This window comes from Manihot esculenta, chromosome 12, assembly GCF_001659605.2.
Source record: "Manihot esculenta cultivar AM560-2 chromosome 12, M.esculenta_v8, whole genome shotgun sequence".
Lineage (NCBI taxonomy): Eukaryota > Viridiplantae > Streptophyta > Magnoliopsida > Malpighiales > Euphorbiaceae > Manihot > Manihot esculenta.
In genome coordinates, this window is record NC_035172.2 from 13,886,940 (window position 1) to 13,959,028 (window position 72,089).

The following is a 72,089-nucleotide window of genomic DNA, read 5'->3' on the forward strand; positions in this document are numbered from 1 at the left end:
CCCCATTTTCGGCCAAGGTGAGCTCTCCGCCATCCCTCGCCGGTTTTGAGTTCTTTCCTTCGAATCCTTCTCGATTTTCATTAGTTTTACCCTTGTTTTGAAGATTTTGAGCATTTGAGCAAGTTTTGGAGTTTGGAGGTTCAAGGAACTCTCTCTCTCCCATTCTCCGAGCTAAGGTCGTTCTCCTCTCGATCTTCAAGAGGTAAGGGCCGATCTTGAGCTTATGGCATGTTTTAAGTAAGTTTTAAGTAGATCTATGGAGTAGAATGCATGTTTAGCTTATGGTTAGGTTTATGGGTATTATGTGTGTTCTTGAGCAATGTGGATGTTTGATGTGTTGTAGATGGGGTCTAAGATAGTTTGATGCCCCTAGGAACTTGTATGTTTGAGTATGTATGTTGTAGATTAGGAGAAATGCATGTTTGGTTGGTTTTGAGAGGAAAAAATGCATGAGGAACCAAGTTTATGCCCTTTGGCAGAAACCAGGTTCGGCAGCCGAAGGACTTTCGGCTGCCGAACCTGCCTGGGAGGCAAGCCTTTTGGCTGCCGAAGCCTGCCCCCGAAAGAGGACTTTCGTCTTTGGAGGGCAGTTTCGGCCGCCGAAAGTGCCGCCGAACATGCATGAGTTTCGTCTCTGTCTGGGAGTTTTGACCGCCGAAGGTGCCGCCGAACCTGCCTGACTTTCGGCTCTGGAGGGACTTTCGGCCGCCGAACCTGCCGTCGAAAGTGCCCTGTCCAGCCCTCCTTTGCATGTTTTTCTATGATTGTTTCATGATGTTCTAGGGGGTTTTTGGGGAGTAGTTTAGAGTTATGTTCATGTATGTTTGGTCCCTCATTTGAATCCACCTGTGTAGGTTCGGACCCGAGGAACCGAAGGCCCCAGCAGTGAGTCAGTTGCCCCAGTGTCTGGTCAGAGCTATCCAGAGGTGAGTGGAATAACTCTTATGCTTTAAAATAAATAAATCAGTCTTAGCATGATTCACGCATCATGAATACCATGAGATATATTAGGTTGTTGCATTAGAATTCACGAATATGTTGCGGATGAATGTTGGATGATCCATAGCCCTCGATCTATGATGTGACGATGTGATATGTACGGTACGGAATGTAAGACCAGTGGGACCCATTCTACGTTCGCTGGCACTATGTAAGAGAAAGACCAGGACCCATTCTACGTTCTGGCACAGTTGGACTGTTATGTTATGCCATGTAAGAGAAAGACTAGGACCCATTCTACGTTCTGGCAAAATTGGACTATGTAGAGGGCTATTGGTGACAAGTTCATTCTTGATGTGATTAGCTGTGATGTGATGCATTCCATGTTATCATATGTTTTAAATGTTTTATTATTCTGCTCACTGGGCTCTAGTAGCTCACCCCTCTCCCTAATCCCCCAGGTTTGCAGGCACAGGGTAGACCAGGAGGTCAGCAAGAGTATTGAAGTGTTGTCTATGTAATAGATAGTGTGGACATGATAAATTGTAAAATGATGTAAAGTTATGAATAGTGATGTATGTAACGATATTGAGGATTAGAGATTGTGTTTGACCCAATGTGTAAGGTATCCCTTTTTATACATGATCTTTGATGTTTTATGATGTTTATGTAAACCAGCTCAACATATGTTACATCGCCCATTGGGGCATTGATGAGATCCCAAAGAGGGGTCAATGCTTATGATTATGAATATGTTCAGTGCATGCACAGGTTGAGTTTGGTGTATAAGAGAATGTATGAAAGAAAAGTTTTAATTTTCATGTATATTCTTGATCATGTATGGGATTAAATAGGTTTACAGGTTGTATGTCAGGCTTGCTACGGGTCTCGGCGGCCTTAAGCCGATCTGGATCCTAGCGCCAGTAGCGGTCCGATTTTCGGGTCGTTACAGAAATGGTATCAAAGCACTAGGTTCATAGGATCGGACCTAGAGTGTCGGGCTCATAGATGTTCTAGAAGGTCAAGCACAATAGGAAGATCATGTCCACTAGGATAGGATGTCGAGTCCTATCTTGTATGATGATGTGAAATGCCATGATTTTATGCATGTGCATTAATGAGATGCTATATATGTGATGAATGTGATGCGGGTTCATGTGTTTCCACATGAACCATATGGTGCTAATGTTTGTGTGATGTGTACTATTTTTCAGAAAACAGGATGAGGGGAACTCATCGATCGGCACGATTGACTGGAGTGCCACCTGAGGATGAGGGCACGGGCGCCCGTCCTCCTGCATTGTCTAGGGTAATGTCATGTAGATCAAGCAGAGAAAGAGTGTTAAGGGACCATAGAAGGTCTTTTGATGCTAGCAGAAGGGGGACAGATAGAGGAGGAAGTTCCTCAGATGTGAGGGAGGTTATGGAAGAGGAACAGAGGAGGGATGGGAATCTGGATGTCAGCATGGCGGAAGAAGGGACAGGGGAGTCACAGGGAGGCGCTCAGGCCTCGGGGTATAGTTTTCCACCCCATTATCCACCCTTCCCACAGGGTTCAGGGTATCCGATGGGAGGCACATCGGATTACTCCAGCTTTAACCCCTACCCTACCTACATGCCTTATCCACCTTTCTATCCACCTTACACACAGTACCCAGCTTATCCACCCTCACCCTTCTATCCTAACCCGGCAAACCCCACCTCGGGGAATGCTGCACCCCCACCTCCACCACCTACAAAACCCGTAGCCCCAGTTACTCAACCTCCTAGACCTAGTTCAGCCGGTGGGAGCAAAGTGAAGATGACAGATTACCTTAAGCTGGATGCTCCCAAATACAAGTCAGGGGATGATCCCTTTGAGTACCTGAGAGTAGTGAAGATGATAACTGATGAACTAGGGGCAGATGACCGCAGGGCCATCCAGATGGCAGGGTTCACTTTAAAGTGCAAGAAGGCACGGGAATGGTTCAAGTGTTATGTGGACCCAAGACTGGACGGCATGACATGGGAGGAATTTGCAAATGAGTTCGCTGTATGGGCTTTTCCAGACAGTTCCAGAGAACTGAAGATGATTGAGTTTTAGCAGCTAAGGCAGACAGAGCACATGAGTATAGAGGAGTACACAGATAAATTTTTGGAGCTATTGCCTTTTTCAGGGCAAGCTCTAGATACAGACTCGAAGAAAGCCAAGAGATATGTTATGAAGCTGCATTCTAGGTACTCCTCTTTGATTCAGTCAGTTGAGAGAGAAAGTTTCCACACTGTGATGGATATGGCTCGAAGGATGGAGGCGAGTGCTATAGTTGAGGGGTCAGTGAAGCAGTCAGTGACCCAATCTTCAGGGGTTAAGACCCCAGGCAGAGGAGGGCTAGGTCTCTCTTCTCAGAGCTCAGGTAGCAAGAGGTGGAATAACACCACCAAGAAGCCGAAGAAGAACAAGTTTTGGAGTAAGTTGAAATCCGGTCTGGGATTAGGCGGTGGCTCGAGCTCGGGCTCAGACGGTACAGAATGCCTAAGGTGTGGGAGGCCACACAAGGGAGTGTATCAAGCTGGGACTAATGCATGTTTCAAATGTGGACAGAAGGGACACATGGCTAGGGAGTGTCCTAGAGCACCTTTTATGGGCCAGCCCCAGCAGACAACTTCTGGTAGTGTGGCACAGCCAGCAGCTCCAGCCACAACTTAGGGCAGTGGCAGAGGTAGAGGGAGAGGGGCAGCCTCTTCTTCTGGTTCCCGAGGTGAAGGTCCATCAGCTCCAGCCAGGATCTTCACCATGACACAGCAGGAGGCTAACACATCCAACACCGTGGTGTCAGGTAATCTCATCATAGGGTGTTCTGATGTGTATGCATTAATGGACCCGGGTGCATCTCATTCTTTTATTGCTCCGAGAGCCGTTGAGAGGTTGGGTCTGATAGTCTCTGGGTTAGAGTGTCCCCTATGGATCAGTGGACCCAAGTGTGACCCGTCTGTGGCAGAGTCAGTCTGCCAGTACAGTCCAGTTTTTGTTGAGGGAAGATGCCTCTCCGCCGACCTTGTGGTTCTAGATTTGACAGACTTTGACGTCATTCTAGGGATGGATTGGCTATCTACCCATGGTGCTACCTTGGACTGCAGAGACAAGGTAGTCAGGTTTAGAGATCAGAACGGGTCAGAGGTCGTCTTCAGAGGAGACAAGAGGGGTACACCTAGAGGTCTGATATCAGCTCTTCAGGCTCGTAGGTTGCTTAGGAAGGGATGTCAGGGGTATTTGGCTCATGTGAGAGAGTTTAGCAGTCAGGTTAGGGAGCCAGCCTCAGTGCCAGTTGTCAGAGAATTTCAGGATGTTTTTCCAGACGAGCTTCCAGGTTTACCACCTGCTAGGGAGATAGAGTTCGAGATAGAGCTGATGCCTGGAACTAGACCGATCTCTATCCCTCCCTACAGGATGGCTCCAGCCGAGTTGAAGGAGTTGAAAGATCAGTTGCAAGAGCTGGTAGATAGGGGTTTCATCCGACCGAGTACCTCACCTTGGGGTGCTCCAGTACTGTTTGTGAGAAAGAAGGATGGATCCCTTAGACTTTGTATCGACTACAGGCAGTTGAACAAAGTCACTACCAAGAACAGGTACCCTCTGCCAAGGATCGACGATCTATTTGACCAGCTAGCAGGAGCGGGTTGTTTCTCCAAAATAGATCTGAGATCGGGGTACCATCAGCTAAGGATAAGGGAGGAAGATGTGTCAAAGACAGCTTTCAAGACCAGATATGGGCATTATGAGTTCCTTGTGATGCCGTTCAGGTTAACCAATGCCCCTGCAGCATTCATGGATCTCATGAACAGAGTGTTTAGCCAATACCTGGATCACTTTGTTATTGTTTTCATAGATGATATCTTGGTGTATTCCAGGAACGCAGAGGAGCATGCCCATCATCTGAGGTTGGTTCTGCAGACCTTGAGGGAACATGGCTTGTATGCCAAGTTCTCTAAGTGTGAGTTCTGGCTGAGGAGCATTTCATTCTTGGGGCATGTAGTGTCAGAAAATGGAATAGAGGTGGACCCCAAGAAGGTAGAAGCTGTGGCTAACTGGCCTAGACCCACTTCAGTGACAGAGATTAGAAGTTTCTTGGGTTTGGCAGGTTACTACAGGAGGTTCGTCCAGGACTTCTCAAAGATTGCAGCTCCTCTGACCAGATTGACCAGGAAGAACCAGAGGTTTGTGTGGACTGACCAGTGTGAAGAGAGCTTTGAGGAGCTCAAGAAGAGGTTGACTTCGGCACCAGTGTTAGCTCTGCAATCTAGTAATGAAGACTTCTCAGTCTATTGTGATGCATCCCGTGTGGGACTGGGTTGTGTGCTAATGCAAAATGAAAGGGTGATTGCTTATGCTTCTAGACAGCAAAAGAAGCATGAGTTGAATTACCACACACATGACCTGGAGATGGCAGCAGTAATCTTTGCACTCAAGATGTGGAGGCACTACTTGTATGGGGTTAAATGTGAGATCTTTACAGATCATAAAAGCCTGCAGTACATCCTGAGTCAAAGAGATTTGAACTTGAGACAGAGAAGGTGGGTAGAGCTGCTGAGTGACTATGATTGCAAGATTCAGTACCATCCGGGTAAGGCGAATGTTGTGGCAGACGCCTTAAGCCGGAAATCACTCGGCAGTTTATCCCATATATCGGCAGAGAGGAGGCCAGTGGTGAAGGAGTTTTACAAGCTCGTTGATGAAGGTCTTCAGTTGGAGTTGTCTGGTACAAGTGCTTTAGTTGCCCAGATGAGAGTGGCACCCGTGTTTCTGGAGCAGGTGGCTCAGAAACAGCATGAGGACCCAGAGTTAGTGAAGATTGCCAGGACTGTTCAGTCAGGCAAGGATAGTAAGTTCAGGTTCGACAACAAAGGGATCCTCCGCTATGGGAATCGATTGTGTGTACCAGATGACATAGGGCTAAAGGGAGACATTATGAGAGAGGCTCATAATGCAACATACAGCGTTCACCCCGGAGCCACCAAAATATACCAAGATTTGAAGAAAGTTTATTGGTGGCCAGCTATGAAGAAAGAAGTGGCACAGTTCGTGTCAGCCTGCGAAGTGTGTCAGAGGGTGAAGCTGGAACATCAGAAGTCGGCTAGAATGCTTAACCCGCTACCTATTCCAGAGTGGAAATGGGAGAATATAGCTATGGACTTCGTAGTGGGGTTACCGGCGACGTCCAACAGATTGGACTCCATATGGGTGATTATGGACAGACTCACCAAATCTGCTCACTTCATCCCTGTCAGGAGTGGCTATTCTGTGGACAAGTTAGCGTAGGTGTATGTTGATGAGATCGTCAGGCTGCATGGGGTTCCTGTTTCAATAGTGTCCGATAGAGGACCCCAGTTCACCTCCAGGTTTTGGCAGAGTTTGCAGAACGCCATAGGTATCAGGTTGGATTTCAGCACTGCTTTCCATCCACAGACGGACGGACAATCAGAGAGGACCATCCAGACGATAGAGGATATGCTTAGAATGTGTGTGCTGGATTTTGGCGGTTCTTGGAGGCAGCATCTACCCTTGGTAGAGTTTGCCTACAATAATAGCCATCATGCTAGCATCGGGATGGCTCCATATGAGGCTTTGTATGGGAGGAAGTGCAGATCACCTATTTGCTGGGAAGAGGTTGGAGAAAAGGCCTTGGCAGGGCCTGAGCTAGTAGAGATCACCAGCAGGGTGGTACCCATAATAAGAGAAAGGATCAAGACTGCTGCAAGCAGACAGAAGAGTTATGCAGACATCCGCAGAAGAAAAGTAGAGTTTCAGGAGGGGGATCTGGTATTGCTCAAGGTGTCTCCTATGAAAGGAGTGGTTCGCTTTGGGAAGAAAGGTAAATTAGCCCCACGATACATCGGACCCTTTGAGATCTTGCAAAAGATTGGGAATGTGTCGTACAAGCTGAATTTACCTGCTTCAATGGAAAGAATCCATCCGGTTTTCCATGTTTCAATGTTAAGGAAGTTTGTGTCAGATCTGGGCAAGGTTCTCAGTGAGCCTGATGTGGAGGTCCAAGAGGATCTCACCTATGTTGAACAGCCAGTACGGATCATAGACACCCAGATCAGAAAGCTAAGGAACAAGGAAATCCCGATGGTGCAAGTCCTTTGGAACCACCACAATATGGAAGAATGCACCTGGGAGACACGGGAGTCTATGCTCCAGCAGTACCCTCATCTCTTTTAAGGTTAGTCTCTTATGTGTTTTTTGAGTATGTTATTTTGATTGCTATGATTGTGCTAGTTGAGAAACATTCGGGGACGAATGTTCTTAAGGGGGGGAGAATGTAATACCCGGCTAGACTCTGGTATCGGAATTCCTACCGTCCGGTGGAATCTCGGATGTCGAAAGCCTCTAGTAGGGTAGAAACATGTTTTCATAAAATGTTTTGATGTATTTCATGGTTTTAAGTAAAAAGGAAATGAGTTTTTGCATGAAAACAACCTTGGAGGAAAACTCAGGTTCGGCTGCCGAACCTCAAGTTCGGTCGCCGAACATACATGCGTTTCGGGTGAGCCTTAGGCCCCCGAAAGCATAAGTGAGGGAAACCAGGTTCGGCCGCCGAACATGGCATGCATGCGGAGGCACTTTTGGCTCCCGAACGTGGCCTGGCCAGCCACCTATAAAGGGGTCCCTTAGCCGAAAACGGGCGAGCTTTTCTCCCCATTTTCGGCCAAGGTGAGCTCTCCGCCATCCCTCGCCGGTTTTGAGTTCTTTCCTTCGAATCCTTCTCGATTTTCATTAGTTTTACCCTTGTTTTGAAGATTTTGAGCATTTGAGCAAGTTTTGGAGCTTGGAGGTTCAAGGAACTCTCTCTCTCCCATTCTCCGAGCTAAGGTCGTTCTCCTCTAGATCTTCAAGAGGTAAGGGCCGATCTTGAGCTTATGGCATGTTTTAAGTAAGTTTTAAGTAGATCTATGGGGTAGAATGCATGTTTAGCTTATGGTTAGGTTTATGGGTATTATGTGTGTTCTTGAGCAATGTGGATGTTTGATGTGTTGTTGATGGGGTCTAAGATAGTTTGATGCCCCTAGGAACTTGTATGTTTGAGTATGTATGTTGTAGATTAGGAGAAATGCATGTTTGGTTGGTTTTGGGAGGCAAAAATGCATGAGGAACCAAGTTTCTGCCCTTTGGCAGAAACCAGATTCGGCAGCCGAAGGACTTTCGGCCGTCGAACCTGCCTGGGAGGCAAGCCTTTCGGCTGCCGAAGCTTGCCCCCGAAAGAGGACTTTCGTCTCTGGAGGGCAGTTTCGGCCGCCGAAAGTGCCGCCGAACATGCATGAGTTTCGTCTCTGTCTGGGAGTTTCGGCCGCCGAAGGTGCCGCCGAACCTGCCTGACTTTCGGCTCTGGAGGGACTTTCGGCCGCCGAACCTGCCGCCGAAAATGCCCTGTCCACCCCTCCTTTGCATGTTTTTCTATGATTGTTTCATGATGTTCTAGGGGGGTTTTTGGGGAGTAGTTTAGAGTTATGTTCATGTATGTTTGGTCTCTCATTTGAGTCCACCTGTGTAGGTTCAGACCCTAGGAACCGAGGGCCCCAGCAGTGAGTCAGTTGCCCCAGTGTCTGGTCAAAGCTATCCAGAGGTGAGTGGAATAACTCTTATTGTAATACCCGGCTAGACTCCGGTATCGGAATTCCTACCGTCCGGTGGAATCTCGGATGTCGGAGACCTCTAGAAGGGTAAAACCATATTTTCATGAAATGTTTTAGTGTTTTTGATGATTTTAAGTAAAGAGGAAATGAGTTTTTGCATGAAAATAATCTTGGAGGAAAACCCAGGTTCGGCCGCCGAACCTCAAGTTCGGCCGCCGAACATGCAGGCATTTCGGGTGTGCCCTAGGCCCCCGAAGGCATAAGTGAGGGAAGTCCAGGTTCGGCTGCCAAACCTCAAGTTCGGTCGCTGAACTTGGCATGCATGCGGAGGCACGTTCGGCCCCCGAACGTGGCCTGGCCAGCCACTATAAAAGGGTCCCTTAGCCGAAAACGGGCGAGTTTTCTCCCCATTTTCGGCCAAGGTGAGCTCTCCGCCGTCCCTCACCAATCTTTGATATTTTTCCTCTAGATCTTTCAAGATTTTCATATGTTTTAACTTTGTTTTGAAGATTTGAGCTTTTGAGCAAAGTTTTGGAGATTAGAGGTTCAAGAACCCACTCTCTCCCACCTCCGAGTTTTAGGTCGTCTCTCTCTCGATCTTCAAGAGGTAAGAGCCGATCTTAAGCTCATTGCATGTTTAAAGTTAGTTTTATGAAGATCTTTGGGGTAGAATGCATGTTTAGCTTATAGTTAGGTTTTTGAGTTTATGTTATGTCTTGAGCAATGTATGTTGGATTTGTGTTGTTTGATGTGTTGTAGTTGGGGTTTAAGGTAGCTTGAGACCCCTAGGAGCTTGTATGCATGTTTTGGTTGAGCTAAATGCATGTTGGTTTGAGTTTGGAGGCATTTGTGCATGTTTGAACCAAGTTTCTGCCCTTCGGGAGAAACCAGGTTCGGCAGCCGAAAGGACTTTCGGCCGCCGAACCCTCTTGTGGAAGCAGCCTTCGGCTGCCGAAGCTTGCCCCCGAAAGGAGACTTTCGTCTCTGTCTGGGAGTTTCGGCCGCCGAAAGTGCCGCCGAACATGCATGAGTTTCGCCTCTGTCTGGGAGTTTCGGCCGCCGAAGGTGCCGCCGAACCTGCCTGACTTTCGGCTCTGGAGGGACTTTTGGCCGCCGAACCTGACGCCGAAAGTGCCCTGACCAGCCTTCTTTTGCATGTGTTGCATGATTGTTTCATGATGTTCTAGGGGGTTTTTGGGGAGTAGTTTAGAGTTATGTTCATGTTGGTTGGTCCCTCATTTGAGTCCACCTGTGTAGGTTCGGACCCGAGGAACCGAGGACCCCAGCAGTGAGTTCAGCTGCTTCTGAGTCAGTAGAGCTTCAGCTAGAGGTGAATTGATGCCTGGAACCCGATCGATCTCTATCCCTCCCTACAGGATGGCTCCAGCTGAGTTGAAGGAATTGAAAGAACAGTTGCAAGAGTTGGTAGAAAAGGGCTTCATTCGACCGAGCACTTCACCTTGGGGTGCACCAGTCTTGTTTGTGAGAAAGAAGGATAGATCCCTTAGACTTTGTATCGACTACAGGCAGTTGAACAAAGTCACTACCAAGAATAAGTACCCATTGCCAAGGATCGACGATCTATTTGACCAGCTAGCTGGAGCAGGTTGTTTCTCCAAAATAGATCTGAGATCGGGGTACCATCAGTTGAGGATCAGAGAAGATGATGTGCCAAAGACAGCTTTCAGGACCAGATATGGGCATTTTGAGTTCCTTGTAATGCCGTTCGGGTTAACCAACGCCCCTGCAGCATTCATGGATCTCATGAACAGAGTGTTTAGCCAGTACCTGGATCACTTCGTTATTGTCTTCATAGATGATATCTTAGTGTATTCCAGGAATGCAGAGGAGCATGCCCATCATCTGAGGTTGGTTCTGCAGACCTTGAGGGAACATGGTTTGTATGCCAAGTTCTCTAAGTGTGAGTTCTGGCTGAGGAGCATCTCTTTCTTGGGGCATGTGGTGTCAGAAAATGGAATCGAGGTAGACCCCAAGAAAGTGGAAGCTGTAGCTAACTGGCCTAGACCCACTACAGTGACAGAGATTAGGAGTTTCTTGGGTTTAGCAGGTTACTACAGGAGGTTCATTCAGGACTTCTCAAAAGTTGCAGCTCCTCTGACCAGGTTAACCAGGAAGAATCAAAAGTTGGTGTGGACCGACCAGTGCGAAGAGAGTTTTGAAGAGCTTAAGAAGAGGTTAACTTCAGCACCAGTGTTAGCTCTGCCATCTAGTGATGAGGACTTTACAGTCTTTTGTGATGCGTCCCGTGTGGGACTGGGTTGTGTACTAATGCAGAATGAGAGGGTGATTGCTTATGCTTCTAGGCAACTGAAGAAGCATGAGTTGAATTACCCCACACATGACCTTGAGATGGCAGCAGTAATCTTTGCACTCAAGATGTGGAGGCACTATCTCTATGGGGTAAAATGTGAGATCTTTACAGATCATAAGAGCCTGCAGTACATACTGAGTCAAAGAGATTTAAATTTGAGACAAAGGAGATGGGTGGAGCTGTTGAGTGACTATGATTGCAAGATTCAGTATCATCCGGGTAAGGCGAATGTTGTGGCAGACGCCCTAAGCCGGAAGTCACTAGGCAGTTTATCCCACATATCGGCAGAGAGGAGGCCAGTGGTGAAGGAGTTTTACAAGCTCGTTGAGGAAGGTCTACAGTTGGAGTTGTCTGGTACAGGTGCTTTGGTAGCCCAGATGAGAGTGGCACCCGTGTTTCTGGAGCAGGTGGCTCAGAAACAGCATGAGGACCCAGAGTCAGTGAAGATTGCCAGGACTGTTCAGTCAAGCAAAGATAGTGAGTTCAGATTCGACAGCAAAGGGATCCTCCGCTATGGGAGCAGACTATGTGTACCAGATGACATAAGGCTAACAGGAGACATTATGAGAGAGGCTCATAATGCAAGATACAACGTTCACCCCGGAGCCACCAAGATGTATCAAGATTTGAAGAAAGTTTATTGGTGGCCAGCGATGAAGAAAGAAGTGGCACAATTTGTGTCAGCCTGCGAAGTGTGTTAGAGGGTAAAGCTGGAACATCAGAAGCCGGCTGGAATGCTTAACCCGCTACCTATTCCAGAGTGGAAATGGGAGAATATAACTATGGACTTCGTAGTGGGGTTACCGGCAGCGTCCAACAGAGTGGACTCCATATGGGTGATTGTGGACAGACTCACCAAATCTGCTCACTTCATCCCTGTCAGGAGTGGCTATTCTGTGGACAAGTTGGCGCAGGTATATGTTGATGAGATCGTCAGGCTGCATGGGGTTCCTGTTTCAATAGTGTCCGATAGAGGGCCCCAGTTTACCTCCAGGTTTTGGCGGAGTCTGCAGAATGCCATGGGTACTAGGTTGGATTTCAGTACTGCCTTTCACCCCCAGACTGATGGACAGTCAGAAAGGACCATCCAGACTATCGAGGATATGCTTAGAATGTGTGTGCTGGACTTTGGCGGTTCTTGGAGGCAGCATCTACCTTTGGTGGAGTTTGCCTACAATAACAGCCATCATGCTAGCATCGGGATGGCTCCATATGAAGCTTTATATGGGAGGAAGTGCAGGTCACCTGTTTGCTGGGAGGAAGTTGGAGAAAAGGCCTTGGCAGGGCCTGAGCTAGTAGAGATCACCAGCAGGGTGGTACCCATAATCAGAGAGAGAATCAAGACTGCTGCAAGCAGACATAAGAGTTATGCAGACGTCCGCAGAAGACAAATAGAGTTTCAGGAGGGGGATCTGGTATTGCTCAAGGTGTCTCCAATGAAAGGAGTGGTTCGCTCTGGGAAGAAAGGTAAACTAGCCCCACGATACATCGGACCCTTCGAAGTCTTGCAAAAGATTGGGAATGTGTCGTACAAGCTAGATTTATCTGCTTCAATGGAAAGAATCCATCCGGTTTTCCATGTTTCCATGTTGAGAAAGTTTGTGTCAGATCCGGGCAAGGTTCTTAGTGAGCCTGATGTGGAGATCCAAGAGGATCTCACCTATGTTGAGCAGCCAGTACGGATCATAGACACCCAGATCAGAAAGCTAAGAAACAAGGAAATCCCGATGGTGAAAGTCCTTTGGAACCACCACAATATGGAAGAGTGCACTTGGGAGACACGGGAGTCCATGCTCCAGCAATACCCTTATCTTTTCTAAGGTTAGTCCCTTGTGAGTTTTATGTGCTTTGTATGTATGTTATGTGTATGCCATGCTATGTGCTAGTTGAGGAACATTCGGGGACGAATGTTCTTAAGGGGGGGAGAATGTAATACCCGGCTAGACTCCGGTATCGGAATTCCTACCGTCCGGTGGAATCTCGGATGTCGGAGACCTCTAGAAGGGTAAAACCATGTTTTCATGAAATGTTTTAGTGTTTTTGATGATTTTAAGTAAAGAGGAAATGAGTTTTTGCATGAAAATAATCTTGGAGGAAAACCCAGGTTCGGCCGCCGAACATGCAGGCATTTCGGGTGTGCCTTAGGCCCCCGAAGGCATAAGTGAGGGAAGTCCAGGTTCGGCCGCCGAACCTCAAGTTCGGCCGCCGAACATGGCATGCATGCGGAGGCACGTTCGGCCCCCGAACGTGGCCTGGCCAGCCACTATAAAAGGGTCCCTTAGCCGAAAACGGGCGAGTTTTCTCCCCATTTTCGGCCAAGGTGAGCTCTCCGCCATCCCTCACCAATCTTTGATGTTTTTCCTCTAGATCTTTCAAGATTTTCATCTGTTTTAACTTTGTTTTGAAGATTTGAGCTTTTGAGCAAAGTTTTGGAGCTTAGAGGTTCAAGAACCCACTCTCTCCCACCTCCGAGTTTTAGGTCGTCTCTCTCTCGATCTTCAAGAGGTAAGAGCCGATCTTAAGCTCATTGCATGTTTAAAGTTAGTTTTATGAAGATCTTTGGGGTAGAATGCATGTTTAGCTTATAGTTAGGTTTTTGAGTTTATGTTATGTCTTGAGCAATGTATGTTGGATTTGTGTTGTTTGATGTGTTGTAGTTGGGGTTTAAGGTAGCTTGAGACCCCTAGGAGCTTGTATGCATGTTTTGGTTGAGCTAAATGAATGTTGGTTTGAGTTTGGAGGCATTTGTGCATGTTTGAACCAAGTTTCTGCCCTTCGGGAGAAACCAGGTTCGGCAGCCGAAAGGAGACTTTCGTCTCTGTCTGGGATTTTCGGCCGCCGAAAGTGCCCCCGAACATGCATGAGTTTTGCCTCTGTCTGGGAGTTTCGGCCGCCGAAGGTGCCGCCGAACCTGCCTGACTTTCGGCTTTGGAGGGACTTTCAGCCGCCGAACCTGCCGCCGAAAGTGCCCTGACCAGCCTTCTTTTGCATGTTTTTCATGATTGTTTCATGATGTTCTAGGGGGTTTTTGGGGAGTAGTTTAGAGTTATGTTCATGTTGGTTGGTCCCTCATTTGAGTCCACCTGTGTAGGTTCGGACCCGAGGAACCGAGGACCCCAGCAGTGAGTTCAGCTGCTTCTGAGTCAGTAGAGCTTCAGCTAGAGGTGAGTAGAATAACTCTTATGCTTTTAAATAATAAACCCGTTTTAGCATGATTCACGCATCATGAATGCCATGAGATATTTTAGGTTGTTTGCATTAGAAATCACAAATATGTTGCATTGCATAATATGTTGATGATGTGGATGAATGTTGAATGATCCTTTAGTTCTCGTATGTTATGATATGATGATGATATGGTACGAAAGACCAGTGAGGCCCATTCTACGCCCCTGGCACTATGTAAGAGAAAGACCAGTGAGGCCCATTCTACGCCCCTGGCATTATGGAATGTTATGTCATGCTATGTTATGATTATGTAAGAGAAAGACCAGTGAGGCCCATTCTACGCCCCTGGCACAGTTGGAACATGTAGAGGACTATAGGTGACAAATTCATCCTTGATGTGATTAGCTGTGATGTGATGCATTTCATGTTATCATATGTTTCAAATGTTTTATTATTCTGCTCACTGGGCTCTAGTAGCTCACCCCTTTTCCCTAATCCCCCAGGATTGCAGGTACGGGCTAGACAGAGAAGTCAAGAAGAGTAAAGTCTTGTAATTGTAATAGTTAGAAAGTGGACATGATGAATTGTAAGATGATGTAAAAGTTATGATTAGTTATGCCATGTATATGTTGATTATGAGATTGAGGTTTAGAAGTTGTGCTTGACCCTATGGATATTGTAATCCCTTTTGATACATGATCTTAATGTTTATTAATGACTATGTTTAGCCAACTCAACACATGTTATGCCACCCATTGGGGGCATTGATGAGATCCCACAGAGGGGTTAAGTTTATGATTATAGCTATGTTCAGTGCATGCACAGGTTGAGTTCGGTGTATGAGAAAATGAATGAAAGAAAAGTTTTAATTTTTATATATGTTGTTGATCATGTATGGGATTAAGCAGGTTCACAGGATGTATGTTAGGCTTGCTACGGGTCCCGGCGGCCTTAAGTTGACCCGGATCCTAGCGCCGGTAGCGGTCCGATTTTAGGGTCGTTACACTTATGCTTTAAAATAAATAAATCAGTCTTAGCATGATTCACGCATCATGAATACCATGAGATATATCAGGTTGTTGCATTAGAATTCACGAATATGTTGCATTGCATACTCTACTGTTGTTGTTGTGGATGAATGTTGGATGATCCATAGCCCTCGATCTATGATGTGACGATGTGATATGTACGGTACGGAATGTAAGACCAGTGGGACCCATTCTACGTTCGCTGGCACTATGTAAGAGAAAGACCGGGACCCATTCTACGTTCTGGCACAGTTGGACTATTATGTTATGCCATGTAAGAGAAAGACCAGGACCCATTCTACGTTCTGGCACAGTTGGACTATGTAGAGGGCTATTGGTGACAAGTTCATCCTTGATGTGATTAGCTGTGATGTGATGCATTCCATGTTATCATGTGTTTTAAATGTTTTATTATTCTGCTCACTGAGCTCTAGTAGCTCATCCCTCTCCCTAATCCCCCAGGTTTGCAGGCACAGGGTAGACCAGGAGGTCAGCAAGAGTATTGAAGTCTTGTCTATGTAATAGATAGTGTGGACATGATAAATTGTAAAATGATGTAAAGTTATGAATAGTGATGTATGTAACGATATTGAGGATTAGAGATTGTGCTTGACCCAATGTGTAAGGTATCCCTTTTTATACATGATCTTAGATGTTTTATGATGTTTATGTAAACCAGCTCAACATATGTTACATCGCCCATTGGGGCATTGATGAGATCCCAAAGAGGGGTCAATGCTTATGATTATGAATATGTTCAGTGCATGCACAGGTTGAGTTTGGTGTATAAGAGAATGTATGAAAGAAAAGTTTTAATTTTCATGTATATTCTTGATCATGTATGGGATTAAACAGGTTTACAGGTTGTATGTCAGGCTTGCTACAGGTCCCGGCGGCCTTAAGCTGACCTGGATCCTAGCGCCGGTAGCGGTCCGATTTTCGGGTCGTTACATGTACCTTCACGTCAAAAGGTTGGTGACTTCTTCAAGCAAGATCTAAAGTGCAAAAAGCCTGAATAAAGTACTTCAAGGTAAGGGAAAGTCACTCTGAAAGCTAGAAAAAGTCTTATCTGAACAAAATGTGCATGTATGGTCTCTCTTGAGAAAAACAAATCCTAGCCATGGTAAGTAAAGGGAAACAAGGAAAGAAGGTGAGTAATCTTCATGCATATATTCTTCACTGCAATGATTCAAAATAGGTGTCTAGAGTAAGAGTTTAAGTGGAAATAAGGATCAAGTAGCAAAGAAAGCTTATTTGACTATGTTTATTTGCTTGAGGACAAGCAAAAGGCTAGGTGTGGGGGTATTGGCAAAATCACTTTCATCAAAAAACTCTCTTCTTCTCACTTTTTGTATTAAACTACTCTTCTATTTCAAATTGATTGTCTAAATTAAATAGGATTAAGGTCTCTGTGGGATAGATACTCATTTACCCTATCGACAAGTTCTTATCAATCAAGAAAAGGGAAGTAAATTTTAAATTGACGGATTCGACACCCGTCAAAAGGACACAAAACTTGGTTTATAAGTCGCATAAAAGTGCTAGGTGCATTCGTCAAACCAAAGGGCATAACCAGCCACTCGTACAAGCCTTCCTTAGTCTTGAAGGCTGTCTTCCATTCATCTCCCTCTTTAATCCGAACTTGGTGATAGCCGCTTTAAGGTCGATCTTAGAGAAGACTTTATACCCGGATAGCTGATCCAGCATGTCATCCAGTCGTGGAATTGGAAATCGATACTGAATTGTAATTTTGTTGATGGTCCTGCTATCCACGCACATTCTTCAAGTCCCATCTTTCTTTGGAACTAATAGGGCAGGTACTCCATAGGGGCTAATGCTCTTCCGAATATGCCCCTTCTTCAATAATTCTTCAACTTGTTCTTGGAGGATTTCACTCTCCTTTGGACTCATTTTATAATGAGGCAGATTCGGTAATTTTGATCCAGAAATGAGATCAATCTGATGCTAGATATCCCGCAAATGTGGGAGCTTGGAGGATTCCTCCACTATCCTGGGAAACTCCTTCAACAGTTCTTTAATGGGTGGTGGTAAAGATGGTGCATCCTCCGCTACGCCTGTTACTCTCACCAATAAAGCCAGTATGCCTCTAGATTTCTCAACTGCGCCTGATAGCTTTTGCACTCCCATGGAAACAGCAACAGCATTCTTCCCTTCCACTTTAAAATGTTTTGCAGAACCGGAAGATAAAATAGTAATCTTCTTTCGATTCCATGTGAACATGTATGAATTCTCCTTCATTTTATGCAAAGCATCAACATCGAACTGCCAAGGGCGACCTAGCAAAATTCCACAGCAATCCGTATCCACAACATCATAATTAACAGGTTCAGTGTAAGATTTCCCGATCGATATAGACACGCTACAGATTTTGTTGACCTCAATTGTCGGACCTTCCTTAATCCATTCGACTTTGTATGGCGAAGGGTGCAGCTGTGTAGGCAACTGTAATTTCTCCACCAATTGCTTAGCTATCAGATTCTCACAACTGCAGCTATCTATAATTAGTTTGCAAATTGCTTCTCCTACTCGACACTTTGCTTAGAAAATCTTTCTCCTTTGCATCTCATCATCCTGTTTTGTTGAGCATAAGATTTTCTTCACCACATAGGTGACCTCTCCATCTTTAGAACCAGCAATAGATCTGTCATCGTCATCCACTTCCTCCTCAGATTCAGCCACCTGCTCAACCACATTAATCTGTCGGCGATCATTATTAACTCCTCTACGTTCTGGAAAATTATTCAATCGATGACTAGGTTGCCTGCAGCGGTAACATATGTCTCCCATTGGCTTTTGATAAGGATTGGTTTTGCCTTCTTTGTCTGCTGTAGTGGTGACTGCTTTTCCCTTATTGTCTCTCCTTTCTTCCATAGTATTCTAAGGATTGCCAGAATTTACAACCTTAGGAGATTGCCCGCTGTAATTACCTTTATACTGCTGTGTCCCTGTCGAACCAGAATTTCTATAATTAAAATTCCGGTTATACTGTTGTCATGGCTGCCAATCAACATGCTCTTCTTCCCTTTTTTCCATCTCAATGGCGTTTGCCAAAGTGAAAATCACAGCTACTCCTATCATACAGCGAATTTCGTGATTCAAGTCCCTCTGATAATGAACAACCTGCTGGGCTTCATTCTCACAGTTTTTACACCTTGCCTGCAACCTCAAAAACTCCTCCGTATATTCATCCACCCTTCAATTCCCCTGTACACAGTCATAATACCGGTTATACAAAACCTGAGCGTGATTATTAGGCAATAACTGTTGTTCAATCATCTGCTTCATCAACACCCAGTTTCATATGGGTTCTTGCCTCCTCCAATAACGTTTGTTTTGAACTGAATTCCACCAGGCTGCTGCACCCCCTTTTAACTTATAGGCCACAATCGAAACCTTGCGATCCTCCTCCACGTTCATAACTTCGAAGAAACATTCAACCTCCGCCAACCAACCAAGGTCAGATTCTACATCCAACGAACCAGAAAAGTTTTGAAGGTCTATCTTGATCTTATAACTTTCATGATAATTTTGTTGGGGATTTGCAGGCACAGGACTGGCGACTGGCTGGGGGCGTTCGGCGGCGGCGGGTTGGTGGATTCTCTACTGCAAAGCTAACTGTTCGATCATCTCCCTCAATTCTGCCAAAGATGCCTCAATTGTAGCAAGTCGCACCTCTTGGTTGTCTGCCATGGTCGAACTTTACTCTGATACCAATCTAATAAAGGACTGATTAGACTCCATCAGGAGTTTTAACCAATATCTTTTGGTTAATTGGTTAAAATGATATAAAAGAAACGATAGGCTAGAAGCCGAAAAGTCTTATTAAAATTCTTTAAAGATTGAAAAGTGAGTCTCATATAGTCAAGGAGAGGCTATTCATAATAGAAAAAAATCCTAATATGTGAAATTATAAAAATATCCAAAAAAATAATTAAAATGCAAAATTGACCCCCTAAACAGTAGAATTTTTGCCTCAAACTTTGTGACAGGCTTGTGACTCTTATCACACTTTGAAAGTCATGTGTGTCGAAATTTTCTTTTTGAAAAAATATCGTGGATCTCTATTGGACGTCGGCAGCAAAAGTTAGGTCCGATCCAAGTCTACCGTAAAGTCCAAGTCTAGTTGCTGTGTGTCACATCCATTTAAAATGTTAGCTCAAAGGCTGGTGGATGGTCAAACATCTTAAAAGAAAATTTTCTTTTCAAAATACTTTTAATTTATCAATTTAATGAATGGTAATTGAATGACAAAAGTGTTTAAGATTACTTGAATTTTATAATCTGGATGGAAGTTGATATATGATACTGATATTATCAAAAAGTCAAATGTATTATGCAATGATAAGTGAAGGACTAAAGTATTTACAATTTATTGAATTTGTTCATTAGATTGAAGAATGTTGTCCAAAACTAAGTGACCAAGAGGCATTACTAATTTTTCAGCTCTTGCTTTAAGTTTTAATAGAAAATTATGCTTGATATTTCTAAGTGTGAATATATGCTTAAATAAAACAGATAGCTAAAAAAATTTCTTGAAAACGAGCAAACAATCTTATCAAACTCAACTGGTATAAATCAGATACTGTTAAGACAAAGTAGAATTAGAAATAGCAAACTAATTTCAACACATTCTCGTTAAAACCATTTCAGCGTACATGTATATTCCAAAGATAAATATTAAGTGCTGAATGTAAAAAGATTAGGGATGAGAAAATCAAACACTAGAAATTTATAGTGGTTCGGCTAACTCAGCCTATACCACTTTTCCAAGGACCTTACTTAAGTTTTCACTCCATTAAACCTCTTTTGTACATGCAAGAGAACAACCTTTCATACAATATCCAACTTTTCTAGGTGCTTGTAGACCTTTACAAGTTTGAATTACCTCTCAAACTTCTATCTAAGATTCAATAGGTGTTTAAGACCTCTATCAAGTGAATAGATTCACTTTATCAACCTTAAATAGATTTTGGTTTAGATGAAAAAACTCTCAACAACACACAACAATGTAATAGAAAGCTATTAAGAAGAGAGAGAAGTTTTGTCAACGAAGACCATATTCTTAAATGAAACAAATAGATAAGTTTGTAAATACACTTAGAAATTCAATACTTTTATTAAGAATCTATGAAGATAATAGATCCCACATATATAGGTGTTTGAAAATTTTACTTCTCAATTGCAAGAGTTGTTCAACTTTAATAAATTTTTGAAAAACTAGCCGTTGTAGCATTAAAAGATGTGTAGACTGAAATAAGTTAACTTATAGACTGAAATTAGTTAGCTAGAATAAAAGCAGGCTTAAATTAAATACCTAAATTTAAAACACATCTAAAATTAGATCTCTAATTTTAGTTTTTGAAAATTTAGATAAGCTAATTTCAGTAAACTTTAAATACTTGCTCTTTCGAAATTTTAGGATTAAAATTTATTTTCTAGAAATCATTTAAATTGAATAAGAGTAAAAATTTTTATGACTTAACATTTGCAAATCAATTCACTCACTCTTTCATATTGAATCTTAAAGATACTTATCTTGACTTTTCTTCCTTTGATTCATCTTGAGTTATCTTCATAGTCTTCTTCTTTTCGTTTGGAGTGCTTTCATTGATTCTTCAATATTTAGATACTCTACTTTCAACTTTTAAATCACTACAAATAGTTAAATATGTAAAACTAATTAAGTTTTAGTATCGTCAAAATCAAGCTCTTTCAAAACTTATGAAGCCAACAAAGTATATCATAGAATGAGAATTGAAAGACTAAAGTATTTAATAAGAATTGTATTCTAGTTAATATCTTAAATTTAAAAGGGGAAAATAAAGATACTTAACTTATATAACGACAGTAATAGATAAAAAAAAATTGATTTTTAGACTGATTGAAAATATAAAAATTTACCTCCAAGTGGTGAGATGAGATGGCGGGAATCCCTTCTTTTTTAACTAGAGATCTCGATTTCGAACCCACTTAAAGGGAGTGCTTTGCCCCCTTAATGGGCTTGCCCGGCACAAATCCAAACGAATAGTTTATACAACAAAAAAATATATAAGGGTTTAATTGTTTGATTTTAAAAATATAGAAACTAATTTATTAATTATGTTAAAATTTAAATATTAAAGTGTTATTTTTCAATTTTAAATAATATATTCATATAAAAAAATAATTTAAAGTTATAATTAATAAATTTAAAAGAATAGTATAGTTTAAATAAAAAATAAAAGTTAAATCAATTATCATCTTATGAAAAATAACTCTAAAACATAGTTATATCAATTTTCTATTAGCTATTATTCTATTCCATTCGTCTCATAATTTTTATTGACTTTAGTTTTCACACATATTACAAAAATATAATCTTTTTATTAATTTTTTAATTATATCAATTTTAAATACATTAAATTTTATTAAATATTAAAAAATATTTTGAGAGATTTCTTGAAAATAAGATAAAATTAAATAGGGTTATAATATTTAATTTATATATTACTATAAAATATGGAAGAAAAACAGATAATTATTTTACGATAACAAAAAAAAAAAGTTATGAGACAGTAAAAGTATTTTTTAAAAATTTATTAAAATTTTAGTTTAGCTATTTAAATACTTATTAGTTATTAATTGCAGTGCTTAAATTTATATTTTATATTTTTTACTTTTATTAAAAAAATAAATGATATTTTTTATTTGGCAAATGAGCTCTTTAAATCCTTAAAAAGTTTTTATTAAAAATATTGTTTAAACCCTTATCAACTTAAACATTCTTAAACATTTAAAAATAGCATAAAAAAGTTTAAAATCTTAATAAATATCATAATACTCATTTAAACCCTTGAATAAATAAACTTAATATTATATTTTAGTAATTTAGTTTATAAGTAATTTATGTTAATTTATATTATTATAAATAAATAAAATAAATTTATAAAATTTATAAAATAAATGAAGTATTATTTAAAAATTTTAGAAAAATTAAAGTTGAAATTTAATAAACAATAAATTAAAAAATCTTTATATTAATTGAAACCATAAATGATTTATATCTTTTTTTATTTTCTCGTTAACTAAAATTTAAACTTTAACTTTAGAACATTTTGTTAAAACTTACACATCGTTAAGAAAATACAACTACTATAATTATATATGTAATAAAAACAAGAAAAATAATAAAGTATATTAAAAGTTAAAATGTAATTTTCACTTAAATTATATTATAAATTAATTAAGAAAATAATAAAATGAGAAAATCTCTTATATTTTTTTTATTAGTTCTAAATGACTTTTAGTGATTCCTATATTTTCACGGATCTTATAACTAAGCGTTATTAAAAAATATAAATTAGTTTTTTATAAACTAATTTTTTAAATATATTTTTATAATTTTTATTATATATGTAATATTATCTATAAGTATATTAATATCTATTCATTTTAATAACACTTATAAATTTTTAAATGAGATGTTAAGATTAAAAATTGGTATTTAATTAAATTGACATTTTATTTAATCAGAATTTAAATGACTTTTTGATAAATTTTTCAAGAGCTAAAATAGTGAAATAAGATAAATTTATTTTAACATTTATTTAAACATGTATTCTATATATATAAGCTAGTTTTTTAAACGTGCAATGTTGGTAATTTATTTACACATTTTTATTAGTTTTATATATAATATAATACATTATAATATTGAAAATAGTTTACATATTAAAATTTTTAGAGGAAAATTAATTAATACAATTAAAAATTTTATTATTTCATCTCCAATTAAGTTTTACCCTTAAGAATGATTTGATCTCTCTAATTAGAATTTGAATTATTTAATATCTCATATGTCCTAGGTGAGATATAAGTTTAGTGACTAATACCCTCCCTTCTCTTCTCATGCTCTCCCTTTTATCTCTTTTTTAACCTTTCTCTTTTCTTTGTCATCATCCTATGCTTTATCTAGCTATTATTACTTTGATTACCAAATAATAAGTTGCATTTTTTTTATATAATTTTAATATTTAAATACTTAGACTTTGAGTTAAAAAATTTACATGAATAGACTGATTTGTTTGAGTTTTTAGTGTTTTGATAAGTTTAGTAAAGATCGAAGAAAAAGAAAATAGGAGTTATGTCTTAAATAATGAAGAGACTGAGAAGTTATAATTGCATGCACAACTTAGAATATGAAGAAATAGAGTCCATCATAAACTTTGATTCTTCATCAAATAGATACATTTTACTATGGATTAGGTTATGGGTTTAACAAACCACACGAGGAAGAGATAGAGACCTGTTTAGAAAGAATTGCTAAGACTTGTGATTTAAGAAGATCCTTCTATCTAATCAACTTATTCAATTCTTTGTGGAGGAAACAAAGACATCATATTAAGAAGGAATTGAGATATATCAAAATACACTTTTTCTATTTGATTTGGACTTCTAGTAATTAGGAAATTAGTTTTAGTATTTAAAGAGCACTATGTTATGGGTAGAATTATTTTTGTTCTTGATTAATTTTGAGAGGCTAAAATATTCCACTCTTACTTGTTGCATTTTAGCCATGAACATGTGTAGCTATATTTTCTTTTCAATAAAAGAATAATCGAAGTTTTAGTCCACTTGATTTTAAGATCTGATTTATTTTATTGTTTTCTTATTATTTCTTAATATTTATATTGTTTATGTACCTATTGGTTTTTATTATTTTGTTAATTGTTACACGAAGGTATCATTGCTCAATTAATAGGATAATATATTATTATTTAGGTTGATTAAATTCATAATTATTTAGTTCAATCTAAAATAAGTTATTAATTAGGCTTAATATTGATTTTCTCTAGTAAATTTAAGTGCTTGCTTAAAATTTATTTTCTCTCATTAAAACAATTTCTATTTTATTGCAACTAAAACCTCATTTTATTTTTTTATCTTATGTCTTGCAATAGAATTATTTTTTTTCGAGCTTGTACGATTGACTCTATTCTCTACTGTCACAATTTATTTTGTTTTAGCAATGTAGGATGTTATTTTTTTGTGATTTCGACACTCATCAAATTTTGGCATTGTCTATTAAATTTAAATGCTTGCTTAAAATTTATTTAGTTTATTGATCTCATTGAATTAATTTCTTTTTTTTTTGCAATTAAAACCCTCCCATTTTATTTTTTATTTATCTTACATCTTTCTATAGAATTAATTTTCTTTCAGTCTGTAGGATCGACTCTGTTTACTACTATCGCAATTTATTTTATTTTAGCAAAGTAGAATGTTATTTGGTGGTTTCGACACTCATTAAATTTTGGCATTATTACCAGGGATTGGCTTTGATTGGTTTACTAATTTTTTTGAATGAAATGTTGTAATCCTTTAGGTAATCACAAGATGAATCTAGAGATTGGGAAAACTACAAAGAAGCTAAGAATAGAGAACAAATTGTGACACAAAGAGATCTCTATGTCCAACACTACAGGTAACAATCACTGTCGAGGAACAAGCCGTGGGCATAGATGAAGCAGAACCTGACCTGAATGATTCCTCTAGCGAATATGAAGTTGAAAAAGACATGGCTGATAATCATGCAATCCGAGAAATTGACAATACTGATGATCCTTGGCTACTTTGCATCACAAATCCTAAACTAAATGCAACACTTGAACTGAAACTAGAGGATTGATTCATCTTCTCCCTACCTTTCGACGGCATGAAAGGGAAGATCCTCATAAGCATTTGAAGGAGTTCCATGTGGTATGTTCCAGCATGAGATTGTAAGGAGTTTTCAAAAAACAAATCAAGCCAAGGGCTTTTTCTTTCTCATTAGTTAACTGACGATGCAAAAGACTAGTTGTATTACTTACTTGTTCAGTCACCACATTATGAGAGATGGTGAAATTATTTTTGGACTGATTTTTTCATTGCTTTTAAAGCATTTGCAATTAAGAGGGAAACATCAAGGATCAAGTAAAAGGACAGATTTTTCCTGGACATGATAGTTTAGATAAACAACTTATTTTCTATTTTTATGAGGCACACTTATCCATAAAGAGATGAATAATGAGCAAGATGCTATGAGAGGCTAGAGAATTAATACCCACCATGGCAGCAAATTCACTATAATTTGGACCTCTACAAGACACTCATAAGAGAGTTAATAAGGTAGATGCTTCTTCTATTGAATCTAGGATCTCACACCTAACTATTTTGGTTCAAATTCTTGTTGTAGAGAACACACACCAAGCAAAAGTTTATGGAATTTGCACTAATACCGATTACTCTACTATATGTACCCTACAATTCAAGATGATTAATAAGTGCATGCAATGAGTGGATTTCCTAGTCCTCTACAAACTAAATATGATCCTTACTTAATTACATATAACCCATATTGGAGAGATCACCCAAATTTCAATTATCACCTAAATTTTAATTATGGAGCCATGCCACCCAACTTTTAAAATTTTCAGCCTAGATCACCTCAACAACAACCAACCTCTTCATCAAATTCAGGTATTTGTCTTAAAGATATTGTTAAAAGTTTTGCAACTAACAGTAAACTATTTTAGTAAGAAACAAGGGCAAGTATTCATAACTTAGAAATACAAATGAGTCAATTAGCAACCTTATTAAGAAAATTGAGGACTCAAGGTAAGTTGTTTCCTATACAATAATCATCCAAATGAAAATGTAAGTGTTGTTACTATGAGAAATGAAAAAGAGCTGCTGCATAAATCTCATAAGGAAAGTTATGGGCACGATAAAAGTACAGACCTAGAGATTAGAATTATTATTCACGCGTACGAATACAAACCAATAATAAAATCAAAATCTGCACCTGTTGAACCTGATACCTCAGTAATTAGACCTTTTTTTCTAGAAAGGCTAGCCAAATTAAAAAAAGAGAAAGAAGAGAAAGAGATTCTTAAGATATTTCGCAAAGTAGATGTAAATATTAAATTTTTAGATGTTGTTAAATAGGTATCTCACTATTTGAAATTTTTAAAGGAATTATACACCAAAAAGAAGAAGCTGATATTCTACTAAAAGATTTGTATGAATGATGTTTGCTATTCCTATTATAATTGACAGTGGTGGTGTCAAAAAAAAAAATGATAGTGCATCAATAAATGTCATGTCTTTATCATTTTAAAATTTTTGAATGTTAGTCCACTTTAAGAAATGGGTTTAGTGATTCAAATAGTTTATAAGTCCACTATTTATCTTGATGGAGTACTAAAAGATGTCCTTGTACATGTAGATAATTTGATATTCTCGACTGATTTTTATGTAATCAATATGGAGGATGATAAATCCTCCAATTCTTCTGAACGAAATAGATACTTTACTAGGGAGACTTTTTTATTCATTGCTAGAACGAAATAGATATTTATAATAACACTCTTACTATAAAGTTTGATGGAGAAGTCATTAAATTTAATGTTTATAATTATATGAAGTACCCCAACAACATTTCTTGTATGTGGAGTGGGTGCTCTTAAACCTCTAGAACAATAAGTGGTTGGATTGCAATATAGAAAGGAGTTGAATACTGCACTTTATGAAAATTTAGGAAAAACTAGCTTAATAAATATAGAGAAAAATTTTACTCCAAACATTTGAAAGAAGTGGCCTATGAATTAAAAGTAAAAAAAAAATCATTACGAACATGTTGCTTCTGTTGTGGAATCACCTACTAACCATACTAAACTTTTATCTTTTGTTGTAGGGACCTAAATTATGACTAAATTAGTTGCCTAGCCAGTCACCTGCATTCACAAATGACAATCACATTTCACACAGTTTCAAAATATCATTTCAATGCATGAGTGTTTCTCAAGCTATTTTATAAAGAATTCAAGGTGGAACCAACTAAGGAGATCACTTTAGGCGACTCAACACCAATTGTCTGATGGCCGTGACATTCAAATAAAGTCTAAGACTATATATTAGTAGATTTCTTTCCTTATCCCTCTAGATTTTTTTAATTAACCTTATTTTAACAAAAAAAAAAAGAAAAAAAAAGAATTTATGATAGAAGAAAAGCAAAAATATGGAGACATACTATGCATAGCACCTTTAGGGTGATTTAATTACTTAATATGTTTACAGAGGGGAAGTTTGTGCCTTTGGTTATATCCATAGCTAAATCAACGACGCACTGTGTCTCTCAGTCTCCACACTTACTATTCCTTCTATTTATTTATCTACATTTTTATTTATATTTATTCATTTTTAATTTGTCTTTTCACAATTTTAATTTCTAGTATTTTCATTTAATTTTAATTCAATCTTCTTCTTCTCTAATAGATGTCTCTTTCATGTTCTTTTTAGGTGTAGTCCAAGTTTCTTCCAAGTACTAACAAACAATATATTTTGGGAGTCATTATAAGTGTTGCCTTCTTATTTCTTACATATTTACTTTTTATTCTCTTTCTCATAAACCTTACCACTTTTCCTCGCTCCTTATTCTTTTCTCTCCCTACACATATTAGCCACTTCTCTCAACCTATTGCATCCATTCCTGTTTCCTCACCACTGTCATGACACATTCTCCTCCAGTGAAATACTTGAATCTTTATTTTCTATTATTATTGATTTAAATATTTTGTTAATTCAAATGATTGGTTAAGTGTGAAGGAAATATATTCTGATATAAAGATAACCATGTGTTAATTTTGAGAAATTTTTTTCTTTGTTTATCTTTTTGCACATTGAAGACAATATAAAATTTAAGTGTGGGGGAGTCTTATGGGCACAACGTCTACTCTATCTTGCTTTATATGCAATTTATTTTTGTTTGTAAATGTTTTATAAATGTTTTCTTTCCATATTTTGCTGTAAATTTTGAAAGAATAGTTTGGCTCAAAAATATGTTTCTTTTCTAAGCCTTATCTTGCCATAGATGGTCAAATGAGTGGTGACTTTTAGAGTTAGATTGAACTATATTAGGTAACTATAAATAGTTTCTTCTTATCTTTTTTATACAAGTTATGAATAGTTCCAGTATTTGATTTCATGAGTTAGAATAAACTCCTAATCAAATAAATAGAAATTGTGCGCTAAATGGTCTGTTAATACATTCAAAACTGTTGCTTTAACTTGCTATAGTAAGTTTCAATGATGGAAAAATATTGTAAGGAGCCTAGAAAGTCTAATAATAATAATGATAAACTTAAATAAATAAATAAGTGATTTACCAATATTGATTGGTTTAAACAAGAAATGTCCTTTGTGAATAGAGAAAGTCTATGATTGGCAGAACTATACCTCATAGGGGCTGTTAATAATTCGAAACACACTACAATTAAGCTAGTTTACCAACATTAGTTAGTTAGTGATTCAGACCCATTCCCCTCAAGCAAGAGATGTCACTTATAAATAGAAAAAAATAGTATTGGGAGAGTACACTCTCATAGGAGCCAAGATAGACCATATATATGTAAGTTTGGACCCTTTTGTTTTTTGATGAAAATTATAACGTTAGAGACTTTCTTGGCTAAATAAGTATGTGTTTCTTTATGCACTAACTTAAAATATTGAACCTAATTGTCTGGTCATGTATAAAAGTGAGTTTATTGCATTTCAACTTTGAGGACTGTGTTGGGATATCTTTTATTTCTTGTATATATTGATGAGATCTTGTTATGGAATACTAGTTGCTTAATATGCATCATTTCAATTCTTTGAGTCATTGATTTTGAGGATTATGAGTAATGGGAGATGAGCCTTAGAAGTGGAGATAAATATTGGGCCTAGTATATGTTGAAGGACAAGCTTCATTTAAGTGTGGGGGATTGATGATTTGCACATTTTTGTATACTTTTAATATTTAAACACTTAGATTTTTAGTTAAATCTACTTGAATAGGCTGATTTATTTGAGTTTTTAACATTTTAATAGGATAGGTATAACAAACCCATGAGGAAGAGATAGAGACCTGCTTGAGAAGATTTGCCAAGTTACGTGATTTGAGGAGATCCTCCTATTTGATCAATTCATTCAACTCTTTTTGGAGGAAATAAATACATCGTATTAAGAATGATTAATTTGGAGAGGCTGAAAATATTCCTATAAGGGGTGCCTAAAACTCTTATAAGAGGATAAGAATGAGTAATTGAATTAAATTACAAGAGCATCTTTTATGGTTGTCTAAGAATTAGAATTAGTTAATTAGTGCCTCTTAACTAGTTTAAGAAAGCTAGTTTAAGAGAGAAGAGTGCCTAAAACTCTTATAAGGTGGCACATTATCTGTAATACCCGGCTAGATTCCGGCATCGGAATCCCTACCTTCCGGCGGAATCTCCGTTGGAATATGGAATGTTGATGATGCCAGAGTCTTCTAGAGGGGTAAAATGTGTTTTCTAAAATGATTTTTTTTACTGATTTCATGGTTTTAAATGAAAAAGATTTGAGTTTTGAAAAAAAGAAAAGACTAAGGAGGTTTTTGCCAGGTTCGGCCACCGAAAGTGAAGTTCGGCCGCCGAACATGAGTTGGTTTTGGGAGTGCTTTTGGCCTCCGAAAGCTATGTTTGAACAAACCAGGTTCGGCCGCCGAACCTCAAGTTCGGCCGCCGAACATGGGGGTGTTTTGCATGCACGTTAGGCCGCCGAAGGAGGTTTGGCTGGCCACCTATAAAAGCCCCTCAGACCGAAAATGGGCGAGTTTTCTCCCCATTCTCGAGCTCAGGTGTGTTCATGTCCTCCTCTAGTCGTTTTCTTGCTTTTTCTTCAAATCCTTCACGTTTTATAAGCTATATGGTTGTTTTGAAGAGTTTTAAAGCTTGGATCAAGGTTTGGAGAGCTTGGAGACTTTAAGAGTTTGGGTTCTCCACATCTCAAGCTTTGGGTCGCACCAACCCTCGATCTTCAAGAGGTAAGTGTGGATCTATGCTTTTCTTTACGTTTCATGAAGTTTTAAGATGGTTTTGATGGGTAGATATGCATGTTAGGGTTTATGTGGGTTTTATGCCCAATGTATGATAATGTATGTTCATGTGATGTTTGTGTTGGGGTTTAAGTTAGTTTTCAAGCCCCTTGAGCATATGGGAGAGAGTATGCATGATTGGGAGAGAGTATGTGAGGTTTGGTTTGTTTTGATGGTTTTGGCCTATGTGGGTCATAAACTATCTATGTATGCTTTAGATGTTGTTTTTGGGAGTTTAAGCTTGTTTGAGCTCCCTTGTGCATGGTTGAGGATGTATGCATGTGTTTGAGAAGTTGGATGCTTGTTTTGGGGTGTTTGGAAGGTTTGGGAGGCTTGAAATGCACCTAGGCTGAGTTCTGGATGAACTCAGGTTCGACCGCCGAAGGTGGTTTCGGCCGCCGAACCTGCCTGAGGATGCAGGGATTGGCCGCCTAACCTTGCCCCCGAAAGTTGAGTTTTGGCTTGAAAGCAGACTTTCGGCCGCCGAAGGTAATGTTCGGCCGCCGAAAGTGCCTGACTTTCGTCTCTGGAGAGAAGGTTCGGCCGCCGAAGGTGCCCCCGAACCTGCCTGACTTTCGTCTCTGTCTGGGACTTTCGGCCGCCGAAAGTGCCCTGTCCAGCCTTTTCTTGGGTGTTTTCTATGCATGCTTCTATGATGTTTTAGGGGGTTTTTGGGTAGTCTTTTATGAGTTGTTTAGAGTATGTTTAGCACCTCACTGGAGTCCACCTGTGTAGGATCGGACCCGAGGAACCGAGGTGTTTAGCAGTGTCAGCCTTTTCAGAGTCGGCCCTGAGCTAGTCACAGGTGAGTGGAACTAACCCTTATGTTTTAAAAATTAAACGAATGTTTTAGCATGATCCATGCATCATAAAATGCCATGAAATATATAATAGGTTGTGCTGCACTAGTACTCACGAATATGATGCATTGCATATTATGTTGTTGATGTGGATGAATGTTGAATGATCCTCTAGCCCTCACCATGATAGTATATGATAATGATGATGATGATATGATATGAGATGAAAAGACCAGGTCGCCCCTGGTACTATGTTTATGCAAGCGAACACTAGGTGAGGCCTAATCACCCCTGGTGTAGTCGGACATGTTATGATATGAGTTATGTAAGCGAGCACTAGGTGAGGCCTAATCGCCCCTGGTGTAGTTGGACATGTTATGATATGTAGAGGGCTAGTGGTGACAAATTCATCCTTGATGTGATATGTTTGTGTTGTGGCGCATTTCATGAAAGCATATGTTAAAAATGAATTGTTTTCTTTATGGTTTCTGCTCACTGGGCTTTTTAGCTCACCCCTCTCCCCTAACCCTAGGTTTGCAGGGTCAGAGATAGTCAGGAGATCAGCAGGTTACGTCCATGGTCGTGTTTTTGTAATAGAATAGTAGTGGACATGATGTAATATAAGATTATGTATTGTTGTAAAAAGAGTTGTATTGCAATATGACCTTATGTTATATGTTCAGAGTTATAGTATTGTGCTTGGCCCGAGTTGGATAATCCCTTTGTACATGAGTTTTACTTTATGTTGTTTCATGTGATGGACCGAGTTTGACATAGGGTATGCTGACCCTAGGGGTTCTATGAGTTCAGTCATAGTGCATACACAGGTCAAACGGGTTAAAGAAAAAGTTTACAGTTTTATGTTTTAAAGTTTATGCTTATGTTGGATCATGTTTGGGATTATACCAGCTGTACAGGATGCATAGTAGGCTTGCTACGGGTCCCGGCGGCCTTATGCCGATCTGGATCCTAGCGCCGGTAGCGGTCCAGATTTTCGGGTCGTTACAGAATGGTATCAGAGCCCTAGGTTCACATAGTCGGACCTATAGTGTGTCGGGCTCATAGAGGTTATAGTAGGGCAAGCACAATAGGAAGATCATGTCCACTAGGATAGGATATGGAGTCCTGTCTTGTATGATGATGTGAAATGCCATGATGATGAGCATGTGCATTAATGCTATGATATGTATGTTATGTATGTGATGCAGGTTCATGTGTTTCCACATGAACCGTATGATGCTTATGTTTATGTGCGATGTTATGCTCTCAGAAGTCAAGATGAGAGGAACTCGTCGATCTGCGAGATTGACTGGAGCTCCGCCAGAGAATGAGGGCATGGATGCCCATTCCCCTGCTCTGCAGAGGGCAAGATCTTGTAGGACGATCAGGGAAAGTACATCAAGGGACCCTAGAAGGTCTTTTGATGCAGGTCGGAGGAGATCAGTTCATGAAGGTATGTCAGCGGATGTGATGGAAACAGAGGAGGATAACCAGAGAAGAGATAGTAGTTTGGGCATGAGTATGTCAGTAGAGGATATGGGAGAGTCCCAAGGAGGCACTCAGGCCTCGGGTTTTGTTCCACCACAGTATCCACCCTACCCGCAAGGGCCAGGGTATCCGATGGGAGGTACGTCGGATTTCTTCAGCTATAACCCATATCCCACCTTTATGCCCTATCCTCCCTTTTACCCACAGTACCCAATGTTTCCATGCTCACCCTTTTTCCCAGGTCCAGCAAACCCTAACTCAGGGGATGTTGCACCTCCTCCTCCACCAGCAGAACCAATAGTCCCTGATGTCCGGATGCCCAAACCTGGTTCATCAGTTGGGGGTAAAGTAAAGATGACAGATTACCTCAAGTTGGATGCCCCCAAGTTCGAAGCAGGCGATGACCCTTTTGAGTACCTCAGAACGGTAAAGATGATAACAGATGAGCTAGGAGCAAGTGACAGTAGAGCCATTCAGATGGCAGGGTTCACATTGAAATGCAAGAAGGCAAGGGAGTGGTTCAAAAACTATGTGGACCCAAAGTTGGAGAGCTTATCCTGGGAGCAGTTTGCCAATGAGTTTGCAGGATGGGCTTTTCCGGATAGTTCCAGAGAACTGAAGATGATTGAGTTTGAGCAGCTAAGGCAGACGGAAGAGATGAGTGTAGAGGAGTTTACAGACAGGTTCCTGGAGCTGTTGCCGTTTGCAGGACAAGGTCTTGACACAGACCTGAAGAAGTCTAGGAGATATGTTATGAAGCTTCACTCCAGGTATTCCTCGTTGGTTCAATCAGCAGAAAGGGAGAGCTTCCATGCTATAGTGGATATGGCACGGAGAATGGAGGCTGGTGCCATTGTCCAGGGGACAGTTAAACAGTATGTGGCACAGTCTTCGGGTTCCAAAATCCCGGGGACAAGTGATGTTGATCTCTCCCCTCTAAGCGAGGCTGTCACAAAGAGTAAGAAGGGAGGCAGAGGCCTCAGAAGATCGAAGAAGAGTAAGTTTTGGGAACAGATAAAGTCTGGTCTGGGTTTAGGTGATGGTTCGAGCTCTGGTTCAGGTAACTCCAGATGTACACGGTGCGGTAGGCAGCACAAGGGAGTTTGTTTGATTGGGACAACAGCATGCTTCAGGTGCGGACAGGAGGGGCACATGGCACGTGAGTGTCCCACCGCGACCTTGGTGGCACGGTCCCAGTAGACAGTTTCGGGCAGTGTAGCTCACCCAGTAGCTCCATCCATGTTTCAGGGCAGTGGTAGAGGCGGAGACAGGGGGACAGCCCCTTCTTCAGCAGGTTCCCGTGGGGAAGGTCCATCAGCTCCAGCGCGGATCTTCGCCATGACTCAGCAGGAGGCTAACACATCGAACCCGATGGGATCAGGTAATCTCACTCTGGTATGTTCTGGTGTGTCTGTTTCATGAACCCTGATGTTTCTCTTTTCTTTGTTTGCTTGTGAGCCCTTGTGAGGATGGGTTGATAGCTTATGGGTTAGAGTATCCCCTTGGGGTCAGTACACCCAAGTGTGATCCATCTGTGGCAGAGTCAGTCTGCCGGTATAGTCAGAGTATGTGTTGTGAGTAGATGCCTTCCAGCTGACCTAGCGGTTCTAGATTTGACTGTTTGACGTCATTCTAGGGTTGGATTGGTTCTTCTACTAGTGGTACTACCTAGTCTGCAGAGACAAGGTAGTCAGGTTCAGAGGTCAGGATGGATCAGAGGTAGTCCTTAGAGGGGACAGAATAGGGATACCTAGAGGTTCAGTATCAACCCTATAGGCTCGTAGGTTGTTCAGGGAAAGTTGTCAGGGGTTCTAGCTCTTGAGAAAGAGTATAGCAGTCAGGTTAGGGAGCCCGCCTCAGTGCCCATTGTTAGAGAGTTTAGATGTTTCCCCAGATGAGTTCCCAGGGCTACCACCTGTCAGGGAGATAGAGTTTAAAATAGAAGTAATGCATGAAATTGGACCAATCTCTATCCCTCCCCACAGGATGGTATCAACAGAGTTAAAAGAGTTGTAAGGATCAGTTGCAAGAGTTGGTAGACAAGGGTTCCCATCTAACTGAGCACTTCGCCTTGGGGTGTTCCAGTGTTGTTATGAGGATGAAGGATGGATCCCTAGGACTTTGTATCGACTATAAGTCGTTGAACGAAGTCACTACCCAGAACAAGTATTTGTTACCTTGGATCGACGATCTATTTTAAACCAGCTAGCAGGAGCTGGTTGCCTTTCCAAGATAGATCTGAAGTCTAGGTACCATCAGTTAAGATCAAGGAAGAAGATGTACTGAGAACAGTGTTTAGAACCAGATATGGGCACTATGAGTTTCTAGGAGTGTCGTTCGGGTCAATGAACGCCCCTACGGCATTCATGGATCTTATAAGCAGAGTTTTAGTCGGTTTCTGGATCACTCCGTTATTGTCTTCATTGACGGTATCTCGGCGAGTTCCAGAAATGCAGAAGAGTATGCCCATCATCTGAAATCAGGATTGCAGATCTTGAGAGAACATGGCTTGGATGCCTAGTTCTCCAATGCGAGTTCTGGTCGAGGAGCATATCCTTCTTGGGTCATGTGTGTCGGAGAAAAGAAAAGTGAAGTAGACCTGAGAAAGTTGAAGGTGTAGCTAACTAGCCCAGGCCCCTTGTAGTGACTAAGATCAAGAGCTTTTTGGGTTGGGCAGGTTACCTAATGGAGGTTCATCTAGAACTTCTCTAGAGTTGCCGCTCCTATGACCAGATGGATCAAGAAGAACCAGAGGGTGTGTGGTCTACTCAGAGTGATGAGGGCTTTGAAAAGCCAAAGGAAATGTTGATGTCAGCACCAGTGGTAGCTCTGTCTGCCAGTGATGGAGATTTCACAGTGTCCTGTGATGCGTCCCGTGTGGGACTAGGTTGTGTGTTAATGCGAGTGGTAGAATGATTGCTTATGCTTCTAGGTAGCTGAAGAAGCATGAGTTGAATCATCTTACACACAATCCAGAGATGGCAATGGTAATACTTGCACTCAAGATGTGGAGGCAATACCTGTATAAGGTATGTGGACAGATCCTTACAGATCGAAAGAGCTTGCAATACATCTTGAGTCAAGGGAGAAGAACAGGAGGTATAGGAGATGGGTAAAAACTGCGTGGTATTCGCGACTTCAAGGTTCGGTATATTCGGCTGAGGCAGATATTTCGGTAGATGCCCTCAACCAGAAACCACTTGGCAGCTTACCCCATCCCTTAGTACAGTAAGAAGAAGGCCAATAGTCAGAAAATGAAGAGAATCAGAACTGCTGTGAGTCAGCAGGAGAGTTATGAAGTTGTCCGCAAGAGGCATGTAGAGTTTCAGAAGGGAAGAAGAGTTTTGTCAGAGTGCGCAGCGGAAGCGTGTTGAGGTTCTCGAGGAAGTTGAGGGTTGCTGGAGGTGTCTCTTAAAGAGAGGGTGATTCGTTATGGGCAGAAAGGTAAATTAGCTCTCAGATACATTGGACCCTTTGGAATCCTGCAAAGGATTTGGGAATGTATCCCACGAGTCAGATTTACCTACTTCAAAGGAAGAGCTTCATCCGTTTTTCCATGTTTCCACGGTATATGAGTTCGTGTCGGGTCCGAGTGAGGTTCTTAAAGGAACCAGAGGTGGGGACCGTAGAGGATCTCACCTATGTTGAACAGTTAGTACGGACCGCAGACACACAAGTTAGAAAGTGTGGAAACAGGGAAATCCCGATGGTGAAAGTCCCTTAGAATCACCTTAAGATGAAAAGTGCACCAGGGAGACCGAGAGTTTATACTCCAGCAATGACCGTGTCTCTCTTTTAGAAGAGAGGTTTTTAGGTTTTGCTTGCTTGTTGCTTGCTTGTTGATGTATGCTTGATACATGTTTGATGTTTGAACATTCGAGGACGAATGTTCTTAAAGGGGGGAAGAATGTAATACCCGGCTAGATTCCGGCATCGGAATCCCTACCTTCCGGCGGAATCTCCGTTGGAATATGGAATGTTGATGATGCCAGAGTCTTCTAGAGGGGTAAAATGTGTTTTCTAAAATGATTTTTTTTACTGATTTCATGGTTTTAAATGAAAAAGATTTGAGTTTTGAAAAAAAGAAAAGACTAAGGAGGTTTTTGCCAGGTTCGGCCGCCGAAAGTGAAGTTCGGCCGCCGAACATGAGTTGGTTTTGGGAGTGCTTTTGGCCTCCGAAAGCTATGTTTGAACAAACCAGGTTCGGCCGCCGAACCTCAAGTTCGGCCGCCGAACATGGGGGTGTTTTGCATGCACGTTAGGCCGCCGAAGGAGGTTTGGCTGGCCACCTATAAAAGCCCCTCAGACCGAAAATGGGCGAGTTTTCTCCCCATTCTCGAGCTCAGGTGTGTTCATGTCCTCCTCTAGTCGTTTTCTTGCTTTTTCTTCAAATCCTTCACGTTTTATAAGCTATATGGTTGTTTTGAAGAGTTTTAAAGCTTGGATCAAGGTTTGGAGAGCTTGGAGACTTTAAGAGTTTGGGTTCTCCACATCTCAAGTTTTGGGTCGCACCAACCCTTGATCTTCAAGAGGTAAGTGTGGATCTATGCTTTTCTTTACATTTCATGAAGTTTTAAGATGGTTTTGATGGGTAGATATGCATGTTAGGGTTTATGTGGGTTTTATGCCCAATGTATGATAATGTATGTTCAAGTGATGTTTGTGTTGGGGTTTAAGTTAGTTTTCAAGCCCCTTGAGCATATGGGAGAGAGTATGCATGATTGGGAGAGAGTATGTGAGGTTTGGTTTTTTTTGATGGTTTTGGCCTATGTGGGTCATAAACTATCTATGTATGCTTTAGATGTTGTTTTTGGGAGTTTAAGCTTGTTTGAGCTCCCTTGTGCATGGTTGAGGATGTATGCATGTGTTTGAGAAGTTGGATGCTTGTTTTGGGGTGTTTGGAAGGTTTGGGAGGCTTGAAATGCACCTAGGCTGAGTTCTGGATGAACTCAGGTTCGGCCGCCGAAGGTGGTTTCGGCCGCCGAACCTGCCTGAGGATGCAGGGATTGGCCGCCTAACCTTGCCCCCGAAAGTTGAGTTTTGGCTTGAAAGCAGACTTTCGGCCGCCGAAGGTAATGTTCGGCCGCCGAAAGTGCCTGACTTTCGTCTCTGGAGAGAAGGTTCGGCCGCCGAAGGTGCCCCCGAACCTGCCTGACTTTCGTCTCTGTCTGGGACTTTCGGCCGCCGAAAGTGCCCTGTCCAGCCTTTTCTTGGGTGTTTTCTATGCATGCTTCTATGATGTTTTAGGGGGGTTTTTGGGTAGTCTTTTATGAGTTGTTTAGAGTATGTTTAGCACATCACTGGAGTCCACCTGTGTAGGATCGGACCCGAGGAACCGAGGTGTTTAGCAGTGTCAGCCTTTTCAGAGTCGGCCCTGAGCTAGTCACAGGTGAGTGGAACTAACCCTTATGTTTTAAAAATTAAACGAATGTTTTAGCATGATCCATGCATCATAAAATGCCATGAAATATATAATAGGTTGTGCTGCACTAGTACTCACGAATATGATGCATTGCATATTATGTTATTGATGTGGATGAATGTTGAATGATCCTCTAGCCCTCACCATGATAGTATATGATAATGATGATGATGATATGATATGAGATGAAAAGACCAGGTCGTCCCTGGTACTATGTTTATGCAAGCGAACACTAGGTGAGGCCTAATCGCCCCTGGTGTAGTCGGACATGTTATGATATGAGTTATGTAAGCGAGCACTAGGTGAGGCCTAATCGCCCCTGGTGTAGTTGGACATGTTATGATATGTAGAGGGCTAGTGGTGACAAATTCATCCTTGATGTGATATGTTTGTGCTGTGGCGCATTTCATGAAAGCATATGTTAAAAATGAATTGTTTTCTTTATGGTTTCTGCTCACTGGGCTTTTTAGCTCACCCCTCTCCCCTAACCCCAGGTTTGCAGGGTCAGAGATAGTCAGGAGATCAGCAGGTTACGTCCATGGTCGTGTTTTTGTAATAGAATAGTAGTGGACATGATGTAATATAAGATTATGTATTGTTGTAAAAAGAGTTGTATTGCAATATGACCTTATGTTATATGTTCAGAGTTATAGTATTGTGCTTGGCCCGAGTTGGATAATCCCTTTGTACATGAGTTTTACTTTATGTTGTTTCATGTGATGGACCGAGTTTGACATAGGGTATGCTGACCCTAGGGGTTCTATGAGTTCAGTCATAGTGCATACACAGGTCAAACGGGTTAAAGAAAAAGTTTACAGTTTTATGTTTTAAAGTTTATGCTTATGTTGGATCATGTTTGGGATTATACCAGCTGTACAGGATGCATAGTAGGCTTGCTACGGGTCCCGGCGACCTTATGCCGATCTGGATCCTAGCGCCGGTAGCGGTCCGGATTTTCGGGTCGTTACATTATCTTTATTCCAAATAAATGTGGAATTCAATACACCCGTAGCATACACAAACTCACAGCAAAGAAGAATGTAACATGGTCTTTAAAAGAATAGAATCCCCATAACCATTCAACATCATAGCAACCTATACAGGCTCATTACTCATCTTTTGTAGACGAAACCCACTTTGACTCTATTGTCTATATGACAACTTACACCAAATTAACTTTAATTAATTAAAATTATTACTTTCAAAATTAAGTTAATTGAAAATATTAATATTACATGGAACTTGAAAATTTAAGATCGAGGAGATTATATGAAAATTTAATAGTAATATTAATAGTTTAAATAAAATAAATTAGCCACCCAATTGTTATAATATAAAGTTTTTCTCTCTCTATATATTTTTTAGATTATAAATAAATTATATTTTCATTACGATAAAATGCTTAATACTTTAATATTACTTAAAAGTCATATTATAATCAAAACTAGCTAATTGCTATATATACATAATTGATTATAAATACAATTATATTTCAAATATATAAAAAAAATTTACATGAATTAAAAATTTTATGTTAAGTAATATATTTATAAATATTAATTTACATTACATTTTTAATACATAGAATTTAAACACAATGTTTCTAAGTTATTCCTCTTTCTATGTTGTACGTTTCTAATTTAATTATATTAAATTTTTATTTTTAATTTTTGAGGAAAATATGAATATCTAATTTTTTGGCTAATTATCTCAATAAAATTTTATAAAAAAACTTCACAATTAATTTTAAGAATTATGAATTTTTTAGCTAATTTCAGTATATTTTATAAAATTTTATTTGTAATTATGATAGAAGTTAAATTCAAGCCGGACTAAGAATTTTTAAATTTTATAGACTCTAAAATAATTTAAATAATAGAAAATAATAAAAATATAAAAAATAAAAATAGTGAAGCATATATTTGATAAAGAAGTAATATTTGGATATTTAAGTTATACACAAGTTATAGGGCTGTCCACTCAATTAAATCGAATTGAAAAAATTAAAAATAAAATTTTAAAAATATTAGAAATCAAATCAAATCGATTATTGAAATATAACCAAATTGAATCAAATCGATAAAAATCAATTCAGTTCAGTTCGATTATATCAAAATTAAAATTCGCAAATTTAATACGTTTGAACTTAAGCTACTGACTAGATTGAGTAAAGGAGGAGAAAAGAGATTGGATTTAATTAGACTGTTGGCTGGATTGGGTAAGAATTAGTATAATAGTATATAATAAAATCAGTTAGTTCGATTAATCGGTTATTTAACACGTTTAAATCGAATCGAATCGAAAATCAAATAATCTGAAAAATAAAAATATTAATCGAATTAAACCGAACGTTCCGACTAATCGAACCGCTAAATTGAAATTATTCGATTTAAGTTCAATTTCTCGATTTGAACTAAGATATGCTCTCCCTAATAAGCTATTCTAATGGAAGATGGATGTTCTGGTTTGTAATGCCAAACCGAACAATCTAATTATTTTTTTTTTTTTTACTAAATTTTTGAGTTTCAATGGTATATCATCTAAAAACTACATATAATACAAGGACTTGAGACATCTAATGACACTTCAACTTTAAGGTTTAGAGTAAACTACTTTATCTGAGATCAAACACGGAAGTTGTTGATCTCCAAGCACTTCCCTTCCCCTCTCAGGGAGACCTTTATACATTGGCTAACTAGGGAACTTGACATCCTAAAACCATACTGCAGTTGAGCCACACGATCAACGACACTATTGATCCCTCCAGCTTCATTTCCTTATTGCTTCTTGGCATGCCTTTCACAGAATGACTTCATCCTTCCAAGGCCATCTTCAAGGGATGAGGGCTCGATGGCGAAAGTTATGCGAAGCCAATTCTTCAATCCTACAGCAATCCCTGTATCAACACAAATACCTTCTATAGTTATACTTTATAAAGTTTAAGTATTAATTGGAAAACAACTTGATTCACTCGGCTAATTAAGAAACTCTATGCTCTTCACATGTCTTACCAGGTAGAACTATGACGGATTCCTCTTTAGCCAGCTTGAGACAGAAGTCCATATCATCCTTGATGTCCTCCAATAGTGACAAATTCAGTTTCGCCTGTGATAAAATTTTTAAATTTTATAATCATCTCCTTCATTTTCTCCAGAAAAAAAAAATGTAACTACTATGCGATGCTCCTCACCATTACAAACATAGAACCTTCTGGCTTCATTGGGCAAGTAATGTAAGGGTTTTGCTGAATTCTGTCATAGCATTTGTCTACTGCCTCTCTCAGTAAGTTAACAATTTTCAGAAAGAAATCCTTCTTCGTGTTCTCGAGGATCTCAGGAATTGCACCCTGATACATATATATGCTCAAGACTTGTTATAATTTCAAGATAAGCCCACATGAACACTGAGCTAAAAGCCAATGTTGTCTCAAGTTCAAAAAGATTTACCACTAATTTCTCATGAATCACAAACCTGAATGAAGGTTGCAGGGTCAGCGGAGAGATTGAGACAGCTAACTATTGAGTCAATAACCTGAAAATAAACACAAACTGATGAAGTTATACCAAGAAGACAATGACATAATTTATTCTGAAAAGGAGTAGAGAAGAAGCCAACCCCAGATTTTTGAAGGATTCCATTGGGATCAGCAGCAACAAGCCAACCAATTCTCCAGCCAGGAACAATCCATCTCTTAGAGATAGATCCAAGTGAAAGCACAGGCACAATTGACCCAAAACTTCCCATTTGCACATAGGGGGTTCTCCCAAATGTGAGATGTGCATAAACCTCATCAGCAATAACCATAATTCCAATCTTTCTAGCTGTCTCTGCAATCTAATTTTCAATAAATCAACTGAGATATATCGTCCTATCAATGACATTTAATGCTGTAATAAATGTTATGAGGTGCATAATTTTATTATTTTAAATTAATAAAAAAAATACATTAAAATTGGAAAAAAAAATCACTGTTATAAGAATTGAACAATAACGAATGGAATTTATTTTCTTATATATTTTACTTAATGTTAAATTTCACTTACTTTTATTAATAATTTCAATTATAAATGCTTTAATCACCTTATAATATTCTTAATTGTAAATAAATTATATATTATATATGATACCTTCTTAAAAATTGATCAGTACAATGAAATTTTGGTCTTTTCAATTTTTGATTCTGATTTTTATAAAAAAAATTAAGTCGCAAAAATTATAATTTTTTTTTTATAATTTTTATCTATTTTATTTTTTTACACGAATTATAACTTTTTTGTTAATTTTTCAATTATATTCATTTTACATAGTGGACCAATTATATCATGGTGCAATACAAATGCAAGTAGATTCCATCTAATTTTTTATATAGAGATTCTTGCCTGTACTTTAAATTTACGGTGAATAAGATCTAGCCAAAATTTACCCTATTAGATAGATCCCGCATATTTGTATCTTAATCTATGGTTATCAACCTAGCTAGCCAATAATTTCCTAAGAATATATGTTAAGCAACACGAAACCTCAAGAAGTAATGAAATACCCACTTGCTTCAAGTGTCCATAGCTGTAGACATTTCCACAAGGATTGCCAGGGTTTATTACAACAATAGCAACAGTGTTGTCATCAGCTAAAGCCTCAACAGCTTCAAGATCAACCTCCCACCCTTTCCCTGGTAAAAGATCAAAGTGGCGAACCTCAAGATTAGATATAGCAGCCACAGCTTCATAGTATGGGAAACCTGGTCTTGGAACCAAAATGTTAGCCCCAGGTCGACCAAGAACTGTTAATGTCACTTCAATAGCTTGTGTGCACCCAAGTGTAACAAAAACATCATCTGGTGATAACTTGAATGGAAGGTCACGATTAAGATGATCTGCAATAGCCCTGTTAAAGTTTCAAATACATAAAGATATCTCAGAGAAAATTTTCATTAAACTTTGAACATAAATTTTCAAATACATAAAGTTTCAAATGAGATAAGCGCTCCATTCATTTCTAAAGTATTTATTGATTATAAATTCTCTGATTGAATTAGATAGGAACTTTGAACATCAGATTAATTTTCATTAAACTCATGATGTCCCTTTTATCAGTATCAACTTAAAAAAATACCAAATGATATGCACATCAAGTACGACAAAAGTGGAACGGCGGCTATAACTTTCCAAAATTTTTTTTAATGTAAAATAGTTCCTATTGGATATATATAGGCTATATTTAGACCATGCAGCTCGAGTGCTGGCCAGTTAAATTTAAATTATAAGAAAAATAAGAAAGAAAAATAGATACACCCATAAAAAATAAATAAACCCATCAATTTATTTGAAAAAAATAAAAGAAAAAAAGCTAAGAAAATAATTTATGGAATTCAGAAAAGTGAATATTAAATTATATTAAAATTAAATTTTATAATAATTTATTTTAATTATAAATATAAAGGGGAAAAATAGACAGTTTATATTAAAAAAGCTACTTTAAAAATACTGTCTTCCTTTCTTATAAATATTTTTATACAATGGAAAAGAATAAACATCATTCAAAATCTATTGATTTAATTATATAAACAATATTTTCTATTTTAAAAAAAAGAACTATTTTTATGAAACATAGTACACTGCTTTAAAATTTCCACTGAGTATGGCAGCTCAAAACCTGGTGAATCTCTAGTTATTTTTGTCCTAGTGTCCAGTGCTGCATTCACATAAAAACAAAAGAAAGGACGAGAGCATCATCTGAGAATTGAATAAGACTAGAGAGAACAAAATATCAATACGCAACACAACCCCAATACGCCAGAAAAACCCACCAAAGATTGGCCCAAAAAAAATAATAATAACAAACACTACCAGTTATTGCAAGAAAAATCAAGATGATTCAATGGAGGAGGAGAGAGTAACACAGGACTATTAACGACTCCATTCAAATAAACTTGTAAAGAGAATGAAAATAACAACAACGATGATAAAATAGTGATACCTCCTAGCGGGAAGAATACCAACGGTTGGAGCATAGCAGTTATATTTGGCGGATTTTAAGGCGTCGACGATGGCATCTTCGGCGATACAAGTGGTACGGAAGCAAGGAAAGGCAGAAGGATCGCCGTAACCGAAAGGAATTAGCGGTCTTTGATCTTGTTTGTTGAGATTTGCCATTAAAGTATTGAGAACTCCACGCACTGTTATAGCAGAGGCTGTCATTAGTGCCTTACTGTTATTGGCCTCAAAACCCCATTTCTTTGATCCGTTTTCCATATCTCCTCCTTTTGGTCTCTACTGTCTTTTGGTCTCTACTGCCGTTCAGGCCTTTGGAGTTTCTTTATATGTGGAAAACGAATTAGGAGTGGCATATAGATTTGATAACCTATTTATACGTAGAGAGAGATAGAGGAAGAGATTCTTTGCACATATTTGAGCATATAAGTTATTTTTACACTTATTCAATAAAAAGTTAAAATTTCATATTCATATATAAGTTTTATTGTGTTTTAGATAAAATAAGAGTTAATGATGAAAAAAACTCTTTTTATTTTTTATTTTATTGTAATTATATCTAATATTTTTTTTATCAATTAAAATTTAAATTTTTAAAATTATTCTAATTATACCTCCCATTATTTATTTATGTCATAAAAAAATTAATGGAATTGATACATCATTTATCACATTAATGCATGCCACCCTACCGTGTCATTAAATTTTAAAATTAATTGCTAAAAAAACATGTATTTTACTTTTATTGTAATTCTACCTGTATATTTATTATTTACCAATTAAATTCTATCATTTTAATATCTGTCTATTTATTATTTACTAATTAAATTCTATCATTTTAATATCTGTCTAAATACATCTACGGTTACCGCAGTTGAAAACTTACAAAATTATTAATTCACTCATTTTAATTATTAAATATATTTAAAAATTACTATTTATATTATTATTTAATTTTTTAAAATTTTTTATCAATAATTTCTTAATTTTATTTTAAATAAAATCATTATCAACTAATTTTTCTTAAATTTGTCTAACATACTTACTATTTAGCATTATTTTTAAAATTATCATTAAAAAATAACCTTATTAAATATATTAGTATGAAGTATTAAAAAAATTATATAAAATAATATTTAACATGGTTCAATTAAAATATTAAAAATAATAAAATAAATTTTTAAGATATATTTTTTAATTATTCTTTTAATTCTCAAATATAACACTAATCAACCACTTTTTATTAAATTAGACTAATATTTAAAGTGAATTTTAAAAAATTTAATAATATATGGATTAAAAATTTTATTATCTAGTCTCATTTAATTAAGTGCCTAAAAAAAATATAATTCATCGGAAATTATAAATTCATATTTTCTAAAAAAATATTAATAAAATTGATAATTACTAAAAAAACCTATACTTTTAGTTTTATTGTAATTATACACTAAACTTTTAAATTATTATCAATTTTACTTTGAAATTTACTAATGTGGTATGTTGATATGATATTAACTTGGTGAGTAACGTGATAATTTCATTAATTTTTAATGATACAAGTAACGGCAGATATAATTGGAATAACTTTAAAAAATTAGATTTTAATTGAAAAAAATATAGGGTAAAATTGTAATAAAATTAAAAATAAACTTTTATTTTACCATTAATTTATAAAATAATTTATTTTTTATTATTTAATCTTAATTTAAAATATAAAATATATTAACAAATTTATATATAAAAATTCTTACAATACAAAAAATAATTTTTTTAAAAAAAGTTTTTTTAAAATGATTTAATATTTTTTACTGAAAAAATATTTTTCATGTTTTAAACTTTAAATAAATATGAAAAATATTTTTTAAAAAATATTTTCCTCTAAACAAATCGATCACTGACGTGAAAATGTTAAACTGCCTAAAACAAAAAAAATGCTAAATTTCACAGCTGCCTAAAAAAAACCTAAATCCCTAATTTAAAAATAAAGAATTATGTTGTTTTAGGTGAGGGTGGGTACAATTTCATTATGAAAAGGATAATACACACAAGTGCCTAAAACAAAAAAAAGGCTAAATTTCACAGCTGCTTAAAAAAAAAACCTAAATCCCTAATTTGAAAATAAAGAATTATGTTGTTCTAGGTGAGGGTGGGTACAATTTCATATTCATGTATAAGTTTTACTATGTTTTAGATAAAATAAGAGATAAAATAAGAGTTAATGATAGAAAAAAAAATTTTCTATTTTTTATTTTATTGTAATTATATATAATATTTTTTTATCAATTAAAATTTTAATTTCTAAAATTATTCTAATTATACTTACCATTATTTATTTATGTCGTAAAAAAATTAACCGAATTAATACATCATTTATCATATTAATGCCATGCCACCCACCGTATCATTAAATTTTAGAATTAATTGTTAAAAAAACATGTACTTTACTTGCAACACACATTTATTTTTTACCAATTAAATTCTATCATTTTAATATCTGTTTAAATGCATATACGGTTGGTTACTTGTGCAGTTGAAAACTTATAAAATTATTAATTCACTCTTTTTAACTATTAAATATATTTAAAAATTACTATTTATATTATTATTTAATTTTTTAAAACTTTTTATCAATAATTTTATAATAATAATTTGTTTTGATTTTATTTTAAATAAAATCATTATCAACTAATTTTTCTTAAATTTGTCTAACATACTTACTATTTAGCATTATTTTTAAAATTATCATTAAAAAAATAACCTTAGTAAATATATTAAAATGAAGTATTAAAAAATAATATAAAATAATATTTAACATGGTTGAATTTGAAAATATTAAAAATAATAAAATAATTTTTTAAGATATTATTTTAATTATTCTTTTAATTCTCAAATATAACACTAATCAACCACTTTTTTTTAAATTAGGCTAATATTTAGAGTGAATTTTAAAAATTTAATAATATATATTAAATATTTGGTTGTCTAGTCTGATTTAATTAAGTGCCTAAAAAACATATGTAATTCATCGGAAATTATAAATTCGTATTTTCTAAAAAAATATTAATGAAATTGATACTTATTAAAAAAAACTATACTTTTAGTTTTATTGTAATTATACACTTAACTTTTATTTAAAATTTACTAATGTGGTATGCTGATATGATATTAACTTGGCGAGTGACGTGATAATTTCATTAATTTTTAACGATACAAGTAATGGCAGATATAATTGGAATAACTTTAAAAAATTAGATCTTAATTGAAAAAAAAGTATAGTGTGAAAGTTTAATAAAATTAAAAATAAACTTTTATTTTACCATTAATTTATAAAATAATTTATTTTTTACTATTTAATCTTAAATTAAAATATAAAATATATTAACAAATTTATGTATAAAAATTTTTAAAATACAAAAAAAAATTTTTTTTTAAAAGTTTTTTTAAAATGATTTAATATTTTTTATTAAAAAAACATTTTTCATGTTTTAATCTTTAAATAAATATGAAAAATATTTTTTAAAAAATATTTTCCTCTAAACAAACCAATCACTGACGTGAAAATGTTAAAACTGCCTAAAACAAAAAAAAAAGGCTAAATTTCACAGCTGCCTAAAAAAAAAACCTAAAGGATAATACACACAAGTTATTTTTACACTTATTCAATAAAAAGTTACAATTTCATATTCATATATAGGTTTTATTGTGTTTTAGATAAAATAAGAGTTAATGATAAAAAAAATTTTCTATTTGTTATTTTATTGTAATTATATCTAATATTTTTTTATCAATTAAAATTTAAATTTTTAAAATTATTCTAATTATACCTGCCACTATTTATTTATGTACTATTTATTTATATCGTAAAAAAATTAATGAAATTGACCCATCATTTATCACATTAATGCCATGCCACCCCACCGTGTCATTAAATTTTAGAATTAATTGTTGAAAAAATATGTAATTTATTTTTGTTGCAATTCCACCTGTAAATTTATTTTTTATCAATTAAATTTTATCATTTTAATATCTATCTAAATGCATCTATGGTTACGTGTGCGGTTGAAAACTTATAAAATTATTAATTCACTCTTTTTCATTATTAAATATATTTAAAAATTACTATTTATATTATTATTTAATTTTTAAAAATTTTTTATGAATAATTTTATAATAATAATTTATCTTGATTTTATTTTAAATAAAATCATTATCAACTAATTTTTCTTAAATTTATCTAATATACTTACTATTTAGCATTATTTTTAAAATTATCATTTAAAACGTAACCTTATTAAATATATTAATATGAAGTATTAAAAAAATAATATAAAATAATATTTAACATGGTTGAATTTGAAAATATTAAAAATAATAAAATAATTTTTTAAGATATTTTTTTAATTATTCTTTTAATTCTCAAATATAACACTAATCAACCACTTTTTTTAAATTAGACTAATATTTAGAGTGAATTTTAAAAAATTTAATAATATATATTAAATATTTGATTGTCTAGTCTAATTTAATTAAGTGCCTAAAAAGTATATAAATCATCTGAAATTATAAATTTAATTTCATTTTTTATTTTTTTAAAAAATATTAATAAAATTGATAATTATTAAAAAAATCTATACTTTTAATTTTATTGTAATTATCCACTAAACTTTTAAATTATTATCAATTTTATTTTAAAATTTACTGATGTGGCTGATATTTATTTAGTGAGTGACGTGATAATTTTATTAATTTTTAACAGTACAAGTAAGGTAGGTATAATTGGAACAACTTTAAAAAATTTGATTTTAATTGAAAAAAATATGGGGTGAAATTGTAATAAAATTAAAAAATAGATTTTTTTACTATTAATTTATAAAATAATTTATTTTTTATTATTTAATCTTAATTTAAAATATAAAATATATTAACAAATTTATATATAAAAATTTTAATAAATTTTTTAAAATATAAAAAATAATTTTTTTAAAAAATTTTTTTAAAAAAGATTTAATATTTTTTATTAAAAAATATTTTTCATGTTTTAACTTTAAATAAATATGAAAAATAAAAATATTTTTCTGAAAAACAAACCGATCACTGACGTGAAAATGTTAAACTGCTTAAAACAAAAAAAAGGCTAAATTTCACAGCTGCCTAAAAAAGAAAACCTAAATCTCTAATTTGAAAATAAAGAATTATATTGTTCTAGGAGGTGAGGGTGGGTACAATTTCATTATGAAAAGGATAATACACACAAGTTGCAATGGTTAACAATGATGAACTGTTAGCTGCCATGGATGAACTTGCATATCATATGCACACGTCTGCAAAGCAAGTGTTGATTCCAAACTGCTGAGAAAAAAGACGTTACTCTCACCACTATTAATGGGATATAATTTTTTTTTTTATGTTGATATGAATAATTTTATAAGAAAAGAATTAAATTAGAATTTTATAAAATTATTTATAATTTTATTTTTATATGATAAAAAATTTTTAAATTAAAAAAATTTTAAATTCTTTTATCCCAAATAAGAGTTAAAAAAATTTAATTGAATTGAATTAATAAATAAGATCGTTCGTATCGGTTAAGTTGTTGCAAATTACATATCGTCTAAGTGTACAGTATCTAATGGTTTCTATAAAGAATAGAAATCAAAAAATTTTAGAACAGTTCTAAAGGTTGAGAAGAATAAAAGGTTTTGAGTCCAAGTGTATGACCTATTTGATGTGGTAAAAAAAAGAAGCTAAATATGATCTTTAAATCTGCAAAGTAAAGGAATGTGAAGCGGTTAGAATTCAATAAATTTCTTAAAGAGGGCGAGTGTAAATAGATTACTTGAGTTTAAAAAGAGTATGTAAGAATGTGTATCTTAAACTATAGTATTCTTTACTTTTATAGTATAATAAGATAAGGTTAGTTAGTGACTTTTCTGAAAATTCGGCTAGTATTGACTAGTGGATAAGAGATCCCGTAATTGTAGGTGTAATACAGATTTGCTATATAATATCTTTTAACAGTAACCATATGTCATGAGAGGCTCGATCAGATATATGCGACGAGTTTTCTATAGTTCTGAGTATTAACTATCAATGTTGACCGGGTCTTCTACATTATGAGTGAGACTTGAGTAACCGAGGGTCACGAGTAATTAGGACTTTGCCACATGACTCCGTCGTATGGTGACAACACATAACATATTTTGGGCGATTATTATGTCATATAAGAAGTCCCCTATTGGTCTTTGATTATTCAGATTCGAAGTTTACAACTATTTTCTATGATTTGGGCACATGGCATACCCGAATTGATTCTTCATACTCACGTCTCTTCGCCTGTCCTGGTGATTAATGATGTTTGCCTTGCTTTTCGAGCCATATTTAAACTAGTTGTCAAAACAACAGTATAAATTCTCACTTTCTCCTACAATTACCACTTTTACTCTCAATTGCTCCCTTCTTCTCTAAAAAGGCACAAATGCTAGTTCTCATCTTTTGCATTTTCCAAAGGTAATTCCTTCTTTTATCATCTTCCCTGCTTTAAAGATGAATAGGTCATCTTCGTCTTCTTCGTCTTCTTCTTCCGGTGGTAGCTCAATCTCCAATTCTTTCTCCAGCGGCCCCATCCATGCTTTGGCTCTTATAGTTCCATTGAGAGTGGTCCATGACAACGACACTTTTCTGGTGAATGACATCCCATCTAAACTTACTAAAAGGGACGTAAACTGTCTTTACGACCACTATCAGATTTTTCGAGAGATCTTCTGGATTTACACTCCTAATCCAAATGTTCGTGTTGATAACCAGATCTCTGCTGAAGATACCATCATGGTATATGAGGAACAATTGAAGGTGTTTCTTCTATTTTCAATTGACCCATTTTTCGTTGTAGTCCTCAGGTTTCACAAGTTGTCAATTGTCCAGTTTCATCCAAACAACTAGAGAATTCTTGTGACCTTCCGCTTTATCTACTTTAACAATAATATTGAGCTAAGTGTTATCCTTTTTTTTCAATTATACCAGCTAGGAACCCGCAAGAATGAAGTGTAATACCCGGCTAGACCCCGGCATCGGAATTCCTATTTTTCCGATGGAATCTTGGATGTCGGAACTCTCTAGAAGGGTAGAAACATGTTTTGATAAAATGTTTTCATGTATTTTAAGGTTTTAAGTGAGAAAGAAATTGAGTTTTAGAAGAAAATGCTTTGGAGGAGAAACCCAGGTTCGGCCGCCGAACATGGTGGAGTTGCGGAGGCACTTTTGGCTTCCGAAGGTGGTCTGGCCAGCCACTTATAAAAGGCCCCCTATCCGAAAATGGGCGAGTTTTCTCTCTCTATTTTCGAGTAAGGTGAGTCTCCGCCACCCCTTTTGTCGATCTTGTGTTTCCTCCTCAAATCCTTCGAGTTTTAACGAGTTTTAACTTGTTTTTGAAGATTTTTTAGCAAAGATCGAAGTTTGGAAGCTTGGAGACCCCGAAGCTCATTTCCTCCACCACTCCAAGTTTGGATCGTCTCTCCTCTCGATCTTCAAGAGGTAAGAGTAGATCCTACCCTTCTTTTATGTTTTATGAAGGTTTTGAGGGGTTTAGGGAGTATTGATACATGTGTAGGTTAGTTGTTAAAGGATAGGGTTTATGGTAGTTTGAGGATAAATGTATGTTTATTGTATGCTAAATGTTGATGTTGTTGGGGTATAGGCTAGTTTTAAGCCCCTAAATGCTTGAGAATGTGTTTATACATATTTTTGCATGAGTTGGTTTGAGTTTGGGAGGTTTGGGAGGCAAAATGTGCATGAGAGGCTGAGTTCTGCCGTTCTGGAAGAACTCAGGTTCGGCAGCCGAAGCCATATTCGGCCGCCGAACCTGCCTGTGGTGGCATGTTTTGGCTGCCGAACCCTGCCCCCGAAAGTTGGACTTTCGGCTCTGGAGGAGAGTTTCGACCGCCGAAGGTGCCACCGAAGGTGCATGAGTTTCGGCTCTGGAAGGAACTTTCGGCCGCCGAAGGTGCATAAGTTTTGGCTCTAGAGGGACTTTCGGCCGCCGAACCTGCCGCCGAAAGTGCCCTGTTCAGTCTTCCTTTGCATGTTTTCTATGAATGTTTTATGATGTTTTAGGGGTTTTTTGGGGAGATGTTTAGAGTCATGTTAATGTATGTTTGGTCCCTCATTTGAGTCCACCTGTGTAAGTTCGGACCCGAGGAACCGAGGACCCCAGCAGTGAGCTAGCTGCTTCAGAGTCTGTTCAGAGTCAGCCTGAGGTGAGTAGAATGGATCTTTATATTTCAAATCAAATGAATTTTGAGCATGTTCATGCATCACGAATGCCATGATATATATTAGGTTGTTTGCATTAGAAATCACGAATATGTTGCATTGCATTCTATGTTGTTGATGTTGATGGATATTGGATGACCCATTAGTCCTTGATATGATACGATGACGATGATACGGTATGTAAGACCAGTGAGGCCCATTCTACGCCCCTGGCACGATGTTAAGAGAAAGACCAGTGAGGCCCATTCTACGCCCCTGGCACATTGGAATGTTATGTTATGTTATGTTAAGTGAAAGATCAGTGAGGCCCATTCTACGCCCCTGGCACATTGGAATGTTATGTAGAGGGTTATTGGTCACAAGTCCATCCTTGATGTGATTTGTTTGTGATGTGATGCATTTCATGAAAGTATGAGTTTTAATATAATGTTTTACTATTCTGCTCACTGGGCTCTAGTAGCTCACCCCATTCCCTTAACCCCCAGGTTCGCAGGTACGGGCTAGACCACGAAGTCAGCAAGAGTAGAAGTTTATGTATGTAATAGTTAGTTGTGGATGATAGAGCATATTTTAGTCCACTTTTTCATGATGATATTGATGTTTACTTACATCTATTCTACCTAATTTTGTGGTTTTAATCATGTTTTGCAGGTATTAGGTGTAAAGAGACAATCCGGAGAAAATGCTCTTAAAAATGCCAAAAAGTGCTAAAAACAGAAAAGTCACCTTCGGAAGCACCTTCGGAAGCCGAAAGTGGCCTCCAGATCCGAAACTCCACCACCTTCGGAAGCACTTTCGGAAGCCGAAAGTCACCCACCTTCGGAAGCACTTTCGGAAGCCAAAAGTCTCGTCCAGAGCCGAAAGTCACCCATCTTCGGAGGCACCTTAGGCAGCCGAAAGTCCCTCCGAACAGCCTCTTCCTTATTCAAGAAGCCAAATCTTGAAGATAACATGTTTCCCACTTAATGCCATGCACATTCAAAATTCAAAACAAGACTCCACCTTCCTCTTTAGTGCATGAAGAAGACTTCTTGGATACACCTTGGGAAACAATTAAAAGACCAAAAAGTCATTGCAACTCCACACATACACCTAGAAGGCACATACAAGATCAAGGGCACTTTGGGCAATCTCTAAAAGATGCATGGACACCCAAGAAACCCTAGGTAGCCTCTCAACACCTATTTAAAGGCCTCAAGAACACAAGAAGAAGCATAATTCAACTCTCCAAATTCGGCCAAGCAAGGGCAGCCACACTCCAAGGCTTTTCCATCAAATTGGTTCCTCTTTCTTCTTCTTTTCTTTAATTTTCTATTTTGGTTCAGCTATGAGTGGCTGAAATCCTAATTCTAGTTGAAGTTTGGTTGAAACTAAGGTTGTTTAAAGGGTTGTGAGATCTAAACATAAAGTGTTTGCTTTTGATTTGTTCAATATTCATACAATTGTGTGCTTAATTCTAAGATTGCTTTGTTGTTTTGATCAAATTGGCCAGTTGATTCTTGATTGCAAAGTTAATTGATTGTTAGTTGGGATATTTTTTAGTCCGTAATTGCTGGAAATATTCTGACCTAAGAACACTTGGTGTAAAAACTAAGGAATTGTATGATCTAGCATCATCTTCATGCGTTTGGAGTAGCTAGGATTGGATCTCTCTCATTCTTTATGCAATTGACAATTGTTTTGATACCTAAGGCCTAAGGACGTTCCTTGGCAATTTGTTAATTAGTAATTGATTAGAGGATGATAGAGAATATTTTAGTCCATATTATCATGATCTTATTGATGTTTATTTACACATTTTCTACCTAATTTTGTGGTTTTAATCATGTTTTATAGATATTAGGTGTAAAGAAATAATTTGGAGAAAATGCTCTTAAAAATGCCAAAAAGTGCCAAATCTGAAAATGCCACCTTCGAAAGCCGAAAGACAGTCATCTTCTGGAGCACCTTCGGCGGCCGAAAGTCCGGTCTAGAGCCGAAAGTCACCACCTTCGGCGGCACCTTCGGCCGCCGAACCTTCATTCCAGAGCCAAAAGTCCAGCCTCCCAAACTAAACTTAGGCGGCCGAAAGTCCCTCCGAACATCCTCCTCCTTGTTCAATAAGCCAAATCTTGAAGATCACATGTTTCCCACTTTATGCCATGCACATTCAATATTCAAATCAAGGCTCCACCTTCCTCTTTAGTGCATGAATAATGTGAAGAAGGCTTCTTGGACACACTTGGACAGCAATTAAAAGACCAAAAAGCCCTTGCAAACTCCACACATGCACATAGAAGACACAAGGGCACTTTGGGCAGCCTCCAAAAGATGCATGGACATCCAAGAAACCCTAGGCAGCCTCCCAAGACTTATTTAAAGGCTTCAAGAAGACAAGAAGAGGCAGATTTTCATCCCCATCTTCTCCAAGGGTTCGGCAACCCCATTCTTCCCTCTCCACCAATTTGGTTCTTCATCTCCTTGCTTTCTTTTCTTTTATTTTCTGTTTTGGTTCAGCCATGAATGGCTGAAACCTTTATTCTAGTTGAAGTTTGGTTGAAACTAAGGTTGTTTAAAGGGTTGTGAGATCTGAACATAAAGTGTTTGCTTTTGATTAGCTCAATATTCATGCAATTGTGTGCTTAATTCTAAGATTGCTTTGTTTTTTTTTATCAAATTGGCCACTTGATTCTTAATTGCAAAGTTAATTGATTGTTAGTTGGGATATTTGTTAGTCCGTAATTGCTGGAAATATTCTGACCTAAGAACACTTGGTGTAAAAACTAAGGAATTGCATGATCTAGCAACATCTCATGCGTTTGAGTAGCTAGGATTGGATCTCTCTCATTCTTTATGCAATTGAAAATTGTTTTGATGCCTATGGCCCAAGGACGTTCCTTGGCAATTTGTTAATTAGTAGTTGATTAGAGAACGTTCCCTAATTGATTTAATTATAAGGAGAGACATGGTGGTGAGAAACGTTTTCCACCCCTATAACTAATCTATTGAATAAATTAAGAAAACCTAAGTTTCAATGATCAACCCAAACAACCAAAGTGGATCCATATCTTCAACTAGACTTTTCTCACATTGATTTCACTTAGTTCTCTTGGTCTTGATTGAGAAAAATAAATAGGTAATCAATTCTCTGTGGATTCGATCCTTCACCACTATCTGCAGTTGTAAATTGTTGATAAGCAAGAAGGTTATTTTTGACCGGCTTCGACAACCGCGAGTCAAAAATTGGCGCCATTGCCGGGGAGTTGATTTAACTTGTTTATTTCTCTTTCATGACAAGATCTGAACACAGGGACACTGATAGAACATAATTTAGTCCATTTTATATTAATATTATTGATAAATATTTACATGATTTCTGCTTAATTTATTGCTTTTAATATTATTTTGCAGAAAATTATGAAAAATGGCATTTTGGAGAAAATTCTCCTAAAACTGTCTTATTTGGAGCCAAGAAATAATTGGACAGCAAAGGACACTCGATCCGCTTCACAATGGACCCGTCAACACACTTGGAAGCCCACTCACGCAGCCCACCAAGCACTACATGAGCAGCCCACTCACGCCTCAACAAGTTTCCACACATGGACAGCTCATCACTTCACCCTTACGCGCACGTGGACCACATCAGCGCAACATGGACCATTTCACCATGGACAAATACCCACACGTGGCCCCACCAATCTTCACCAACCCCCACGCTTCGCCATTCACTTCACATGGACGACCCACGCTTCGCCATTCACTTCACATGGACATGGACCCAGCTCTTGCAACCATGGAACCGCCACAACAATTCACGCCCAGGTGAAGCGCACGCGGGACCGCAATTTCCTAAATAGGGCGCTCCTCTGCTCTATTTAAAGAGCCAACCAGTGACAGAAAAGAAGACACAACAATTCCTCCTCTCGGTAATTTCCGCAAGCCAGCTCCTTCGGTTCTTTCTTTTTCCTTTTTTTATTTTATTTTTCTGTTTTTAATTCAGCCAATGAGTGGCTGATTTCTTTTATCTAGTTGAATATTGATTGAAATTTTAGTTGTTTAATGGGTTGTGAGACTTGATCAAATATTGTTTAATTTTGGGAATTCAATATTCATGCAATTTTATATTTAATCCTCATATTATTTTGTTATTGAAATCTACGTTGATTTTTTATTGCAAAATAATTATTTGTTAGTTTGAATAATTTAAGTCCGTAATTGCTTGGGTTATTCTTACATGAGAACACTTGGGATAAAATCCAAGGAAATTGTTTGATCTAGCGTTATCTCCATACGTTTGGGTAATTAGGATTGGATCTCTCTATTTCTTAATGCAATTGACAATTATTTTGATGTCTAAGGTCCAAGAACGTTCCTTGGCAATTTGTTAATTAGTAATTAATTAGAGGACGTTTCCTAATTGGTTTAATCATAAGGAGAGATAATGGTGGTGAGAAGCGTCTTCCATCTCCATAACTAATCTATTGAGTCAACCCAAAAGAATAAAGTGTCTGTGATCAATCCCAACAACTAAAATGGATCCAATACTTCAACTAGAGCTTTCTTATTATTTATTTTTCTTTTATTTTATTATTAGCTTGTTTTAATTGCTTTCAGTAGTTTGTTAATCAAATCAATTTCAAACCCTCCCATTTTACTTTTATTGCAATTTATTTTTATTCCGCTTTCAGTTTATCTCATTTGATCCCACTTTCAGTTTTTATCTCATTTTGTAGTTTATTATTGTTCCAGTTAATTCTCTTGGTCTTGTTGAGAAAAATAAATAGGTTCTCAATTCTCTGTGGATTCGATCCTTCACCACTATCTGCAGTTGTAAATTGTTGATAACCAAGAAGGTTATTTTTGACTGGCTTCGACAACTGCGAGTCAGACACTCTGCCCTTTGATCCAGAAATTGAACGCACTCTTAGAAGGCTAGGAAAGCAAGCCTCCAATGCAGAACCTTCTACCCAACCTTCAGCCGCCGAACATCATCAACCTTCGGCCGCCGAACCTTCCTTGCTCCAGCAACCGAATTTTGCACCCATGGCAGAACCAAATGCACAAGCTGCTGCCCCCAATGGACATGCTGTCCAGAATCAAATAGCTCAAGAAAATCCAGTCATGAGACCTCAAGTGCCAAGGGAATGGACCATGAGGGAGTTAGCAACACCTATAGGTGACCAAGCATGTAACGACCCGGAAACCGGACCGCTACCGGCGCTAGGATTCAGGTCGGCTTAAGGCCGCCGGAACCCGTAGCAAGCCAAACATACATCCTGTGAACCTGTTTAATCCCATACATGAACCAAAACATACATAAAAATTAAAACTTTTCTTTACCCAGCCTAGCCTGTGCATGCATAATCATAACATAAACCCCTCATTGGAGTTCTCAACAAATACTCCAATGGGGTACATAACATATATCAGGCTTGGGTTACATAAACATCATAAAACATTTATCTCATGTATTTAAGGGATTACAACAGACTCTAGTCAAGCACACTATAAAACTTACATTTCATTACATTACATACTTTTACATTATGAATAAACCATGTCCACAGCTATGCTATTACATAACCTCCTCTTACTCTTCTGACTTCTCTATCTACACAGTACCTGCAAGACTGGGGTTAGGGGAGAGGGGTGAGCTAAAAAGCCCAGTGAGCAAAAGTAAAAACATGATATTAATTCCTCCATTTTTAGGTATTTTATTCTCCGTTTTATTATTTACATTTGCTTTAATTCCACACTTTTTAGGTATATTATTATTCATTTTATTATTAACATTAAATAACATAACTTTTACTTTACATGCTTTCATGAAATGCAACACATCACATTTAATCACATAAAGGATGGTATTGTCACCATTAGTCCTCACATCTCCAAGTGCCAGGGGCGTAGAATGGGCCTCGCTGGTCTTTCTCTTACATAACATACATAACATAACACTCCAAAGTGCCAGGGGCGTAGAATGGGCCTCGCTGGTCTTTCTCTTACATAGTGCCAGGGGCGTAGAATGGGCCTCACTGGTCTTCCATAGCATATCATCATAACATAACATTAGAGGACTACGGATCACCCAATAACCATCCACATCAACATCAAATTATGCAATGCAACATATTCGTGAATTTCTAATGCAAACATCCTGAAACATCGCATGGCATTAATGATGCATGAGTATGCTATCAGATTCATTCATTTGTTCATTTATTCTTTACTTAAGAACTTAGGGAAAGATCCCACTCACCTGGTGACCGAAGCTTTAACGACGGACTCTGAAAGACTATCTCACAACCGGGGGTCTCGGGTCCTCGGGTCCGAACCTACACAGGTGGACTCAAATGAGGCACCAAACAACAAGAACATAACTCTAAACATACCCCCAAAAACCTCCCAAAAACACCTCAAAACATCCCTAGAAAACATGCAAGAAAAGGCTGGGAAGGGCACTTTCGGCGGCACCTTCGGCGGCCGAAAGTCCCTCCAGAGCCGAAAGTCAGGCAGGTTCGGCGGCACCTTCGGCGGCCGAAACTCCCAGACAGAGACGAAACTCATGCATGTTCGGCGGCACCTTCGGCGGCCGAAAGTCTCGGACAGAGCCGAAACTCAAACTTTCGGGGGCAGGCTTCGGCAGCCTAAAGCTGCCTCCCAAGCTGGTTCGGCGGCCGAAAGTACCTTCGGCTGCCGAACCTGGTTTCTGCCAAAGGGCAGAAACTTGGTTCTTCATGCCCAAAACAACCCCCTACACAACCAATCATGCATAAACCTATTCTACAACATACATACTCAAGCATACAAGCTCCTAGGGGTCTCCAACAAGCTTAAACCCCAACTACAACACACAAGCAAGCCACATTGCACTTAAACACACATTAAAACCATGGATTTTTCATAAAAACCCATCAAGCCTACTCATGCATTTCTACCCCAAAAACTTGCATAAAACTTACTTAAAACACATATAGAACTAGAGATCAGCTCTTACCTCTTGAAGATCGAGAGAGAAACGATCCTAGCTCGAAGATGGGGAGATTCGAGTTCTTGAACCTCAAAGCTCCAAAACTTGCTTAAACTTTAAAACTCTTCAAAAACAAGATGTAACTTGTTAGGATCTAAAGGATTTGAGGGAAAACACTCAAAATGACCATAGGAGGGCTAAAGCTTACCGTCGGCCGAAATGGGAGAGAAAACCTCGCCTGTTTCGGTCACGGGGTCCTTTATAGGGCAGGTTCTGTCACCTTTCGGCGGCCTAACGTGCCCCCACATCTCATGCATGTTCGGCGGCCGAACATGAGGTTCGGCGGCCGAACCTTGAGTCTTTCAGACAAGGCTTTCGGAGGCCTAAAGCGCTCCCAAAACCCCACCATGTTCGGCGGCCGAACCTCACTTTCGGCGGCCGAACCTGGCAAAGCCTCCTTTGGTCCTTTTCATTCAAAAACTCAATTTCCTTTTTGCTTAAAAACATAAAATACATTAAAAACATTTCATAAAACATGGTTTTACCCTTCTAGAGGTTTCCGACATCCGAGATTCCACCGGACGGTAGGAATTCCGATACCGGAGTCTAGCCGGGTATTACATTCTTCCCCCCTTAAGAACATTCGTCCCCGAATGTTCACCAAACAACACATAACAAGGCAAACATATAACATACATACTAAGCACATCAACACATAGGGATCTAACCTTAAAAGAGCTGAGGGTACTGCTGGAGCATAGACTCCCGTGTCTCCCAAGTGCATTCTTCCAAGTTGTGGTGGTTCCACAGGACTTTCACCATCGGGATTTCCTTGTTTCTTAACTTTCTGATCTGCGTGTCCATGATCCGTACTGGCTGTTCAACATAGGTGAGATCCTCTTGGACCTCCACATCAGGCTCACTAAGAACCTTGCTCGGATCTGACACAAACTTCCTCAACATCGAAACATGGAAGACCGGATGGATTCTTGCCATTGAAGCAAGTAAATCTAGCCTGTACGACACATTCCCAATCTTTTGCAAGATTTCAAAGGGTCCGATGTATCATGGGGCTAGTTTACCTTTCTTCCCGAAGCGAACCACTCCCTTCATTGGAGACACCTTAAGCAATACCAGATCCCCCTCCTGAAACTCTAACTGCCTTCTGCGGATGTCTGCATAACTCCTCTGTCTGCTTGCAGCAGTCTTGATTCTTTCTCTGATTATGGGTACCACCCTGCTGGTAATCTCTACTAGCTCAGGCCCTGCCAAGGCCTTCTCTCCAACTTCTTCCCAGCAAACAGGTGATCTGCACTTCCTTCCGTACAAAGCTTCATATGGAGCCATCCCGATGCTAGCATGATGGCTGTTATTATAGGCAAACTCCACCAAAGGTAGATGCTGCCTCCAAGAACCGCCAAAGTCCAGCACACACATTCTGAGCATATCCTCGATAGTCTGGATGGTTCTTTCTGACTGTCCATCAGTCTGGGGGTGGAAGGCAGTACTGAAATCCAACCTAGTACCCATGGCATTCTGCAGACTCCGCCAAAACCTGGAGGTGAACTGGGGCCCTCTATCTGACACAATCGAAACGGGAACCCCATGCAGCCTGACGATCTCGTCCACATACACCTGCGCCAACTTGTCCACAGAATAGCCACTCCTGACAGGAATGAAGTGAGCAGATTTGGTGAGTCTGTCCACAATCACCCATATGGAGTCCACTCTGTTGGACGCCGCCGGTAACCCTACTACGAAGTCCATAGCTATATTTTCCCATTTCCATTCTGGAATAGGTAGCGGGTTAAGCATTCCAGCCGGCTTCTGATGTTCCAGCTTCACCCTCTGACACACTTCGCAGGCTGACACGAACTGTGCCACTTCTTTCTTCATTGCTGGCCACCAATAAACTTTCTTTAAATCTTGATACATCTTGGTGGCTCCGGGGTGAATGCTGTATCTTGCATTATGAGCCTCTCTCATAATGTCTCCTTTTAGCCCTATGTCGTCTGGTACACATAATCGACTCCCATAGCGGAGGATCCCTTTACTGTCGAATCTGAACTCACTATCATTGCCTGACTGAACAGTCCTGGCAATCTTTACTAACTCGGGGTCCTCATGCTGTTTCTGAGCAACTTGCTCAAGGAACACGGGTGTCACTTTCATCTGAGCCAACAAGGCACCTGTACCCGACAACTCTAACTGTAGCCCTTCTTCGATGAGCTTGTAGAACTCCTTTACTACTGGTCTTCGTTCTGCTGTGATGTGGGATAGACTGCCGAGTGATTTCCGGCTTAAGGCATCAGCTACTACATTAGCCTTACCCGGATGATACTGAATTTTGCAATCGTAGTCACTGAGCAGTTCTACCCATCTTCTCTGTCTCAAGTTCAAATCTCTTTGACTCAGGATGTGCTGCAGGCTCTTATGATCTGTAAAGATCTCACATTTTACCCCATAGAGGTAGTGCCTCCACATCTTGAGTGCAAAGATTACTGCTGCCATCTCAAGGTCATGTGTGGGGTAATTCAACTCATGCTTCTTCAGCTGCCTAGAAGCATAAGCAATCACCCTCTCATTCTGCATCAGTACACAACCCAGTCCCACACGGGATGCATCACAAAAGACTGTAAAGTCCTCATCACTAGATGGCAGAGCTAAAACTGGTGCTGAAGTCAACCTCTTCTTAAGCTCTTCAAAACTCTCTTCGCACTGGTCGGTCCACAGAAATTTCTGATTCTTCCTGGTTAACCTGGTCAGAGGAGCTGCTATCTTTGAGAAGTCCTGAACGAACCTCCTGTAGTAACCAGCCAAACCCAAGAAACTTCTAATCTCTGTCACTGAAGTGGGTCTAGGCCAGTTAGCCACAGTTTCTGTCTTCTTGGGGTCCACCTCAATACCATTCTCTGACACTACATGCCCCAAGAACGAAATGCTCCTCAGCCAGAACTCACATTTAGAGAACTTGGCATACAAGCCATGTTCCCTCAAAGTCTGCAAAACCAACCGCAGATGATGGGCATGCTCTTCTGCATTCCTGGAATACACTAAGATATCATCTATGAAGACAATAACGAAGTGATCCAGGTATTGGCTAAATACTCTGTTCATGAGATCCATGAATGCTGCAGGGGCGTTTGTTAACCCGAACGGCATCACTAGGAACTCATAGTGCCCATATCTGGTTCTGAAAGCTGTCTTCGGCACATCCTCATCTCTGATCCTCAGTTGATGGTACCCAGATCTCAGATCTATTTTGGAGAAACAACCTGCTCCTGTTAGCTGGTCGAATAGATCATCGATCCTAGGCAACGGGTATTTGTTCTTGGTAGTGACCTTGTTCAACTGTCTGTAGTCGATACAAAGTCTGAGGGATCCATCCTTCTTCTTCACGAACAACACTGGAGCACCCCAAGGTGAGGTACTCGGTCGGATGAAACCCTTGTCTACCAGCTCTTGCAACTGTTCTTTAAGCTCTTTCAGCTCTGCTGGCGCCATCCTGTAGGGAGGGATAGAGATTGGTCTGGTTCCTGGCATCAATTCTATTTCGAACTCTATCTCCCTAGGAGGCGGTAAACCTGGCAGTTCGTCTGGGAAGACATCTAAGAACTCTCTAACCACAGGCACTGAGGCGGGCTCTCTGACATCTCTGTCTAGCTTTCTCACATGAGCTAGATAACCCTGACAACCCCTCCTGAGCAGCCTACGAGCCTGTAGGGCTGATATCAAACCTCTAGGTGTACTCCCCCTGTCTCCTCTAAAGACAACCTCTGACCCATCCTGACATCTGAATTTAACTACCTTGTCTCTGCAATCCAAGGTAGCACCATGGGTAGATAGCCAATCCATCCCTAGAATGACGTCAAAATCTGTCAAGTCTAGAACCACTAGGTCGGCGGATAGGCATCTTCCCTCTATGAAAACTGGACTGTACTGGCAGACTGACTCTGCCACTGACGGGTCACACTTGGGTCCATTGACCCATAGGGGACACTCTAACCCAGAGACCATCAAACCCAACCTCTCGACCGCTCTCGGAGAAACAAAAGAATGGGATGCACCCGGGTCCATTAAGGCATAAGCATCTGAACAACCAATGATGATATTACCTGACACCACGGTGTTGGATGCGTTTGCCTCCTGCTGTGTCATAGTGAAGATCCGTGCTGGAGCTGACGGACCTTCCCCTCTGTAAGCTGATGAAGAAGAGGCTGACCCTCTCCCTCGGCCTCTGCCACTGGCCTGTGTCGCGGCTGAAGCTGCTGGCTGTGCCACACTACCTGAAGTAGTCTGCTGGGGCCGCGCCATAGGAACTGCTCTAGGACACTCCATGGACATGTGTCCCTCCTGCCCACACCTGTAGCAGGCTGTTGTCCCAAAACGGCATACCCCTCTGTGTAGCTTACCACACCTTGCACATACTGCATTATCAGCACCAGAGCTTGAGCCACTTCCTAATCCCAGACCTGACTTGATCTTGCTCCAGAACTTATTCTTCTTTGGTTTCTTAGTGGTACTGCTCCACTTCTTACTGGCTGAACTCAAGGATGAAGGATCTATCCTTCCCCCACCTGGGGTCTTAGAACCAGAAGGTTGTGCCACTGACTGCTTGACTTTTCCCTCTATTACGGCACTAGCCTCCATTCTCCTGGCCATGTCTATAATGGCATGGAAACTTTCTCTATCGGCTGACTGAATCAAAGAGGAATACCTGGAATTGAGCCTCATGGTATACCTCCTCGACTTCTTCGAATCTGTGTCCAGATGTTGCCCAGCAAACGGCAACAACTCTAAGAATCTATCGGTGTACTCATCGACACCCATCTCATCTGTCTGTTTCAGCTGTTCAAACTCAATCATCTTCAGCTCCCTTGAACTGTCAGGGAAAGCCCATCCTGCGAACTCATTCGCAAACTCCTCCCATGAAAGACTGTCCACCCTTGGTTTCACATAGCCCTTGAACCACTCACGGGCCTTTTTGCATTTCAGGGTGAAACCAGCCATCTGAATGGCTCTACTATTATCAGCACCTATCTCATCTGTAATTGTTCTGACCTTCTCCAGGTACACAAACGGATCATCACCGGTATCAAACTGGGGAGCACCCAACTTCATATAGTCGGTCATCTTGGCCTTGCTCCCTCCAGATGAGGTAGGTTGAGGTCTTTGGGTTTCTGGAACTGTGGGTTCTGCTGGTGGTGGAACGACATCCCCTGGGATAGGGTTTGCTGTGCCTGGATGGAAGGATGGAGGTGGGTACATAGGGTACTGTGGGTACTGGGGGTAGAAAGGTGGATATGGCATGTGAGAAGGGTAAGGATTAAAACTGGGGTAATCCGATGTACTTCCCATCGAATACCCGGGGTATGGTGAAAAAGGTGGGTACTGGGGTGGTGGAACAAACCCCGAGGCCTGAGTGCCTCCCTGTGACTCACCCATGCCCTCTTCTGGCATGTTTACACCAAGGTTACCATCCCTCCTCTGCTCCACATCCATCTCTACTTCTTCATCAACTGACATCCTTTCCTGAACTGTCCCCCTTACTGATCTGCTTCTACCCAGATCCAGAGACCTTCTAGGGTCCCTCACTGTTCTGTCTCTGTTGGACCTGCTTGACATTGCCCTTGGCAATGCTGGAGGACGGGCGCTCGTGCCCTCATCCTCCGGTGGTACTCTAGTCAATCTAGCTGATCGACGAGTTCCTCGCATTCTGTTTACTGAAAAACAGCACAGATAACAAAACATTAGCATCAAATGGTTCATGTGGAAACACATGAACCCACATCATATACATAGCATATCTCATGGCATACATACTTTCATGCAAGACAGGACTCTACATCCTATCCTAGTGGACATGATTTCCTATTGTGCTTGACCGTTCTATCACATCTATGAGCCCGACACTCTAGGTCCGACCATATGAACCTAGGGCTCTCATACCATTCTGTAACGACCCGGAAACCGGACCGCTACCGGCGCTAGGATTCAGGTCGGCTTAAGGCCGCCGGAACCCGTAGCAAGCCAAACATACATCCTGTGAACCTGTTTAATCCCATACATGAACCAAAACATACATAAAAATTAAAACTTTTCTTTACCCAGCCTAGCCTGTGCATGCATAATCATAACATAAACCCCTCATTGGAGTTCTCAACAAATACTCCAATGGGGTACATAACATATATCAGGCTTGGGTTACATAAACATCATAAAACATTTATCTCATGTATTTAAGGGATTACAACAGACTCTAGTCAAGCACACTATAAAACTTACATTTCATTACATTACATACTTTTACATTATGAATAAACCATGTCCACAGCTATGCTATTACATAACCTCCTCTTACTCTTCTGACTTCTCTATCTACACAGTACCTGCAAGACTGGGGTTAGGGGAGAGGGGTGAGCTAAAAAGCCCAGTGAGCAAAAGTAAAAACATGATATTAATTCCTCCATTTTTAGGTATTTTATTCTCCGTTTTATTATTTACATTTGCTTTAATTCCACACTTTTTAGGTATATTATTATTCATTTTATTATTAACATTAAATAACATAACTTTTACTTTACATGCTTTCATGAAATGCAACACATCACATTTAATCACATAAAGGATGGTATTGTCACCATTAGTCCTCACATCTCCAAGTGCCAGGGGCGTAGAATGGGCCTCGCTGGTCTTTCTCTTACATAACATACATAACATAACACTCCAAAGTGCCAGGGGCGTAGAATGGGCCTCGCTGGTCTTTCTCTTACATAGTGCCAGGGGCGTAGAATGGGCCTCACTGGTCTTCCATAGCATATCATCATAACATAACATTAGAGGACTACGGATCACCCAATAACCATCCACATCAACATCAAATTATGCAATGCAACATATTCGTGAATTTCTAATGCAAACATCCTGAAACATCGCATGGCATTAATGATGCATGAGTATGCTATCAGATTCATTCATTTGTTCATTTATTCTTTACTTAAGAACTTAGGGAAAGATCCCACTCACCTGGTGACCGAAGCTTTAACGACGGACTCTGAAAGACTATCTCACAACCGGGGGTCTCGGGTCCTCGGGTCCGAACCTACACAGGTGGACTCAAATGAGGCACCAAACAACAAGAACATAACTCTAAACATACCCCCAAAAACCTCCCAAAAACACCTCAAAACATCCCTAGAAAACATGCAAGAAAAGGCTGGGAAGGGCACTTTCGGCGGCACCTTCGGCGGCCGAAAGTCCCTCCAGAGCCGAAAGTCAGGCAGGTTCGGCGGCACCTTCGGCGGCCGAAACTCCCAGACAGAGACGAAACTCATGCATGTTCGGCGGCACCTTCGGCGGCCGAAAGTCTCGGACAGAGCCGAAACTCAAACTTTCGGGGGCAGGCTTCGGCAGCCTAAAGCTGCCTCCCAAGCTGGTTCGGCGGCCGAAAGTACCTTCGGCTGCCGAACCTGGTTTCTGCCAAAGGGCAGAAACTTGGTTCTTCATGCCCAAAACAACCCCCTACACAACCAATCATGCATAAACCTATTCTACAACATACATACTCAAGCATACAAGCTCCTAGGGGTCTCCAACAAGCTTAAACCCCAACTACAACACACAAGCAAGCCACATTGCACTTAAACACACATTAAAACCATGGATTTTTCATAAAAACCCATCAAGCCTACTCATGCATTTCTACCCCAAAAACTTGCATAAAACTTACTTAAAACACATATAGAACTAGAGATCAGCTCTTACCTCTTGAAGATCGAGAGAGAAACGATCCTAGCTCGAAGATGGGGAGATTCGAGTTCTTGAACCTCAAAGCTCCAAAACTTGCTTAAACTTTAAAACTCTTCAAAAACAAGATGTAACTTGTTAGGATCTAAAGGATTTGAGGGAAAACACTCAAAATGACCATAGGAGGGCTAAAGCTTACCGTCGGCCGAAATGGGAGAGAAAACCTCGCCTGTTTCGGTCACGGGGTCCTTTATAGGGCAGGTTCTGTCACCTTTCGGCGGCCTAACGTGCCCCCACATCTCATGCATGTTCGGCGGCCGAACATGAGGTTCGGCGGCCGAACCTTGAGTCTTTCAGACAAGGCTTTCGGAGGCCTAAAGCGCTCCCAAAACCCCACCATGTTCGGCGGCCGAACCTCACTTTCGGCGGCCGAACCTGGCAAAGCCTCCTTTGGTCCTTTTCATTCAAAAACTCAATTTCCTTTTTGCTTAAAAACATAAAATACATTAAAAACATTTCATAAAACATGGTTTTACCCTTCTAGAGGTTTCCGACATCCGAGATTCCACCGGACGGTAGGAATTCCGATACCGGAGTCTAGCCGGGTATTACAAAGCACCTCTTTGCATCACCTATCCACCTCTTATAGTTCCCTTTGAACTTAAGACAGGTTTGATTCATCCTCTTCCTAAATTTAGAGGTAGAGAGAATGAAAATCCACACAAGCACTTGAAAGAATTTAATATTGTTTGTTCATCTATGAGACCTCAAGGGATCTCTGAAGATCATGTTAAATTGAGAGCTTTTCCCTTTTCATTAGATGACTTTGCTAAAGATTGGTTGTTTTATTTGCCACCTGGATCTATAACTTCTTGGGATGATATGGTCCAAACCTTTCTGGACAAATACTTCCCACCATCTAAATCAATTGGCATAATAAGAGAAATCACTAGCATAAGACAGAAACAAACTGAGGACTTATATGATTATTGGGAAAGGTTTGAAAGACTATGTACAGGTTGTCCACAACATGATATGTCAGACAGGTCTCTCATACAATTCTTCTATGGAGGATTGCTTCCATCAGAAAGAAAATTCATAAATGTAGCTTGTGGAGGATCCATTGCAGACAAGACACCAAGAGAGATGAAAGAGTTGATATCTACCCTTGCAGCTGTAACAGCCTGGAAACCGAACTGCTACCGGCACTAGGATCCAGATCGGCTTAAGGCCGCCGAGACCCGTAGCAAGCCTACTATACTGTCTGTGTACCTGTGAAAATCCCATACATGATGTAATACCCGGCTAGACTCCGGTATCGGAATTCCTACCGTCCGGTGGAATCCCGGGTGTCGGAGACCTCTAGAAGGGTAAAATCATGTTTTTATAAAATATTTTAATGTATTTTATGTTTTTAAGCTAGAAGGAAAATGAGTTTTTTTGCATGAAAATAATCTTGGAGGAAGACCCAGGTTCGGCCGCCGAACCTCAAGTTCGGTCGCCGAACATACATGCGCTTCGGGTGTGCCTTAGGCCCCCGAAAGCATAAGTGAGGGGAGTCCAGGTTCGGCCGCCGAACCTTATGTTCGGCCGTCGAACATGGCATGCATTCGGAGGCACGTTCGGCCCCCAAATGTGGCCTGGCCAGCCACCTATAAAAGTGTCCCTTAGCCGAAACGGGTGAGCTTTTCTCCCCATTTTCGGCCAAGGTGAGCTCTCTGCCGTCCCTCGCCGATCTTGAGTTTCTTCCTTCCATTCTTCATGATTTTTATGAGTTTGCAACTTTGTTTTGAAGATTTTTGAGCATAAAGCAAGTTTTGGAGCTTTGAGGTTCAAGAAAACTCAATCTCTCCCATCTCTGAGCTAGGGTCGTTTTCCTCTCGATCTTAAAGAGGTAAGGGCCGATCTTGAGCTCACTATATGTTTTAAACAAGTTTTGAGTTGATTCATGGGGTAGAAATGTATGTTTATGTTAGTTGAGCATTTTTAGGTTTTATGTGTTTTATGGACAATGTATGTTGTATATGCATGTTTGATGTGTTGTAGATGGGGTTTAGGATAGTTTGAAACCCCTAGGAGCTGATGTATGTATCTATGCATGTTTTGGATGAGTTGTATGCTTGATTGAAGGTTTTGGGAGGCAAATGTGCATGAGGAGCCGAGTTTCTGCCCTTTTGGCAGAAACCAGGTTCGGCAGCCGAAGGACTTTCGGCCGCCGAACCTGCCTGGGAGGCAAGCCTTTCGGCTGCTGAAGCATGCCTCCGAAAATGGACTTTCGTCTCTGGAGGGCACTTTCGGCCGCCGAAGGTGCCGCCGAACCTGCCTGACTTTCGGCTCTGGAAGGACTTTCGGCCGCCGAACCTGCCGCCGAAAGTGCCCTGTTCAGCCTTCCTTTGCATGTTTTGCATGATTGTTTTGAGGTGTTTTAGGGGATTTTTGGGGGATGTTTTTAGAGTCATGTTCTAGTATGTTTGGTCCCTCATTTGAGTCCACCTGTGTAGGTTCGGACCCGAGGAACCGAGGACCCCAGTAGTGAGTCAGCTGCTTCAGTCATTGTTAGAGCTAGCTAAGGTGAGTAGAATAAACCTTTATGTTTTAAAGCGAATAAATTATAAAGTTTTGAGCATATTCATGCATCATGAATGCCATGTAATATCCTAGGTTGTTCGCATTAGAATTCACGAATATGTTGCATTGCATTCTATGATATTGATGTGGATTGGTTATTGGATGATCCTTTAGTCCTCATATGATGTGATGTGATATGGTACAGTATGTCATGGTATGGAAGTCCGGTTGACCCATTTTACGTCCCGGCACTATGTAAGAGAAAGACCGGTTGACCCATTCTACGTCCCGACACTTTGGAATGTAGAGGACTATTGGTGACAATACCATCCGTGATGTGATTTGTCTGTGATGTGTTGCATTCCATTATGGCATATGATTCAAATGTTTTTATTATTCTGCTCACTGAGCTCTAGTAGCTCACCCCCTTTCCCTAATCCCCCAGGGTTGCAGGTACGGGCTAGTCAAAGAAGTCAAGATGGATGAAGTCATGTGTATGTAATAGTTAGAATGTGGACATGATAAATTGTAAAATGATGTAAAAGTTATGAATAGTTATGTCATGTAAATGTTGATTCTGAGATTGAGGTTTAGAAATTGTGCTTGACCGAGTTTGTATAGTAATCCCTTTTGTAAACATGATCTATGTTTTATGATGCTTATGTTCCATCAAGCTTGTGTATGATGAGATACCCCATTGGAGCATTTGGTTAGAGCTCCAGTGTGAGGTTTATGTTTATGTTTATGTATATGCTTATGTGCATGCACAGGTTGAGCTTGGTAAAAGAAAAGAAATGGTTCAAATTTGTATGTATGTTGATGATCATGTATGGGATTAAACAGGTTCACAGGATGTATGTTAGGCTTGCTATGGGTCCCGGCGGCCTTATGCCGATCTGGATCTTAGCGCCAGTAGCGGTCCGATTTTCGGGTCGTTACAGAATGGTATCAGAGCCCTAGGTTCATATGGTCGGACCTAGAGTGTCGGGCTCATAGATGTTATAGAAGGTCAAGCACAATAGGAAGATCATGTCTACTAGGATAGGATGTGGAGTCCTGTCTTGTATGATGATGTGAAATGCCATGATTATATACATGTCCATTAATGCTATGATATGAATGATATGTATGTGATGCGGGTTCATGTGTTCCCACATGAACCATATGATGCTAATATTTGTGTGATGTGTACTGTTTTTCAGAAAACAGGATGAGAGGAACTCGTTGATCTGCACGATTGACTGGAGTACCACCTGAGGATGAGGGCACGAGCGCCCGTCCTCCTGCATTGCCTAAGGCAATGTCAAGTAGGTCCAGCAGAGAAAGAGCAGTAAGAGACCCTAGAAGGTCTTTGGATCTGGGTAGAAGCAGATCAGTGAGGGGAACAGTTCAGGGAGGAATGTCAGTTGATATGGGGGATGAGATGGATTAGACCAGAGGAGGGATGGCAGTTTAGGAGTGAGCATGTCGGAAGAGGGAATGGGAGAGTCCCAAGGAGGCACCCAGGCCTCGGGATTTGTTCAGCCACCTCACTACCCACCCTTTCCACAAAATCTCGGGTATTCGATGGGAGGTACATCGGATTATCCCAGCTTTAATCCTTACCCTTCTCACATGCCATACCCATCTTATTACCCATCATACCCACAGTACCCCATGTACCCACCTCCACCTTACTATCCAAATCCAGCAAACCCTATCTCAGGGGATGCTGCACCTCCTCCTCCACCAGCAGAACCCACAGTTCCAGAAACCCCAGTACCTAAGCCTAGCTCATCTGGTGGGAGCAAGGTCAAGATGACCGACTACATGAAGTTGGGTGCTCCTCAGTATGAAAAAGGGGATGGCCCGTTTGTGTATCTTGAAAGGGTCAAGGTGATCACAAATGAGATTGGGGCTGATGACAGTAGAGCCATTCAGATGGCTGGGTTCACGCTTAAGTGTAAGAAGGCCCGAGAGTGGTTTAAGAATTATGTGAACCCAAGGGTGGACAACATGTCTTGGGAAGAGTTTGCAAACGAGTTTGCAGGATGGGCTTTCCCTGATAGTTCAAGGGAGCTGAAGATGATCGAATTTGAGCAGTTAAGGCAGACAGAAGAGATGAGTGTGGATGAGTTCACAGACAGGTTCTTGGAGCTGTTGCCATTTGCAGGGCAAAATCTTGACTCAGACCAGAAGAAGTCAAGGAGGTATATCATGAAACTCCACTCCAGATATTCCTCCTTGATCCAGTCAGCAGATAGAGAGAGCTTCCATGCCATAGTGGATATGGCCCAGAAAATGGAGGCTAGTGCCATCATTCAGGGGACAGTTAAACAGTCAGTGGCACAGCCTTCTGGTTCTAAGACCCTAGGCTCTTCTTCTCTGAGTGCAGCAGCTTCAGGTAGCAAAAGGTGGGGTAACACCACTAGGAAGCCGAAGAAGAATAAGTTCTGGAACAAGATCAAGTTCAGTCTGGGATTAGAGAGTGGCTCAAGCTCTGGTACGGATAATGCAGTATGTGCAAGGTGTGGTAAGCCACACAAGGGAGTTTGCCGGGCTGGGATAGCAGCCTGCTTCAGATGCGGGCAAGAGGGACACATGGCTCGGGAGTGTCCTAGGACAGTACCTATGGCCCAGTCCCAGCAGACAGCTTCAGGTAGTGTAGTGCAGCCAGCCGCTCCAGCCACGACTCAGGCCAGTGGCAGAGGCAGAGGGAGAGGGTCAGCCTCTTCTTCAGCGGGTTTTAGAGGTGAAGGTCCATCAGCTCCAGCGCGGATCTTCACGATGACTCAGCAGGAGGCAGATGCATCTAACACCGTGGTGGCAGGTAACTTAGTCATTGGTTGTTCAGATGTGTATG

The 72,089-nt window shown here is 39.2% G+C and overlaps 1 protein-coding gene across 1 annotated transcript; it reads right to left on the bottom strand.

Annotated features, from left to right (window-relative positions):
• Positions 1-40,038: 40,038 nt before the first annotated feature.
• LOC110627904 (nicotianamine aminotransferase 1) lies at positions 40,039-44,087 on the bottom strand. Its single transcript, XM_021774290.2, has 7 exons — positions 43,700-44,087; positions 42,268-42,607; positions 41,339-41,557; positions 41,195-41,254; positions 40,914-41,069; positions 40,735-40,828; positions 40,039-40,619 (listed from the first exon to the last, which is right to left on the bottom strand). Exons 1-7 carry the CDS (start codon positions 43,972-43,974, stop codon positions 40,501-40,503), a joined length of 1,263 nt encoding a protein of 420 aa, XP_021629982.1. The 5' UTR covers positions 43,975-44,087; the 3' UTR covers positions 40,039-40,500.
• Between the last annotated feature and the right edge of the window lie 28,002 nt (positions 44,088-72,089).

Bases quoted from the DNA above. Each gene is read 5' to 3' on its own strand.
- LOC110627904 (XM_021774290.2), bottom strand. From the start codon at position 43,974: ATGGAAAACGGATCAAAGAAATGGGGTTTTGAGGCCAATAACAGTAAG. The intron at 41,558-42,267 runs GTGGGTATTTCA...ATTGAAAATTAG, and splicing joins GCTATGGACACTTGAAGCAA to ATTGCAGAGACAGCTAGAAA. The intron at 40,829-40,913 runs GTGAGGAGCATC...ATTTTATCACAG, and splicing joins AAGGTTCTATGTTTGTAATG to GCGAAACTGAATTTGTCACT.